The sequence below is a fragment of the Coregonus clupeaformis genome, chromosome 40, assembly GCF_020615455.1.
Source record: "Coregonus clupeaformis isolate EN_2021a chromosome 40, ASM2061545v1, whole genome shotgun sequence".
NCBI lineage: Eukaryota > Metazoa > Chordata > Actinopteri > Salmoniformes > Salmonidae > Coregonus > Coregonus clupeaformis.
In genome coordinates this window covers 21,269,643-21,327,860 of record NC_059231.1, presented here as the reverse complement: position 1 = coordinate 21,327,860, position 58,218 = coordinate 21,269,643, and the positions used below count along the sequence as shown (strand labels likewise).

The 58,218-nt window shown below is 43.4% G+C and overlaps 1 protein-coding gene across 1 annotated transcript; it reads left to right on the top strand.

Moving 5' to 3' along the window:
- Positions 1–21,492: 21,492 nt before the first annotated feature.
- Positions 21,493–57,659, top strand: LOC121555129 (dnaJ homolog subfamily C member 10-like). Its single transcript, XM_041868932.2, has 22 exons — positions 21,493–21,610; positions 22,136–22,350; positions 24,060–24,228; positions 24,396–24,446; positions 24,544–24,626; positions 24,844–24,975; positions 25,171–25,342; positions 25,487–25,530; positions 25,623–25,754; positions 26,845–26,934; positions 27,281–27,391; positions 27,498–27,612; positions 27,809–27,936; positions 28,181–28,297; positions 44,651–44,752; positions 44,962–45,117; positions 45,472–45,605; positions 45,822–45,875; positions 46,006–46,153; positions 53,673–53,795; positions 54,329–54,445; positions 56,792–57,659. Exons 2-22 carry the CDS (start codon positions 22,174–22,176, stop codon positions 56,801–56,803), a joined length of 2,367 nt encoding a protein of 788 aa, XP_041724866.2. The 5' UTR covers positions 21,493–21,610; positions 22,136–22,173; the 3' UTR covers positions 56,804–57,659.
- The last annotated feature ends 559 nt before the right edge of the window (positions 57,660–58,218 follow it).

Below are 58,218 nucleotides of genomic sequence, written 5' to 3'. Positions count from 1 at the left end.
ATTATTAAATCAGACTTTGGAGGACTGATCTTCTGGGGTGAGATTGATTTGAGGTGGGAAAATGCACAGTAAACAGTGTATTCATTCTGAACATATTGGCAGAGCCACTCACACACACACGCACGCACACACACACACACACACACACAATTTACCACCATGTTGTACATACACACCACATCTGTGAAAGAGCTTTAATAAAGAGTGCCCAGTACATTCTATACAATGTATTTGTTGTCTTTGTTTGTCTACTTTCTAAAAAATCCCTCCAAAATGTTCCTTTATTTATTCAGGATTGTTGATATAATGTTTTTATTCGATTTGTTAATCATACATTGAGATAAACTATAAGTGTTTAAACTAATATTTATGAACGCAGTTATTAATTAATAGGCCAAAGTATTTATGAACAGCTTTCTGACATTTGATATTAAAATGTTTTATAAGTGGTGAGCTGGCTATTAACAAATACCTTATATTATTTATTAAAGCACATTCCAGAAGGTGGTTGCTTGCTAGCTCTTTTGTTATGGATAGCTTACATACAGATAGGACTATTGCTGTGACTGGTAACCTGCTTTACTGTAATCCAATATGATAATAAAATAATACATTTAATCTCTACGGGATTGGTGTCCCGTATACGGGATGGTTGAGCTAACGTGCGCTAATGGGATTAGCATGGCTGTTGTAAGTAACAGCAACTTTCCAGGACATACACATGTCTTATATGGGCGGAAAGCTTAAATTCCTGTTAATCTAACTGCACTGTCCAATTTACAGTAGCTATTACAGTGTAAAAATACCATGCTATTGTTTGAGGAGAGTGCATAACAACAAAAAACATATCATGTCAACTGGTTTGATACATTCACCTCTGAAGGTAAATACTGTACTTACATTCAGTAATCTTGCTCTGATTTGTCATCCTAAGGGTCCCAGAGATCAAATGTAGCATAGTTTTGTTTGATAAAATCCATTTTTATATTCAAATGTAGGAACTGGGTTCTACAGTTTGAACCCTTGGTGTCTCTGGCTCCACACCCACCCCGCCTGGCCATCTAGATGTGTGAAAGTTAGTGTATAAGCTAATGATCCATCATGTATGACATTCCTGGGAGTGTGTTAACTTATATTTTGTATTACCATATCATTTTTGTATGTTCTCTATAGTTATGTACTTGAAAATGTATCAATTGACCAATTCAGCACATTTGGGCAGACTTGATACAAAATAGTCCAGTATTGCAATGCTTCACTGGATCAATCTAAAACTTTGCGCACACACTGCTGCCATCTAGTGGCCAAAAGTTAAATTGCGCCTAAACTGCAATATTATATTGTAGCTTTTCTCTTGCATTTCAAAGATGATGGAACCAAAAAAAGAAAAAAAAGAAGGCCGTTCTATGTTTTATTGTTTGTATTATCTTTTACCAGATCTAATGTGTTATATTCTTCTACATTAATTTCAAATTTAAAAAACGTCAAAGTGTTTCCTTTCGAATGGTATCAATAATATGCATATCCTTGCTCCACGTACAGAGCTACAGGCAGTTAGATTTGGGTATGTCATTTTAGGCGAAAATGGGAAGAAATGGTCAGAGATTAAAATAAAGTGTGGTTGGGGCTGTAGTGGAACTGGATGAGAGCTTCAAGTTCCTTCGTGTCCACATCACCAACAAACTATCATGGTCCAAACACACCAAGACAGTCGTGAACACCAGAATGGCGCCGGAGAAGATGGCTGCCATTTTACAGCCCTCTAACCAATTGTAATATTATGTGTGTATTAATAATATTACGCGTTATTTGTAATTTAGTCTGTACATAATGTTTCCGCCATCGTCTCTTATAACCAAAAAGAGCTTCTGGATATCAGGACAGCTATTACTCACCTCGTATTGGACAAAGATCTTTTCTTCAACAAGTCAGACGCGAAGGATATCCGACAGACACCCGACAAGGCCCAAATCCCCGTCATTCGCATGAGAAAGAGACGGAGATATCGTGGACGTAGGTCGGGGTGCCTTGTAAGGATCCGACGGCGAGCGAGTAAACTGCCTCTTCCATCAATCCTATTAGCCAATGTTCAATCATTTGAGAATAAATTGGATGACCTAAGATTACGGTTATCCTACCAACAGGACATTAAAAACTGTAATATCTTATGTTTCACGAGTCGCGGTTGAACGACGACATGGACAACATACAGCTAGCGGGCTATACGCTACATCGGCAGGATAGAACGGCTGACTCCGGTAAGACAAGGGGTGGCGGTCTATGTATATTTGTAAACAACAGCTGGTGCACAAAATCAAATACTAAGGAAGTCTCAAGGTTTTGCTCGCCTGAGGTAGAGTATCTTATGATAAACTGTAGACCACACAATTTACCAAGAGAGTATTTTTCATAGCTGTCTATTTACCACCACAAACCAATGCTGGCATTAAGATTGCACTGAATGAGCTGTATAAGGCCATAAGTCAACAGGAAAACGCTCATCCAGAGGTGGCGCTCCTAGTGGCTGGGGACTTTAATGCAGGGAAACTTACATCCATTCTACCTCATTTCTACCAGCATGTTAAATGTGCAACCAGAGGAAAAAAAAACTCTAGACCACCTTTACTCCACACACAGAGACGCATACAAAGCTCTCCCTCGCCCTCCATTTGGCAAATCTGACCATAACTCTATCCTCCTGATTCCTGCATATAAGCAAAACTAAAGCAGGAAGCACCAGACTCGGTTAATAAAAAAGTGGTCAGATGACGCAGATGCTAAGCTACAGGACTGTTTTGCTAGCACAGACTGGAACATGTTCCGGGATTCTTCAGATAGCATTGAGGAGTACACCACATCAGTCACTGGCTTCGTCAATAAGTGCATCGATGATGTCGTCCCCACAGTGACCGTACGTACATACCCCAACCAGAAGCCATGGATTACAGGAAACATCCGCACTGAGCTAAAGGGTAGAGCTGCCGCTTTCAAGGAGCGGGACTCTAACCCGGACGCTTATAAGAAATCCCGCTATGCCCTCCGACGAACCATCACACAGGCAAAAAGTCAATACAGGACTAAGATTGAATCGTACTACACCGGCTCTGATGCTCGTCGGATGTGGCAGGGCTTGAAAACTATTACAGACTACAAAGGGAAGCACAGCCGCATGCTGCCCAGTGACACAAGACTTCCAGACGAGCTAAACCACTTCTATGCTCGCTTCGAGGCAAGCAACACTGAAGCATGCATGAGAGCACCAGCTGTTCCGGATGACGATGTGATCACGCTCTCCGTAGCCGATGTGAGTAAGACTTTTACGCAGGTCAACATTCACAAGGCCGCAGGGCCAGACGGATTACCAGGACGTGTACTCCGAGCATGTGCTGACCAACTGGCAAGTGTCTTCACTGACATTTTCAACATGTCCCTGACTGAGTCTGTAATACCAACATGTTTCAAACAGACCACCATAGTCCCCGTGCCCAAGGACTCTAAGATAACCTGCCTAAATGACTACCGACCCGTAGCACTGACGTCTGTAGCCATGAAGTTCTTTGAAAGGCTGGTCATGGCTCACATCAACACCATTATCCCAGAAATCCTAGACCCACTCCAATTTGCATACCGCCCCAACAGATCCACAGATGATGCAATCTCTATTGCACTCCACACTGCCCTTTCCCACCTGGACAAGAGGAACACCTACGTGAGAATGCTATTCATTGACTACAGCTCAGTATTCAACACCATAGTGCCCTCAAAGCTCATCACTAAGCTAAGGATCCTGGGACTAAACACCTCCCTCTGCAACTGGATCCTGGACATCCTGACGGGCCGCCCCCAGGTGATAAGGGTAGGTAACAACACATCTGCCACACTGATCCTCAACACGGGGGCCCCTCAGGAGTGCGTGCTCTTTCCCCTCCTGTACTCCCTGTTCACCCATGACTGCATGGCCAGGCACGACTCCAACACCATCATTAAGTTTGCCGACGACACAACAGTGGTAGGCCTGATCACAGACAACGATGAGACAGCCTATAGGGAGGAGGTCAGAGACCTGGCCGTGTGGTGCCAGGATAACAACCTCTCCCTCAACGTGACCAAGACAAAGGAGATGATTGTGGACTACAGGAAAAGAACGAGGACTGAGCACGCCCCCATTCTCATCGACGGGGCTGTAGTGGAACAGGTTGAGAGTGTCCACATCACCAACGAACTATCATGGTCCAAACACACCAAGACAGTCGTGAAGAGGGCACGACAAAGCCTATTCCCCCTCAGGAGACTGAAAAGATTTGGCATGGGTCCTCAGATCCTCAAAACATTCTACAGCTGCACCATCGAGAGCATCCCGACTGGTTGCATCACCGCCTGGTATGGCAACTGCTCGGCCTCCGACCGCAAGGCACTACAGAGGGTAGTGCGTACGGCCCAGTACATCACTGGGTTCAAGCTTTCTGCCATCCAGGACCTCTATACCAGGTGGTGTCAGAGGAAGGCCCTCAAAATTGTCAAAGACTCCACCCACCCTTCACTGTAATGTCTGCACCTGTTGTATTCGGCGCATGTGGCCAATAACATTTGATTTGATTTTATTTGATTTGAAGAGGGCACGACAGAGTCCATTCCCCCTCAGGAGACTGAAAAGATTTGGCATGGGTCCTCATATCCTAAATAAGTTCTACAGCTGCACCATCGAGAGCATTCTGACTGGTTGCATCACAGCCTGGTATGGCAATTGCTCGGCCTCTGACCGCAAGGCACTACAGAGGGTAGTGCGTACGGCCCAGTACATCACTGGGGCCAAGCTTCCTGCCATCCAGGACCTCTATACCAGGAGGTGTCAGAGGAAGGCCCTAAAAATTGTCAAAGACTCCAGCCACCCTAGTCATAGACTGTTCTCTCTGTTACCGCACGGCAAGCGGTACCGGGCACCAAGTCTAGGTCCAAAAGGCTTCTTAACAGCTTCTACCCCAAAGCCATAAGACTCCTGAACAGCTAGTCATGGCCATCCGGACTATTTGCATTGTCACCACCCCACCCCACCCCCTCTTTTCCGCTGCTGCTACTCTGTTTATTATCTATGCATAGTCACTTTAACTCTACCCACATGTACATATTACCTCAATTACCTCGACTAACCGGTGCCCCCGCACATTGACTCTGTCCCGGTATCCCCTGTATATAGCCTCCCTACTGTTATTTGATTTTACTGCTGCTTAAATTATTATTATAATTGTTTTTTTACTTACTTATTTTTCACTTAACACTTTTTTTCTTAAAACTGCATTGTTGGTTAAGGGCATTTCACTGTAAGGTCTACACCTGTTGTATTTGGCGCATGTGGCAAATAGAATTTGATTTGATTTGATGTTGTGTCTCAATTGCACTGGCTCATTAACTAGTCCCCACCATGCAGCTCTGCCTGAAGGATCTCTAAAGCCTTGTTCACACTGCAGGCCTTAAAAGGATACTTCGCGATTTTGGCAATGAGGCCCTTTATCTACTTCCTCAGAGTTAGATGAACTCTTGGATACCATTTTTATGTGTCCAGTATGAAGGAAGTTAGAGGTAGTTTCGCAAGCCAATGCTAACTTACGTTAGCGCAATGACTGGAAGTCTATGGGTATCTGCTAGCATGCTAGTAGATACCTATAGATTCCCTACACTATTGAGTGCTTGTTTTCTCACATGAACAGAAATTGAGCGAACAGTGTATGATTTTTGCAACCAGGAAATGACAGAGGGATTTCCACTAGATAAGACAGGCTCCAAGTCAGAACAGCTTTCCCAATTTGACAACGGATGCCACTCCGGCGGGAGAAAACAATAGGCGAATTTCACAGCTAATCACAACACTGGCGGGTAAGTAATACTGTGAAACACTATCATTCCACTATTACAGTAGATATATTATGGACATTTTCTCAAATTAAAATACAAAAAAATCCTATGTGTTGCACCTTTAACCAGTGATAACTAGAGAAGTAACTTTAAAGCTAGAATCCTTATTTGAAACAATATCAAAGTGGTCACCCCGCCAGAGGGATGGGCCTAGAGAAATGTAAGCACTCAAATTCATAGACAGCGCTATGGATGCAAGCACTGACCATCCATGTTTTGAGGCTATGAAGTGTTTGTTTACATTTACATTGTTTACAAACATTGGAGTAAAACAAGCTTATATTTTGGGTTTTGATGGGGTACGACTGTTGAACTAAGCTCATTAGGCATTTATAAGTTATATTCTTTAAGAATCAATGGGTATACAGTATATCACTAATGTAAAAATGGATGTAGCAACTAAAGGTTCCAGGTTTAACCTTTAGCTTCTTGTAATATCCATTCTTTGAGGTTTCAGGATTTTGAGGAACTCCCTCTCCTGGTGTTGTAACTCTTATCACAAACAGCACACTTCCTGTTGTCATTTATATGCTTGGAGAGAATTGTGTTGAAGGCTTGGAAACCACCGACAAATTAATTCCTATTTTTCTCAGTCAGGAGGTTGTGCTATGTGTGCAAGTGACAGAAAGATTAACCTTATCTGTCTTACCATGTGCGTTGCTGTAGTGCTAAGAATGTGTTAGTTGTTGCTGGTTAGTAATAATAATAATAATAATAAGCCATTTAGCAGACGCTTTTATCCAAAGCGACTTACAGTCATGCGTGCATACATTTTTGTGTATGGGTGGTCCCGGGGATTGAACCCACTACCTTGGCGTTACAAGCGCCGTGCTCTACCAGCTGAGCTACAGAGGACCACATCATGGTGTAAAATGCATGGGCCATGCACGTGTTACAGAGAGAGCGTGCAGAGCTGTGGCCTTGCATGATGACTAAAGAGTAACCTGCTAAAAGGTCAACTGTTGACCCCAGGAGTGGAATTTCCAGTCTTGTGTAGTGTTGTGTGGTGTTGACTTCGGAGTAAAGTGTTGACAAAGGTTCATTCAGTTAGTTGACATTTTGAGTTTTTTGAATTGTATATTTTGTACTGTCTTGATGTTCTTCTCTGTTACGTTCTTTTGTGAGTTGCATTATCTTGTTTTGCACTCTGCAGAGTTTTTCACTCCAAATCTTCTCTTTGTTTTGGCTCAATCATTCACGTCTCTAACATCAGTTATCAGGTTCATTGTGAGAGGTCAATCATGTCAGATATGAGTAATTACATTGACACAGTGTGGGAAAGTAACTTTCATTCATTTTCCCCTATGCCGGATGTGGTGATCTTCCACTAATTCAATTACTTACTATAACCATCTTAATAATCTACTTCTCTCACCAGAGAGCTTTTCCACCATCCATTTCAATGGGTCGACATTGTTACTGTAGCTGGTTGACTAAAACCGTTAAGTGGCCATTTCGGTCAACACTTTACTGTAGGTGTCCTTATTCATAAAGCCTTTATAACAGCTATATTACACATTATACCATTTGTCATAAGCTGTCATAAGTAGTTATAAATAGTAATGAGTAACGGCATAAGATGTTTTAAAACGAGTTATAATGGGTTTTATAGATAACTGTTCATCCTGTTGTCATATTCTCTAATGTCAACTGTTAATAACAACTGCTATTATACAGTCTGCATGACAACTTATATCATATGTTATTACATGCTACAAAAGAGTCTACATACCAGATGTTATAACATGTTATGTCATTTACCAACCTCTGTGTCACATTATTTAATTGAATAATGAGCGGCATAACCATGTCATATGGCTTTATAAAGTGTGCACAGACGCCTTCAGTATATTGACATTAATTTTAGGTGTTATGAAACAGTTACTGTATGAATGTGCTTATACCACAGGATGAGTTGAGTATCACAAAAGGTTACCATTCAAATGATCTCTAAGTAACATGGACAAATGAGAGCACAGATGTACAGTGGGGAAAAAAAGTATTTAGTCAGCCACCAATTGTGCAAGTTCTCCCACTTAAAAAGATGAAAGAGGCCTGTAATTTTCATCATAGGTACAGGTCAACTATGACAGACAAATTGAGAAAAAAGAATCCAGAAAATCACATTGTAGGATTTTTAATGAATTTATTTGCAAATTATGGTGGAAAATAAGTATTTGGTCACCTACAAACAAGCAAGATTTCTGGCTCTCACAGACGTGTAACTTCTTCTTTAAGAGGCTCCTCTGTCCTCCACTCGTTACCTGTATTAATGGCACCTGTTTGAACTTGTTATCAGTATAAAAGACACCTGTCCACAACCTCAAACAGTCACACTCCAAACTCCACTATGGCCAAGACCAAAGAGCTGTCAAAGGACACCAGAAACAAAATTGTAGACCTGCACCAGGCTGGGAAGACTGAATCTGCAATAGGTAAGCAGCTTGGTTTGAAGAAATCAACCGTGGGAGCAATTATTAGGAAATGGAAGACATACAAGACCACTGATAATCTCCCTCGATCTGGGGCTCCACGCAAGATCTCACCCCGTGGGGTCAAAATGATCACAAGAACGGTGAGCAAAAATCCCAGAACCACACGGGGGGGACCTAGTGAATGACCTGCAGAGAGCTGGGACCAAAGTAACAAAGCCTACCATCAGTAACACACTACGCCGCCAGGGACTCAAATCCTGCAGTGCCAGACGTGTCCCCCTGCTTAAGCCAGTACATGTACAGGCCCGTCTGAAGTTTGCTAGAGTGCATTTGGATGATCCAGAAGAGGATTGGGAGAATGTCATATGGTCAGATGAAACCAAAATATAACTTTTTGGTAAAAACTCAACTTGTCGTGTTTGGAGGACAAAGAATGCTGAGTTGCATCCAAAGAACACCATACCTACTGTGAAGCATGGGGGTGGAAACATCATGCTTTGGGGCTGTTTTTCTGCAAAGGGACCAGGAACGACTGATCCGTGTAAAGGAAAGAATGAATGGGGCCATGTATCATGAGATTTTGAGTGAAAACCTCCTTCCATCAGCAAGGGCATTGAAGATGAAACGTGGCTGGGTCTTTCAGCATGACAATGATCCCAAACACACCGCCCGGGCAACGAAGGAGTGGCTTCGTAAGAAGCATTTCAAGGTCCTTGAGTGGCCTAGCCAGTCTCCAGATCTCAACCCCATAGAAAATCTTTGGAGGGAGTTGAAAGTCCGTGTTGCCCAGCGACAGCCCCAAAACATCACTGCTCTAGAGGAGATCTGCATGGAGGAATGGGCCAAAATACCAGCAACAGTGTGTGAAAACCTTTTGAAGACTTACAGAAAACGTTTGACCTGTGTCATTGCCTACAAAGGGTATATAACAAAGTATTGAGAAACTTTTGTTATTGACCAAATACTTATTTTCCACCATAATTTGCAAATAAATTCATAAAAAATCCTACAATGTGATTTTCTCGATTTTTTTTCTCAATTTGTCTGTCATAGTTGACGTGTACCTATGATGAAAATTACAGGCCTCTCTCATCTTTTTAAGTGGGAGAACTTGCACAATTGGTGGCTGACTAAATACTTTTTTTCCCCACTGTAGATTAGATTCTGGCGCCTACTAGCATTCTTGTTTCCACCTCCTGTAGTGATTCTGTCAAGGCACAGCCTTATCACTGTAGCCTAGCAGTTAACAGCGTTGGGCCAGTAACTGAAAGATTGCTGGTTCGAATCCCTGAGGCAACTAGGTGAAAAATCTGTTTGTTCCCTTGAGCAAGGCAATTAACTCTAATTGCTCCTGTAAATCGCTCTGGATAAGAGTGTCTGCTAAATGACAGAAATGTAAATGCGTATCGCCAATGGTACACCATCCAGAAATAGACACTATGCTGTTACATAATATAAAGCAAAGATATCGAACTAAACTTCAGACAAACTCCATGTAGTAGCAGAATGTACATTTGATATCACTCTCATTACAAGGGGACATACGTGTGACAGTTTGACACCTCACAGTTGATAACTTAGTTGTAATAACAGCTGTTATACAGTTAAACAGGTATACACCTCCACTGTGAAGTGTGTCTGTCAGAATTAGTATAAACTGGCCAGTCAACCAAACATCCCCCCTTGATAAAGCGTCAAGCTTGTATTGAAGGAGGGAATTGAAAAGTCCTAGACTCAAGTCAATCCAGACTAGCTGGAAACAGGAAACGTAGCTTTCACAACCCTGACCTCATGACTCTGTAACATTTGCTAAACTGTATATGCGACCAATAAACTTTGATTCGATTTTTGATTCCTGGTGAGCAGCTAGTAGAATCAGGTGTACTTATTAAGGGTTTGAGTGAAGCAGGGTTGTTCTCCAGGGTTAGGGTTGCTCACCCCTGGTGATTTTTCTCTCTCCGTTACAGTTGTTTTATGTATTACCTTTAGTCATCCAGTTAACATCAGAGCCCTGGAGATGTCAGTCAGTCTTTCTGTGGTGGAATGGGGAATGTGTCTGGCCCTGTTCCAGGTATGAGGTATGAGGTATTAGCCTGCCTGCCTGCCTGCCACGGGCTGTGGTGGTTGACAACCGTGGTGACTCCTGTAGTCAAATATTATTGGGTTTCCGTAAAGGCCTGCCCCAGATTGCCTCTAGCTCTGTGGTGTGTTTGTGTGGGAAACAGTCATTCAGTTGACAAGTGAGTGATTCAGTGGATGGTCAGATTCTAATAGTTTGTTTGAGCCTATCATGCAGTGTTGCTATGGCAATGTGTGACTTAAACTCACAAGTGTTTCTCTGTGTCTCTTTGTTAGGTTGGAGCCAGATCTTCCTCTTCTCATTCCTCTGTCTCACTGGTTGCTCCAAGGCTGTAGGAGGTAAGTAGGCTTAACTTTACCATGGACTTCCAGTCAGTAATCAATCAATCAATCAATCAATCATGTTATGAGGACAGCTATAAGTACTGATTGAATTGAACTATAACCAGAAACATTGTCCTTCACTTTGTCATTACTTAACTCTTACCTCTGTTGGGTGTTGATGGAATTACAGTATTTGATACAGCAACCCTTCACTTATCTGTGTGCATGTTTATTGGTGTTCTGAAAGTTTTAGGAGAGATTTTTAAATAAAGATTAAAGGACCATCTCTGTAAAAACTCTGTCTTTTACACACAGCGTAATAATAGCATAATTTATGAAACCACATTAATTTTGCGTGCGTCATTTCCCCAACATATTTTTTTCTTTAAGAGGGGGCCTCATTAAATAAGATAGTGGTCCGCAAACAGTCCCTGTGCTGCATGTTTGTCTTTACTCTATATACTCTTTGCGTGCAGAGCTTTGTGAGGACAAAGGACGAGAGTTTGAGCTGGTGTTTTCAGTTTCCGGTGATGCTGCCATGTTAACATCCTCCCTGGTGGCCCTCAACATGTTCCCCTATAACATCTCATGGTATGACCCAAGGACTGGGATAGAGCTGACCAGGGAGACAGGAAAGACTCTGCTGTGGGGTAAGACACTGGATTTTGAATATCGAGATGGAGGATGGAGACTATGTGTGTGTTGTGATGTAGGGGATATACTTTTGTCTGGTGTGTGTGTGTGTGTCTATGTGTCTGTGTGTGTGTTTGATATCTAAAACAAACAGGATCAAAAGCAACATCAAAAGAAACCCTCATATCACGTGTGACCTTTGTGGCAGCAACAATCATCAATAACATCAATAATAACTTTTTTTATGTATCAAAAAGTATATTTCTGAGCTGAGTAGGGCTCAAATACTTTCAAATACTTGTGTTGTGCTTGATGTTTTTTTTTGCCTGGTATATCTGTCTTCATAGTATCTCTTGTTCATCATAGACACCACTAAGAAGTTGAGGTGTGAAGCGTGAATGTGCACTCACAGCAGCAAGGCTACTCAGTGAACCTCACCAGGTACACACATACTTGTTTTTGAGAACAAGGCAACATAAATTACACAATTCCTTGAAAACAAGACCTCAGATTTACAGTTGAGAATTCCCTGTGTGAATGTTTTGTGTGTATTTGTAACTGTAGACATGTGGAGGTATCTTCAAGGCGCAGTATATTCAAGGCTATCCTGAACATAGACACAGTGACTATCAAAGACCTCCAGTCAGAGTTCAAGTGTGTGGCCATAAACGACCAGAAATGCATATCTGCAGTGGTGACTCTCAAACTGGGAGGTTAGTGAAAACACACACCTACACAAACGTCACACAAACAAGTCATACAAACACACACATATCCACATATCAAAAACACACATAGACACACAAAATCACACATACAGTGGCTTGCGAAAGTATTCACCCCCTTGTCATTTTTCCTATTTTGTTGCCTTACAACCTGGAATTAAAATGGATTTTGGGGGGGTTTGTATCATTTGATTTACACAATATGCCTACCACTTTGAAGATGACAATTTTTTTTTAAATGAAACAAACAAGAAATAAGACAAAAAAACAGAACACTTGAGCGTGCATAACTATTTACCCCCCCAAAGTCAATACTTTGTAGAGCCACCTTTTGCAACAATTACAGCTGCAAGTCTCTTGGGGTATGTCTCTATAAGCTTGGCACATCTAGCCACTGGGATTTTTGTCCATTCTTCAAGGTAAAACTGCTCCAGCTCCTTCAAGTTGGATGGGTTCCGCTGGTGTACAGCAATCTTTAAGCACTACATCTTATTTAGGGGCTTCATACCAAAGGGGGTGAATACATATGCACGCACCACTTTTCCGTTATTAATTTTTTAGAATTTTATCAAACAAGTAATTTTTTTCATTTCACTTCACCAATTTTGACTATTTTGTGTATGTCCATTACATGAAATCCAAATAAAAATCCATTTAAATTACAGGTTGTAATGCAACAAAATAGGAAAAACGCCAAGGGGGATGAATACTTTTGCAAGGCACTGTAGGCACACACACACTCTCTGTAAGTTTCTTGGTCTTATGTCCACCGTGTCTTTCTCCCACAGTGTCTATGTTGATGGTGGGTCTCCGTGTGGTGCTGCTGCTCTTCCTCTTGTTGGCTGCTATGGTCGTCAAGGTGTTTGCCATCGATCTGGCTCTCCTCTTCCGTGGAGTTTTCAAACACTATGGTCGATCTGAGGGTAAGAACCTCTAGTCCACAGACTGATGTTTACTAATGCTATTTCACTTACATACTGTATTTCATTGTACAGAAATGCTAATTCAGTCTACATTATCGGTATAGTATTTGGGTACCATATAAACATGTCCTTACATGTAATTCTTTGTCACACCACACAGGGGCACTCTAACACTGGTCTGGAAAGGAGACCATTTGTTAATGCAATATTCGCTCAGAAATTGTGCAATGGGTTTGATTGTCTCTCTCTCCCAAAAAAAGTATCTCGGGGGGCTGTGCATGTGGATGTTTGAGTGAGAAAGACACAGAGGAGAGCCAACCAGTAAAAGCACATTATCGTCACATTGTGCCGACAACATCAAAGAGCCATTCCAGACTTTGAAGTCAGGAGGACTTCGAGAGTTAGGTGTTAGCCAGACTAGTCTGCAGTAGCCTATGTCTAGTCTGCTCTTCTCCGCAGGTCCCGTCTGGGGTCAATCCCAATACTAGTGTAGAACAAATGGGCCATTTATAATAAAATAACTCATTATCAGTTCAAATAGAATTTAATCAAATCTCTAGAATCCACCTTTTTCATGGCGAGGTTTGACGGAAACATCCTCTTTGTCTGTTTTCAGAAGGGAAGGTCTATGATGCATGTGTTGTCTACCAAATGGATGGTGTAGACAAAGGCATGCAGGAGAAAGTGTGTCACTTTGTGAGCAGCGTTCTGCCCACTGTCCTGGAGCGGACGTGCTTTAGACTCTTCATCCATGGAAGAGATTACTTACCTAGAGAAGTTTGGTTATTTCAGACAGTGCCCTGACCTCTAAGAAGCTAATCTAATAGTAATAAACAGTACTAAAGTAAAACGTTAACTTTTCCTGCTCCTCTCTGTTCTCTTGTATACCCAGACCGCATGGAGCTGATGGAGGCCTGCATGCAGCTGAGCAGGAGGCTGATGGTCATTCTGACCCCCAGCTCAAGCTCAGGGTCGGGAGGTCAAGGGTCAGGGGGCCAGTGGGGCTACTTGTCCTCACTATTTTTTGCATGAGCTGCGCCTCAATCCACCACATCCGCCTGTGTCGGCCTTCCGCATCTGCGGTGGAAGGTGGCCAAGCTACAGCGGGGTTTGTCAGACCATGAGACGTCCCGAAAATCAGTCTTCTCACGAAAAAGTCTGTAGAGTCTGAACGGTTTAGCCTTATTAATATGACCACTCTATGGAAAGATGAGACTCACGAACACGATGATGTTCTCTGTTTTGCTCTATGACCCCCACAAGTGTCACGACTCGTCTGAAGGTAACCCATACAAATGAATGGAAGTTATATACAGTATATATATATATATATATATATATATATATATATATATACTGTATATATTTTCTTTTTTTACGTTTTCTTCCAGCTTATCCTCATTATCTTCTGCTCTTGCAACTCATTATACAGTATGTTCCTTGTTGTGGAACACTGTATAGCGTATAGCTCAAAAACAATGTTAATGAAAAGGTTGATTTTGAAGTCAAACAAGGGAATCAGAGAGATACAGGCCTATCGGGGTACAATGAGACACGCTGAGAGAGAGAGAGAGAGAGAGAGAGAGATGGGAGGATTTTAAACCTAACCCTAACCTTAACCCTAACGTTAACCACACTGCTAACCTTATGCCTAACCCTAACCTTAAATTAAAGCAAATAGTTGTTTTCCTGAATTTTTACGATATAGTCTTTGTGGCTGTGGTAACAATTGGTGGTGAGAAACGACGGCTGAGAATCTGTCCGCATTTGGTGAATTAGGATAGATACTGTAAACGACGATTATTCAATATAGCTAAGTTAACAGATGTGAACAAAGATAAACGAACCAGAGAGGAAATCCGGTAGAGGTGGTTGAGCAACACTAGGCTGTGACTGGAGCAGAGATGGATGGAAAGGTAGGGGGGTTAGAAGTTGAGGAGGATGGGATGGAGTGGAGTGGTGGAGTGGAAAAAGGTGGAGGTATAGTAAGAGTAAAGGTTAAGAAGAAGAGGAAGCCTGAGGAGCCTTTGCAGGTCTTGTCAGAGGAGAGTAGTGATGAGGGAGGTTCGGGTCGCGGTGTTGTACTGAGAGAAGTGGAGTACAAGGTGTTGGTGAAATTTAAGGATCAAGGTGGAGTCACGGTGGTGAGTCCGACCGCGTTGGCTAGGGATTTGGAGAGTAAAGTAGGAGAGGTTGTGTCTGCTAAAGTTCTTCGTGATGGAAGTTTGGTGGTGGCGTGTTTCAATGTTAAACAGTATGAGAAGGCGCTCAAACTCAAGCAGGTATGTAAACGTGTGGTTGATAGTAGCATGCCGGATCAAACTGGACGGAAGTGGGTGAAGGGAGTTATTACAGGAGTTCCAGAAATGGTTAACATGCAAGAAATAAAGGACCACTTGAAGGGAGGCTCTCTTATTGAGGCAAAGATGACACGAGATGGGAAGAAGGTGGATAGCTTGTCAGTGCTACTAAACTTTGAGGATCTGGTATTGCCAGTAAAAGTTAGGATTGGGTATATGAGTTACTATGTGCGAGCATATGTTGCGAAATCATTGTGTTGCTATTACTGTCAAAGGTTTGGGCATGTGGTGGCGGTGTGTAAAGGCAAACATGTATATGGGGAATGTGGAGATGGGGTCCAGTTAAAGTGCTGTAACTGTGTGCCCATAGTGTAGCGTATGGGGGTTGTTCAGTGATGAAAAGACAGCTGGAAGTGCAGCAGGTGAGGAGTGAGCGTAACATCTCGTATGCAGAAGCTGTGAAGGTAGTTCACGCAGAAACAATCGGGGCACCTAGAAGAGCGGGTATTCCAGGACAGATTGAGATGCAGGTTAGGTGTGATGGAGGGAGCAGAATGGGGGAGAACACAATAATGGGAGGAGACATGAGGAAGGTTGCTATATTTGTGATAGCAGCAATCAATTGCACAGAAAAATTACAATGGAGGACTAAGAAGATAAAGATCGTAGTGGAGCAGGCAGTGAAGTATCTTGGATCACAGGACTGACATGAGAAAATGTACTGGATGACCTCAATAAGATTGAGAATCAGTCCAGCCAGGAATCATGTATTGGTTAATTTGCATTATGGTGTTAATCCTTCAATGGAATGCCAGAGGTTTGATGGGTAATGGCCAAGAGTTTCTTGAGGAGTTACCAGCCAAACCTGATGTGATATGTCTCCAGGAGACATGGCTAAAACCTACTCTAGAATTTATATTACAAGGTTATGTTGCAGTCCGTAGAGATAAGGTGGCAGGGGGAAGAGGAGAATGTGCTACCTTTATAAAGCAGGGGATCACATATACAGTTGAAGTCGGAAGTTTACATACACCTTAGCCAAATACATTTAAAAACTCAGTTTTTCACAATTCCTGACATTTAATCCAGTAAATATTCCCTGTTTTAGGTCAGTTAGGATCACCACTTTATTTTAAGAATGTGAAATGTCAGAATAATAGTAGAGAGAATTTATTTCAGCTTTTATTTCTTTCATCACATTCCCAGTGGGTCAAAAGTTTACATACACTCAATGAGTATTTGGTAGCATTGCCTTTAAATTGTTTAACTTGGGTCAAACGTTTCGGGTAGCCTTCCAGGAGCTTCCCACTATAAGTTGGGTGAAATTTGGCCCATTCCTCCTGACAGAGCTGGTGTTTGTAGGCCTCCTTGCTCGCACACACTTTTTCAGTTCTGCCCACAAATGTTCTATAGGATTGAGGTCAGGGCTTTGTGATGGCCACTCCAATACCTTGACTTTGTTGTCCTTAAGCCATTTTGCCACAACTTTGAAAGTATGCTTGGGGTCATTGTCAATTTGGGCCCCATGTAGCTCAGTTGGTAGAGCATGGCGCTTGCAACGCCAGGGTTGTGGGTTCATTTCCCACGGGGGGTCAGTATGAAAAAAGTATGAAAATGTATGCACTCACTAACTGTAAGTCGCTCTGGATAAGAGCGTCTGCTAAATGACTAAAATATTTGTAAGACCCATTTGCGACCAAGCTTTAACTTTCTGACTGATGTCTTGAGATGTTGCTTCAATATATCCACATAATTTTCCTTCCTCATGATGCCATCTATTTTGTGAAGTACACCAGTCCCTCCTGCAGCAAAGCAACCCACAGCATGATGCTGCCACCCCCTGCTTGACGTTGGGATGGTGTTCTTTGGCTTGCAAGCCTACCCCTTTTTCCTCCAAACATAACGATGGTCATTATGGCCAAACAGTTCTATTTTTGTTTCATCAGACCAGAGGACCAGACTTGTGGAGGTCTACAATTTTTTTTCTGAGGTCTTGGCTGATTTCTTTTGATTTTCCCATGATGTCAAGCAAAGAGGCACTGAGTTTGAAGGTAGGACTTGAAAGCCATCCACAGGTACACCTCCAATTGACTCCAATGATGTCAATTAGCCTATCAGAAGCTTCTAAAGCCATGACATCATTTTCTGGAATTTTCCAAGCTGTTTAAAGGCACAGTCAACTTAGTGTATGTAAACTTCTGACCCACTGGAATTGTGATACAGTGCATTATTAGTGCAATAATCTGTCTGTAATCAATTGTTGGAAAAATTACTTGTGTCATGCACAAAGTAGATGTCCTAACCAACTTGCCAAAACTATGAGTGGTTGAAAAACGAGTTTTAATGACTCCAACCTAAGTGTATGTAAACTTCCGACTTCAACTGTAGGTGTGTGGGAGAGGGAGTGGAACAGGAGTATGTAGTGGTAGAGGTGTGGTTGGGAGGGGGGAATATGGTAATAGTGGACTTTTACAACCCATGTAAGAGACTGGAGTTGCTGGCACTTGGGAATGTAGAAGGTCAAGATAGGAGACGGGTAATGTGGTGTGGGGATTTTGATGCTCATAGTATGCTCTGGGGAGGGTTACGGACTGATGTAAACGGACAAGTGTTGGAGGAACTACTGGATGAGAAAGGGCTTGTAAGTCTTAGTGACGGCCAGGGAACCAGGATTGACCCAGTAACTGGAAATTAATCTGCTCTGGATCTTACTTTGATCTCAAGTTCAATGGAAGGCAGATGTAGTTGGGAGGTTTGGGAGGAATCTACAGTGGGTAGTGATCACTATCCTATCATGTGTACTGTAGGATTGAGGGAGGAAGAATTAGTAGGAAATGAATTGAGCAGATGGATATTTGGGAAAGCGGAGTGGGGTCAGTTTCAGGAGTTGAGTGAACAGGAGCTGTCTCAGGTAGATCTTAATTCAAATATAGAAACAGTCAATGATGGAATAAGAGGAGCAATAGTTGGGGCCACAAGGCAGGTGATTCCTATGGGTACAGGGGGGAGAAAGAGTAACACAGTCCCCTGGTGGAGTGAATAGTGTAGAGAAGCAGTGAAGAGTAGGAACAGGGCTTTCAGAATGTTGAAAAGGTCCCATAATTACCAGCATCTGATTCAGTATAAACAAGCACAAGCAGTAGTAATGAGGATCATTAGGATAGCTAAGAGGGAGTATTGGCGCCGGTTCTGTGGAAACATAGGCAGGACCACTCCTGTGGGAGAGGTATGGGGGATGATTAAGAGGATGAGTGGGGTCAGAAGAGATTGGGATCTCCCTGTGCTGAAAATTGGGGAGATTGTTGCAGTGAGAGATATGGAGAAGGCAGAGATGTTAGCCCAGGCATTTGTGAAGGTGCACAGCTCAAATAATCTGACAGAAGAGGGGCAGCGTGGGAGAGAGAGGGTCAGAGGAGAACATCCGGGGGTCCTGGATCAGAGAGAGATAGTGGGGGATACATTGAATAGCCCTTTTACGTTGGCTGAGATGAAGAGAGCATTAGCTAAAGCAGGCAGTAGCGGTGCCAATACGGAAACCTGGGAAAGACCCTACTAGTCCTTCAAGCTATAGGCTGATAGCGTTGACATCTCATGTATGTAAACTTATGGAAAGGATGATAACGGAAAGGCTGACTTACTTTCTGGAGAGTAGAGGACTAATGTCACCAGATCAAAGTGTGTTCAGGAAAGGCAGGGGAACTATGGATCCTGTACTGTGCCTTGAGTCATACAGAAAGCACAGGCAAATAAGGAGGTGGTGGTAGCCGTTTTCTTCGATGTAGAGAAGGCTTATGATATGATGTGGAAGGAAGGCCTACTTATCAAGCTGGATAACATGGGGGTTGGAGGAAGGGTTTTTAACTGGATTAAGGATTTTATTTTTGGGCGATCAATACAAGTGAGGGTGTGGAGCTCTATATCAGAAAGCTATGAGGTAGATAATGGTACCCCCCAGGGAAGTGTCATGAGGGTGGGGAGCTCTATATCAGAAAGCTATGAGGTGGATAATGGTACCCCCCAGGGAAGTGTCATGAGGGTGGGGAGCTCTCTGTCAGAAAGCTATGAGGTAGATAATGGTACCCCCCAGGGAAGTGTCATGAGGGTGGGGAGCTCTATATCAGAAAGCTATGAGGTAGATAATGGTACCCCCCAGGGAAGTGTCATGAGGGTGTGGAGCTCTATATCAGAAAGCTATGAGGTGGATAATGGTACCCCCCAGGGAAGTGTCATGAGGGTGGGGAGCTCTATGTCAGAAAGCTATGAGGTAGATAATGGTACCCCCCAGGGAAGTGTCATGAGGGTGGGGAGCTCTATGTCAGAAAGCTATGAGGTAGATAATGGTACCCCCAGGGAAGTGTCATGAGGGTGGGGAGCTCTATTTCAGAAAGCTATGAGGTAGATAATGGTAACCCCCAGGGAAGTGTCATGAGGGTGGGGAGCTCTATGTCAGAAAGCTATGAGGTAGATAATGGTACCCCCCAGGGAAGTGTCATGAGGGTGGGGAGCTCTATGTCAGAAAGCTATGAGGTAGATAATGGTACCCCCCAGGGAAGTGTCATTAGTCCTTTGTTGTTCTCCATTATGATTGACGATGTATTCTCTCAGGTGAGACCTGATATTGGGAGGTCATTGTTTGCGGATGATGGAGCGCTGTGGAAGAGAGGGAGAAATATTACCCATACAGCCAGAAGAGTTCAAGAAGCGATTAGTGAAGTAGAGCAGTGGTCCCTCAGGTGGGGCTTCAAGTTTTCAGTTGATAAACAGACTGTGTTTTTTTCTAGAAGGAAAGTTGGGAGGAAATATACTTGAAGTTGTATGGAAGGAATCTGGAGAGGGTGGGAGGGTTTAGGTTCCTCCTGGGGGTCTGGTTTGACACTCGAATGACATGGGCGGAGCATATTAACAGAGTAGTTGTCAAAGGAAAGAAAATATTGAATGTGATGCATTGCTTGTCAGGAATGGAGTGGGGGGCAGATAGAATGGCTTCGAAAATGATATATATAGTGCTGTTAAGGTCAAAAATGGATTATTGAAGTATAGCATATGGATCAGCAGCTCAGACATCTTTAAAAAAAGCTAGATGTTATCCAGGCCCAAGCCCTAAGAATATGTTGTGGAGCACTCAGGACCTCCCCAGTGGCAGCGATGCAGGTAGAGTTGGGAGAGATGCCGTTAAAGTTAAGAAGACAACAGCTAGCCGTGACATATTGGGTAAATCTACAAGGACATACGGTTACACATCCTACAAAAAAGGCACTCCTAGAGTGAATGGGAACATTAACAAAATCTGAATACAAGCTTTGGGTGGATAGGCAATTGCATGGCGAGAGAGATGGGGTTGTGTGGGAGGGAGTTTAGCCCCTCTGTGGTTCTTCCTGCTATCCCACCTTGGGTTCTCCCTCAACCAGTGATAGATCTAGGGTTGCTTGAGAGGGTAAGAGATGTTGAGGAAGGAGTAGATTCAGTTGTAAGTGAACATTTAAGAACACAATACTATGCTTGAATATAGTCACAGATGGATCTAAGGACATTAAAACAGGGAGGACAGGAGCAGCTTTTAGTGCTCCTGAGTTTATTGGCTGCAGAGTGGGTGGAGGAGGTGAGGCCAGACAGGGTAGTCATCTGTTCTGACCCCTGTGCAGCACTGATGAGCTTAAATTCATGTGTGTCTCAGAGCAGACAGGATGTATTGTATGAGGTTTTGCAGTGTTTGTATAGGGTGAAACAGATGGGGATGTTTGTGATGTTCCTCTGGGTACCAGCTCATGTGGGAGTAGAGGGGAATGTGGATATTATTGCCAAGCAGGCTCTTAAACATCCTTATGTTGAGATGGAATTGTCAATCAGTAAAGCAGAAGCCAAGGGATTAATAAGAACAGTTATTGTTATTAGATTTGAGGAGTAATGGGGTTGAAGAGACAGGATTAAATGAACTGCTGGGGAAATCTTCAGGGGATGTAGTATTTAATTATGTATTTCGTTTCCTTAGGGAGATGAGATTATTGGGTAGGATTTAGACCTTCACTGTCTCTGGTTCACACTTCACTGTCTCTGGTTCACCTTAAAGTTGGTTGCCAACCGCCATATAAAATCCACAGAAGAAGAAGACGAAGAAGATTGGTGGTAACTAGTGACAACCGTTGAGGCTCTGTTTCCGGGCGTGATTACGTCAGTCAACCGCCGTGAAGATTCTAGTTAGTTTAGCCAACTCAACACTTACCACCCGGCGACTCCCGGACCCAAACCCGGATAAGAAGTGTGCCAACAAGCACTCGGTCAAGGTAATGTTCATTATCAAGATTTCAGAGTATATGCATTTAATAGATATTTTCTCTGCACAATATCTGATTTCAACGATGAGGTAGGTAGCTGCAATACCGTTAACTTAGCTAGCTACTTGCTAGCCAGCTAGTGTGGGCTCTGTACTTTGATAGAACTAGCTAGCCCAGCTAGCATTGCCGCTTGTAAATAAGTAATTGATCTTATGATTATGATCTTGCGTTTCTGCAAATAAACAATAATCTGATTTAAATAAGTGTTACATCTGTGTTCATAGCTAGTTGGCTAGCTTCATTTGTTTTAGTTTGCTAACTTGGCAAATTATGTCACCATACAATCATGTCTCTAGTTGAGGTCACTTTCTGAAAAATTACTTTGGAATTATTTTGGTCTTTCACTCCATAGACAGACTGCAGAACATACTGGGGTTGCTTAACCTACCTAGCGTGAGGTGTGTGACAGTAACAACTTAAGAGATCCAGCACTGAAATACTGTTTACCTGTGGCAATGAAATCTCTACTAACAGCAAAATCAAGAGGAGCTTGTCAAGTTCAGAATCAGCAGATGCCTTGGAGCAGAATGTTGCTGGGATCACTGCTTGTCTTCAGTTTTCTGGTAGCTTCTGTGTCCTCTAATGAGGATTACTATAAGTTACTGAAGGTGTCCAGAGAAGCCACAACCAGAGAGATACGACAAGCCTTCAAAAGGCTGGCTCTGATCATGCACCCGGATAAAAACCCAGTGAGTAGCCTGCCCTATATATATACATACATATATACAGTACCAGTCAAAAGTTTGGACACACCTACTCATTCAAGGGTTTTTCTTTATTTGTACTATTTTCTACATTGTAGAATAATAGTGAAGACATCAAAACGATGAAATAACACATATGGAATCATGTAGTAACCAAAATATGTTTGAGATTTGAGATTCTTCAAATAGCCACCCTTTGACCTGATGACAGCTTTGCACACTCTTGGCATTCTCTCAACCAGCTTCACCTGGAATGCTTTTCCTACAGTCTTGAAGGAGTTCCCACATATGCTGAGCACTTGTTGGCTGCTTTTCCTTCACTCTGCCGTCCGACTCATCCCAAACCATTTCAATTGGGTTGAGGTCGGGGGATTGTGGAGGCCAGGTCATCTGATGCAGCACTCCTGGAGGTGTGTTGGGTCATTGTCCTGTTGAAAAACAAATGATATCCCACTAAGCCCAAACCAGATGGGATGGCGTATCGCTGCAGAATGCTGTGGTAGCCATGCTAGTTACGTGTGCCTTGAATTCTAAATAAATTACAGACAGTGTCACCAGCAAAGCACCCCACATCATAACACTACACATGCGGAGATCATCCGTTCACCCACACCGCGTCTCACAAAGACACAGTGGTTTGAACCAAAAATCTCAAATTTGGACTCCAGACAAAAGGACAAATTTCCACCGGTCTAATGTCCATTGCTTGTGTTTCTTGGCCCAAGCAGGTCTCTTCTTACTATTGGTGTCCTTTAGTAGTGGTTTCTTTGTAGCAATTCGACCATGAAGGCCTGAGTCTGTTACTTGAACTCTGTGAAGTATTTATTTGGTCTGCAATTTCTGAGGCTGGTAACTCTAATGAACTTATCCTCTGCAGCAGAGGTAACTCTGGGTCTTCCATTCCTGTGGCGGTCCTCATGAGAGCCAGTTTCATCATAGCGCTTGATGGTTTTTGCAACTGCGCTTGAAGAAACTTTAAAAGTTCTTGAAATGTTCTGTATTGACTGACCTTCATGTCTTAAAGTAATGATGGACTGTTGTTTCTCTTTGCTTATTTGAGCTGTTCTTGCCATAATATGGACTTAGTCTTTTACCAAATAGGGCTATCTTCTGTGTACCCCCTACCTTGTCACAACAGAACTGATTGGCTCAAACGCATTAAGAAGGAAATAAATTCCACAAATTAACTTTTAAGAAGGCACACCTGTTAATTGAAATGCATTGCAGGTGACTACCTCATGAAGCTGGTTGAGAGAATGCCAAGAGTGTGCAAAGCTGTCATCAAGTCAAAGGGTGGCTATTTGAAGAATCTCAAATATAAACTATATGTTTGATTTATTTAGCACTTTTTTGGTTACTACATGATTCCATATGTGTTATTTCATAGTTTTGATGTCTTCACTATTATTCTACAATGTAAAAATAAAGAAAAACCCTTGAATGAGTAGGTGTGTCCTAACTTTTGACTGGTACTGTATATATATGTATTAGATGTTATAACATGTTAAAATGTTGTACATTTTATCATAGTCTGTAACATATCACAACATACTGGTGATTTCCTAGTCTGGTCCCAGATCTGTTTTAGCTGTCTTTCCTACTCCTTTAGTCATTGTCACACCAAAACAGCGCAAACACATCTGGTACCAAGCTAGGTCCAGTACTTGATTTGTTATGTTGTTCTCATTCTCCAGCATGATGAAACTGCCCACGACAAGTTCCTGAAGGTAACCCGAGCATATGAAGTTTTGAAGGATGACGATCTGAGGAAGAAGTATGACAAGTATGGAGAGAAGGGTCTGCAGGACGAGCAGCAGGGAGGAGGACGATATGAGAGCTGGAACTACTATAGAAATGAATTTGGTAATTCGTTTTTAGAGTAGTCTTAAGAATTTGAAATGCAAACATTGACAATAAATATATTTAAAAAAGGGATTGATAAGCCACAGCTAACATGCAACATTTTCAGTCATTTCCTCAGGAAGTTGGTGTTTTCTTATCATCTTAGTCTTTCTGTCTTGTTTCTGCAGGTATCTATGATGATGACCTAGAGATTGTCACTTTAGATAGGGGAGACTTCGGTAAGTGATGTCACAGTATTCCATACCTTCACAGCCAACCTTTTTTTTGGGGGGGGGTAAGTTTGTTGTTGTTGTGATACTGACTCTACTACCATAGATGCAGCAGTGAACTCTGGAGAACTCTGGTTTGTCAACTTCTACTTCCCTCGTTGTCATCACTGTCACGAGCTGGCTCCCACGGTAATACTTTCCTCACTCACTCTAAAAGTGCAATCTACAATATTTACTGCTATTCATTGGTTGTTTCATATACTTAATTAAAATGTCCATTGAACAGTATGAGATATTGCAGATTTTTTATCCTCTTCATTTATCCTTTGATAATTGTTATCTATGTTTAATATTTCAACATGATATGATATTATGTTACTTAGTGTGTGTGTGTGTGTTTCCACAGTGGAGGGAGTTTGCTAAGGAGATGGATGGAGTGATCAGGATAGGAGCCGTGAACTGCGGAGACAACAACAGACTGTGTCGAAGCAAAGGCATCAACAGCTACCCAAGCCTCTACATTTACAAAGCTGGAATGGTAGGAGAAACATCACAGCTTTCTTTAGGTTTGCTCTGTCATGCATCACGTAGCCTGGTTAAACCAGACTGAATGCTAAGCTCACCATTGTTTTAGCACATCGTTCAATCTGTTTTAACCAGGTTATGTATCACTCACTGATTTATGGTGTTAGGAACAACACTCTAAAACCGATCCCTTTCTGTCGTCCAATAGAATCCAGAGAAATATTTTGGAGATAGGGCCAAGGAGAGTTTAACTAAGTTCGGCATGCAGTTTGTGAAGAGCAGAGTTACAGAGCTGTGGCAAGGCAATGTCTTCACTGAGATTGAGGCAGCGTTTTCATCTGGAGTTGGATGGCTGATCACCTTCTGTGCTGACTCTGGAGGTAAGACAGGCTGTTAAGGGTTACGTTGAGATGCTTTGTCATGTTTACAAATAGAGACTTTTAGTCAGAATTAGTGAAACCAATATGGTATTAATTGTATTTTCTATACAGTTAAAATAGGATCTGTGTTTGATCTCTTCATAGACTGTCTAGAGTCAAAGACGAGGCAAAAATTAGCTGGAATGTTGGTAAGTTCTCATTGAACCCATGCTGTATGTTTACCTTCCCATGAGCATACATTGATATTTTGACTGAATGTCTCTTCTTGTGTCCTCTTCAGGAAGGTCTAGTGAATGTGGGCTGGATGGACTGCTCTACACAGGCTGAGTTGTGTGACAGCTTTGAGGTGACCACCAGCACCACAGCCTTCTTTCCCCCCGGCAGTTCACTGAAGAACAAGGGCAGCGTGCTGGTAAGAGAGGCCCATGTTTTAGTTTTGTTTGCGCACACTAAAAACAAAGAACAACATTAAATGTATTTGTAAGTGAGAAGGAGAAACCCAGGATGGGTTTATGAAGAAGCCTCACCATACATACAGTTGAAGTCGGAAGTTTACACCTTAGCCAAATAGTTAAACTCAGTTATTCACAATTCCTGACATTTTAATTCTAGTAAAAATTCCCTGTCTTAGGTCAGTTAGGATCACCACTTTATTTTAAGAATGTGAAATGTCAGAATAATAGTAGAGAGAGATTTATTTCAGCTTTTATTTATTTCATCACATTCCCAGTGGGTCAAAAGTTTACATACACTCAATTAGTATTTGGTAGCGTTGCCTTTAAATTGTTTAACTTGGGTCAAACATTTCGGGTAGCCTTCCACAAGCTTCCCACAATAAGTTGGGTGAATTTTGGCCCATTCCTCCTGACAGAGCTGGTGTAACTGAGTCAGGTTTGTAGGCCTCCTTGCTCGCACACGCTTTTTCAGTTCTGCCCACAAATGTTCTATAGGATTGAGGTCAGGGCTTTGTGATGGCCACTCCAATACCTTGACTTTGTTGTCCTTAAGTCATTTTACCACAACTTTGGAAGTATGTTTGGGGTCATTGCCCATTTGGAAGACTCATTTGTGACCAACCTCATGATGCCATCTATTTTGTGAAGTGCACCAGTCCCTCCTGCAGCAAAGCACCCCCACAGCATGATGCTGCCAACCCCGTGCTTCACGGTTGGGATGGTGTTTTTTGTCTTGGCTGATTTCTTTTGATTTTCCCATGATGTCAAGCAAAGAGTGAAATAATCTGTCTATAAACAATTGTTGGAAAAATGACTTGTGTCATGCACAAAGTAGATGTCCTAACCGACTTGCCAAAACTATAGTTTGTTAACAAGGATTTGTGGAGTGGTTTAAAAACGAGTTTTAATGACTCCAACCTAAGTGTATGTAAACTTCCGACTTCAACTGTAGCTAAGAGAACACTTTTTTATGTTTTATTGAGATGATAGAATCGTAACTGTTGTGAAAGCACAGTTTTACAACAAACATTGGTTTCATCACAACAGTTCCTGCAGAGTTTGGACACCAGAGAGATCTATGGAGAGGTGATGCAGCATCTGCCTGACCTGGAGGCTCTTACTAAGGAAACCTTCCAGGTACAGTAATAATAATCAAAGCTAAGGTACAGTAAAAATCATCTGCATTGCAGTCTCGTGCAACCATGTATTTATTGTGCATGGGGGGGGGTTTATGTCTTCATTTGTATGCCGGCTTGAATGTTGTGGATATTTCAGTGGTGTCCTGATGTTCTTTCTTCTTCTTAGTAATAATAGACCTACCTAGTAAAAAGAACCACATATATTTGACATGAAATAATCTATTGTCTGACATGATTTCAGTTGGGGGAAAACACCTGTAGTGGTGATGCTGAAATATTTAGGGGGAAAAGTGATTCTGTCCTATTCTATTGTGTTCTATTCTATTCAACATCGGTCTCTGTAGAGTAAACTGGCCCATCATCGGTGGCTGGTCAGTTTTTCTTTCGGACAGAAGACCATTGCGTCTCATGAGTATAAGAAGCTCAAGGCTCTTCTGAAGGCGGCCCACATACAGGTAAGTTCTGGAATCCACAATGAATATCGCTCTGATTCACTGTTCATTCACGTCACTGATTCAGTCTGGATGTTTAATACTGCCAGGACTCTGTGCTTTTTCTCAGGTGGGAAAGGTGGACTGCCTTACTGACTCAGAACTGTGCGTCTCCTTCTACATTCAAAAGCCCTGCATCGCTGTCTTCAAAGGCCTTGGGATTCATGACTTCGAGATACACCATGGTAAGTCAACGTCTTATTCGAACACAAGCGATTTTTGTATTTTATCTCTCTATTTCACTCTGCATTCCTTTTCACTGGTTGTTGTATATCTATTTATTTTGTTATTCTTGTGTTTTGTTTTTCATGAGAGCTTGAGTGAGTAAGATTTCCAATGTATTTCTTATAAATGGCAAATAAACTGTTTCTGTTCTCCCAGGGAAGGATGTGCTGTATAACATCATAGCGTTTGCTAAGGAGAGTGTCAGCGCCCATGTCACCACTCTGAGACCAGAGAACTTCCCCAGTGATGGAAAGGAGCCCTGGCTAGTTGACTTCTTTGCTCCTGTAAGTATCGGCCTTATGTTAGTGACTAATACTCTACTTGCTTATCGATGTTCACAGTTGACTACGTGTTGACATGTATTGAAAGATAGGTGTGGCTACTAAGGAAATAATCTGTTGGTGACTAACATTAATCCCTGAAAGTAAACAGACATTATTGTTGTGTAACGTGGACTAGATCCAGTTGATTTGGCTGAGACATTGGGTGAGGTCCATGAACAAATACTAATATACTGTTTCCTTGTAGTGGTGTCCACCCTGTCGTGCTCTCCTCCCTGAGCTGAGGAAAGCCTCGATCCAGCTGTTTGGTCAGATGAAGTTTGGAACGCTGGACTGCACCGTGCATGAGAGACTCTGCAGCATGGTGAGTGTCGGGAGAACATACCAAACGTAAACCCAAACCCCCTAGATGTGGTATTCTTCTATGTATTCCACAATATCGGCCAAGATGTATTGAGGGAGCCTGGTTGCCAGTCTGTTTAGCTAGCATTCCACACCTTGTACTCCATGTCATGTGCATATGATGCAGGGTAAAATTAGTGGAATGTTAGCTAAAAAGACTGCCAACCAGGTTAGTATTGAGGAGCCAGCCATGCAAGACTGTTGCTCTAAAATTCCAGAGTAAATAACTAGGTTCCAGAGTTTAACTATGTCCCCAAATCATGGCCCTACTGTATGACGTAATCTCTCACTATAATGAAGGTATTGATCATGATTGAAGTGAATAATACGCATTTCATTCAATGGACTTAACTTAGTATGACTCACACATATCAACAAAGCCGTTTTTATTTCTTCCGGTAACATTTCTACTGCTTTCTTCTGGGCTGTATGGCATACAGGCGTAGTAGGGCTATCATTCCTCTGGCTGTGTCATAGCAAGGCTAGGCGTAGGGCTGTCATTCCTCTGGCTGTGTCGTAGCAAGGCGTAGGGCTATCATTCCTCTGGCTGTGTCATAGCAAGGCTAGGCGTAGGGCTGTCATTCCTCTGGCTGTGTCGTAGCAAGGCGTAGGGCTGTCATTCCTCTGGCTGTGTCGTAGCAAGGCGTAGGGCTGTCATTCCTCTGGCTGTGTCGTAGCAAGGCGTAGGGCTGTCATTCCTCTGGCTGTGTCGTAGCAAGGCGTAGGGCTGTCATTCCTCTGGCTGTGTCGTAGCAAGGTGTAGGGGCTGTCATTCCTCTGGCTGTGTCGTAGCAAGGCGTAGGGCTGTCATTCCTCTGGCTGTGTCGTAGCAAGGCGTAGGGCTATCATTCCTCTGGCTGTGTCGTAGCAAGGCTAGGCGTAGGGCTGTCATTCCTCTGGCTGTGTCGTAGCAAGGCTAGGCGTAGGGCTGTCATTCCTCTGGCTGTGTCGTAGCAAGGCTAGGCGTAGGGCTGTCATTCCTCTGGCTGTGTCGTAGCAAGGCTAGGCGTAGGGCTGTCATTCCTCTGGCTGTGTCATAGCAAGGCGTAGGGCTGTCATTCCTCTGGCTGTGTCGTAGCAAGGCTAGGCATAGGGCTATCATTCCTCTGGCTGTGTCGTAGCAAGGCGTAGGGCTATCATTCCTCTGGCTGTGTCGTAGCAAGGCTAGGCATAGGGCTATCATTCCTCTGGCTGTGTCGTAGCAAGGCGTAGGGCTATCATTCCTCTGGCTGTGTCGTAGCAAGGCGTAGGGCTATCATTCCTCTGGCTGTGTCGTAGCAAGGCTAGGCATAGGGCTATCATTCCTCTGGCTGTGTCGTAGCAAGGCGTAGGGCTATCATTCCTCTGGCTGTGTCGTAGCAAGGCGTAGGGCTATCATTCCTCTGGCTGTGTCGTAGCAAGGCGTAGGGCTATCATTCCTCTGGCTGTGTCGTAGCAAGGCTAGGCATAGGGCTATCATTCCTCTGGCTGTGTCGTAGCCAGGCGTAGGGCTATCATTCCTCTGGCTGTGTCGTAGCAAGGCGTAGGGCTATCATTCCTCTGGCTGTGTCGTAGCAAGGCGTAGGGCTGTCATTCCTCTGGCTGTCTCGTAGCAAGGATAGGCGTAGGGCTGTCATTCCTCTGGCTGTGTCGTAGCAAGGCGTAGGGCTATCATTCCTCTGGCTGTGTCGTAGAAAGGCGTAGGGCTGTCATTCCTCTGGCTGTGTCGTAGCAAGGCATAGGGCTATCATTCCTCTGGCTGTGTCGTAGCAAGGCGTAGGGCTATCATTCCTCTGGCTGTGTCGTAGCAAGGCTAGGCGTAGGGCTGTCATTCCTCTGGCTGTGTCGTAGCAAGGCGTAGGGCTATCATTCCTCTGGCTGTGTCGTAGCAAGGCGTAGGGCCATCATTCCAGCCATGTCACCTGTGATTGTGTGGTGAGCTGTGAGATATAACATTGAATCATTGGTCTAAATTAGTGGCAGTTGACCCAATTCAGTATCCACTTCTTCTGATTAATCTGACATCATCCTCCATTTCATATATGGAAACTGGCCTTTCCCCTAGCCAAAATCAAGATTTTATATTTTATATCCTGATCACATCCCTGAGTATGAACCAAATTAAATGTGTTTGTGGTTTTGATGGATAACTGAAAGTAGCAGTGGCTACCACAGTTATGTAACGTACTGTACAGTGGTTCCTCATTTAAAAGTTGCATCATTCCGCAGTATAGTCTGCGGTATGCTGTGATATACTTTGGGAGTCGCAGTGCTTGCAGTTAATGCTCATTTGAAACTCCAGAGGGCATCCTTGAGCACATATACTCGATCTAGTCTTTTTTATCATTATTTTATTAATGAAAACACAGATGTTGATGAACAAATACTTTATGCTTCTTTCTATTGGATATACAGTATATACAGTGCATTCAAAATACAGCGCCGGAAGAAGATGGCTGCCGTTTTACAGCCCTCTAACCAATTGTACTATTATGTGTGTTTTTCCGCGTTATTTGTAATTTATTTTGTACATAATGTTTCTGCCATCGTCTCTTATAACCAAAGAGAGCTTCTGGATATCAGGACAGCGATTACTCACCTCGCATTGGACAAATATTTTTTCTTCAACGAGGCGTTCGCGAAGGATATCATACAGACACCCGACAAGGCCCAGATCCCCGTCATTCGCGTGAGGAAGAGACAGAGATATCGCGGACGCAGATCCGGGTGCCTCGTAAGGATCCGACGGCGAGCGAGTAAACTGCCTCTCCCATCAATCCTATTAGCCAACGTTCAATCTTTTGAGAATAAAATTGACGATTTAAGATTACGGTTATCCTACCAACGGGACATTAAAAACTGTAATATCTTATGTTTCACGGAGTCGTGGCTGAACGACAACAATGATAACATTCAGCTAGCGGGCTATACGCTACATCGACAGGACAGAACTGCAGACTCTGGTAAGACAAGGGGTGGCGGTCTCTGTATATTTGTAAACAACAGCTGGTGCACAAAATCAAATACCAAGGAAGTCTCGAGGTTTTGCTCGCCTGAGGTAGAGTATCTTATGATAAGCTGTAGACCACACTATTTACCAAGAGAGTTTTCATCTATATTTTTCATAGCTGTCTATTTACCACCACAAACCAATGCTGGCATTAAGATTGCACTGAATGAGTTGTACAAGGCCATTAATCAACAGGAAAACGCTCATCCAGATGCAGCGCTCCTAGTAGCCGGGGACTTTAATGCAGGGAAACTTAAATCCGTTCTACCTAATTTCTACCAGCATGTTAAATGTGCAACCAGAGGGAAAAAAACTCTAGACCACCTTTACTCCACACACAGAGACGCATACAAAGCTCTCCCTCGCCCTCCATTTGGCAAATCTGACCATAACTCTATCCTCCTGATTCCTGCTTATAAGCAAAAACTGAAGCAGGAAGCAACAGTGATTCGGTTAATAAAAAAGTGGTCAGATGACGCAGATGCTAAGCTACAGGACTGTTTTGCTAGCACAGACTGGAACATGTTCCGGGATTCTTCAGACAGCATTGAGGAGTACACCACATCAGTCACTGGCTTCATCAATAAGTGCATCGATGATGTCGTCCCCCACAGTGACCGTACGTACATACCCCAACCAGAAGCCATGGATTACAGGAAACATCCGCACTGAGCTAAAGGGTAGAGCTGCCGCTTTCAAGGAACGGGACTCTAACCCGGACGCTTATAAGAAATCCCGCTATGACCTCCGACGAACCATCAAACAGGCAAAGAGTCAATACAGGTCTAAGATTGAATCATACTACACTGGCTCTGACGCTCGTCGGATGTGGCAGGGCTTGAAAACTATTACAGACTACAAAGGGAAGCACAGCCGCGAGCTGCCCAGTGACACAAGCCTACCAGACGAGCTAAACCACTTCTATGCTCGCTCGAGGCAAGCAACACTGAAGCATGCATGAGAGCACCAGCTGTTCCGGACGACTATGTGATCACGCTCTCCGTAGCCGATGTGAGTAAGACTTTTAAGCAGGTCAACATTCACAAGGCCGCAGGGCCAGACGGATTACCAGGACGTGTACTCCGAGCATGTGCTGACCAACTGGCAAGTGTCTTCACTGACATTTTCAACATGTCCCTGACTGAGTCTGTAATACCAACATGTTTCAAGCAGACCACCATAGTCCCCGTGCCCAAGAACTCTAAGATAACCTGCCTAAATGACTACCGACCCGTAGCACTGACGTCTGTAGCCATGAAGTGCTTTGAAAGACTGGTCATGGCTCACATCAACAGCATAATCCCAGAAACCCTAGACCCACTCCAATTTGCATACCGCCCCAACAGATCCACAGATGATGCAATCTCTATCGCACTCCACACTGCCCTTTCCCACCTGGACAAGAGGAACACCTACGTGAGAATGCTATTCATTGACTACAGCTCAGCATTCAACACCATAGTGCCCTCTAAGCTCATCACTAAGCTAAGGATCCTGGGACTAAACACCTCCCTCTGCAACTGGATCCTGGACTTCCTGATGGGCCGCCCCCAGGTGGTAAGGGTAGGTAACAACACATCTGCCACACTGATCCTCAACACGGGGGCCCCTCAGGGGTGCGTGCTCAGTCCCCTCCTGTACTCTCTGTTCACCCATGACTGCATGGCCAGGCACGACTCCAACACCATCATTAAGTTTGCCGACGACACAACAGTGGTAGGCCTGATCACCGACAACGATGAGACAGCCTATAGGGAGGAGGTCAGAGATCTGGCCGTGTGGTGCCAGGACAACAACCTCTCCCTCAACGTGACCAAGACAAAGGAGATGATTGTGGACTACAGGAAAAAAAAGAGGACTGAGCACGCCCCCATTCTCATCGACGGGGCTGTAGTGGAACAGGTTGAGAGCTTCAAGTTCCTTGGTGTCCACATCACCAACGAACTATCATGGTCCAAACACACCAAGACAGTCGTGAAGAGGGCACGACAAAGCCTATTCCCCCTCAGGAGACTAAAAAGATTTGGCATGGGTCCTCAGATCCTCAAAAATTCTACAGCTGCACCATCGAGAGCATCCTGACTGGTTGCATCACCGCCTGGTATGGCAACTGCTTGGCCTCTGACCGCAAGGCACTACAGAGGGTAGTGCGTACGGCCCAGTACATCACTGGGGCAAAGCTCCCTGTCATCCAGGACCTCTATACCAGGCGGTGTCAGAGGAAGGCCCTCAAAATTGTCAAAGACTCCAGCCACCCTAGTCATAGACTGTTCTCTCTGCTACCGCACGGCAAGCGGTACCGGAGTGCCAAGTCTAGGTCCAAAAGACTTCTCAACAGCTTCTACCCCCAAGCCATAAGACTCCTGAACAGCTAATCATGGCTACCCGGACTATTTGCACTGCCCCCCCACCCCATCCTTTTTACGCTGCTGCTACTCTGTTAAGTATTTATGCATAGTCACTTTAACTCTACCCACATGTACATATTACCTCAACTACCTCAACTAGCCGGTGCCCCCCGCACATTGACTCTGCAACGGTACCCCCCTGTATATATAGCCTCCCCTACTGTCACTTTATTTTACTGTATATATAGCCTCCCTACTGTCACTTTATTTTACTTCTGCTCTTTTTTTTCTCAACACTTTTTGTTGTTGTTGTTTTATTCTTACTTTTTTGTTTAAAATAAATGCACTGTTGGTTAAGGGCTGTAAGTAAGCATTTCACTGCAATGTCTGCACCTGTTGTATTCGGCGCATGTGACCAATAAAATTTGATTTGATTTGATTCGGAAATTATTCAGACCCCTTCCCTTTTCCACATTTTGTTACGTTACAGCCTTATTCTAAAATGGATTAAATAAATGTTTTTCCTCATCAATCTACACACAATACCCCATAATGACAAAGCGAAAACAGGTTTTGTTTTTGTAAAAAAAATATTATAAAAAAAAACTAAAATACCTTATTTACATAAGTATTCAGACCCTTTGCTATGAGACTCGAAATTGAGCTCAGGTGCATCTTGTTTCCATTGATCATCCTTGAGATGTTTCTACAACTTGATTGGAGTCCACCTGTGGTAAATTCAATTGATTGGACATGATTTGGAAAGGCACACACCTGTCTATATAAGGTCCCACAGTTGACAGTGCATGTCAGAGCAAAAACCAAGCCATGAGGTCGAAGGAATTGTCCGTAGAGCTCCAAGACAGGATTGTGTCGAGGCACAGATCTGGGGAAGGGTACCAAAAAATGTCTGCAGCATTGAAGGTCCCCAAGAACACAGTGGCCTCCAACATTCTTAAATGGAAGAAGTTTGGAACCACCAAGACTCTTCCTAGCGCTGGCCGCCTGGCCAAACTGAGCAATCGGGGGAGAAGGGCCTTGGTCAGGGAGGTGACCAAGAACCCGATGGTCACAGAGCTCCAGAGTTCCTCTGTGGAGATGGGAGAACCTTCCAGAAGGACAACCATCTCTGCAGCACGCCACCAATTAGGCCTTTATGGTAGTGGCCAGACGGAAGCCACTCTTCAGTAAAAGGCACATGACAGCCCGCTTGGAGTTTGCCAAAAGGCATCTAAATACTCTCAGACCATGAGAAACAAGATTCTCTGGTCTGATGAAACCAAGATTGAACTCTTTGGCCTGAATGCCAAGCGTCACATCCCTACGGTGAAGCATGGTGGTGGCAGTATCATGCTGTGGCGATGTTTTTCAGCGGCAGGGACTGGGAGACTAGTCAGGATCGAAGGAAAGATGAATGGAGCAAAGTACAGAGAGATCCTTGATGAAAACCTGCTCCAGAGCGCTCAGGACCTCAGACTGGGTCGAAGATTCACCTTCCAACTGGACAACGACCCTAAGCACACTGCCAAGACAACGCAGGAGTGGCTTCGGGACAAGTCTCTGAATGTCCTTGAGGGGCCCAGCCAGAGCCCGGACTTGAATTGCAGTTGTAAATGTTTCCAATAGTGACTGATAGCTTTACAGTTAATATTACTTTATAGCCTTTTAGCTATTTTACACAGCATTTTATGTCATATAGCTAGATAGCTATCTACGTTTTTAAGTAAGAGCTTTTCAATTGGCATCTCTCCCAATGTTTTCAGTCACAGGTGGGGACTGGATTAGGTGTGAGCAGTGCAGGAGGTGGGCTCATGAGTTGTGCTCGACTTTTACTGGGCATAGCTTTATTTGTGACCTATGTACAGATTAGAATGGTGCAATAGCAGAGCATAAGAGAGTTGCCACACCAATGTTACACTGAATTAATCCAATGTTATGAGTTATATTCCATTCCAATATTATATTCCAATTAATATTTATTTTAATGAATTAAAAACAACTATTGAAAACCTTTTGCTCCTGAATGTCATTTTAAAGACTGCTGGGATGTAAAATCTTGCATTATTCAAATCATATTTAGTGCGATTGTATATAATGGATTGTATAGAAAAGGAACAACAAAGAGAGAACAAAGAAAATGAATGTGTAGGTGAGTTAAAAAGAGGGACTTTACATAATATCTCCTCATAGTGCAGATATTTTATGGTGACATGTGCAACACCAAAATATACTTAAGTATTAAAAGTATAAATAATTTCAAATTCCCTATATGAAGCAAACCAGATGGCACAATTGTATTGTTTTTTTAAATTTACAGATAGCCAGGGGCACACTCCAACACTCAGACATAATTTACTAAAGATGCATTTGTGTTTAGTGAGTCCACCAGATCAGAGGCAGTAGGGATGACCAGGGATGTTCTCTTGAAGTGTGTGAATTTGACCATTTTCCTTTCCTGCTAGCCATTCAAAATGTAACGAGTACTTTTGGATGTCAGGGAAAATGTCTGGAGTAAAAAGTACATTATTTTCTTTAGGAATGTAGTAAAGTAAAAGTTGTCAAAAATATAAATAGTAAAGTAAAGTACAGATACCCCATAAAACTACTTAAGTAGTTTACACCACTGCTGGCACCCCGGGGGCCAGTTACTCCATATGGGGGGTGGGGGAGCACGGGGGCGCAGTTACGCCGGTTCTTTAAAAAAATGCCCCTTTTCTAAAAACAACATTTCATTAAATAACTAAAGTGTCAACTGTAGCCATTTATTTCCCTTTATAGTTTATTCGCCTAAGCATGACCTTCATCCACATACCAATTTTTTTTCCAAACGTTGCTTTTTTGTGTCAGCAATTAGACATTGTTCTTAGGGGGGGCTAGTTACCCCCTAGTACCCTACTGGTTTCAATTACATGTGAGGAAGTGTTTATAAAATAATCCCTGTAACATTCCTATGGTCGGAACATGGTAAGACATGTAAGTTGGGCTTTTAAACAATTACATTTATGGTTAAATAGTTTGCAGTGTGCAACAGGCACTGGCCTTTCTCTATCAGAACAACAGTGACTCAAGTATGTCGACAGAATCAAGCCTTTAGATATTAATAATGATCCTACATTATATTTGTCAAACATGACTGGTGTTTAGCCTTGTATGTAATTAAGTCTCATTTAAGTTTGGCTACATTTTCAGGCGGCTCATGTCACGACATGACAGACTGTAGCCAATACGCATAGGCTATCCCCTACACTTCGACATGTAGGCTAATTATTTATGTACATTTACAAACACTTATGTTTTTCTTAAAAGAATAGCTATTGTTTTTCGGTTTTCAAATCAATTTAATTGGCTATTTTAATGGCCAATTAAATTGATTTGAAAACCGAAAAACAATAGCTATTCTTTCAGATGGCAGATTGGGCACCTCTTCAAGGACAAAATGGCCTTGCCCCTAAAATCACGAAATTCCAGCTCAACTCAGCAAGTGTATTGTCCTGCTGATAGCCCATCAAGGGTGGATGGCTTCTTTTGTATTCTAATAATAGGTTAGGCTGCCGAACGATTTACACCTGGCCCGTGGTTGAGGCATAGCCAGCTGTGAACTCTGCAGCATGCTTCAGACAACCAATGTGAATGAGACAACTTTGCCTACTGTTAATTCTTGCCTTATATGTTGGCATGCATAACCTTATTTAACCAATTCTGATATTTTGAATGATGTGATAGGCTTTGCACTGAATCATACAGTATTATGCCGGTTGAAAGAGGAATTTTTATAATATTAGCGTTATATCAACACACTCGTCACTCCCGTTCAACAACTCTAAATTGCTTTTGCATGTGCTCCAAATGAATAACTTGAAATAACATATACAGTACCAGTCAAAAGTTTGAACACACCTACTCATTCCAGGGTTTGTCTTTATTTGTACTATTTTCTACATTGTAGAATAATAGTGAAGACATAAACTATGAAATAACACATATGGAAAAGTGTTAAACAAATCAAAATATATTTGAGATTCTTCAAATAGCCAACCTTTGCCTTGATGACAGCTTTGCACACTCTTGGCATTCTCTCAACCAGCTTCATGAGGTAGTTACCTGGAATGCAATTAACAGGTGTGCCTTCTTAAAAGTTAATTTATGGAATTTCTTTCCTTCTTAATGCGTTTGAGCCAATCAGTTGTGTTGTGGCAAGGTAGGGGGGTATACAGAAGATAGCCCTATTTGGTAAAAGACCAAGTCCATATTATGGCAAGAACAGCTCAAATAAGCAAAGAGAAACGACAGTTCATCATTACTTTAAGACATGAAGGACAGTCAATCCGGAAAATGTCAAGAACTTTGAAAGTTTCTTCCAGTGCAGTCGCAAAAACCATCAAGCGCTATGATGAAACTGGCTCTCATGAGGACCTCCACAGGTATGGAAGACCCAGAGTTACCTCTGCTGCAGAGGATACGTTAATTAGAGTTACCAGCCTCAGAAATTGCAGCCCAAATAAATACTTCACGGAGTTCAAGTAACAGACATATCTCAACATCAACTGAGGAGACTGTGTGAATCAGGCCTTCATGGTCGAATTGCTGCAAAGAAACCACTACTAAAGGACACCAATAAGAAGAAGAGACTTGCTTGGGCCAAGAAACACGAGCAATGGACATTAGACCAGTGGAAATGTGTCCTTTGGTCTGGAGTCCAAATTTGAGATTTTTGGTTCCAACCGTCGTGTCTTTGTGAGACGCGGTGTGGGTGAACGGCTGATCTCTGCATGTGTATTTCCTACTGTAATGCATGGAGGAGGAGGTGTTATGATGTGGGGGTGCTTTGCTGATGACACTGTCTGTGATTTATTTAGAATTCAAGGCACACTTAACCAGCATGGCTACCATTATTAATTAAATAATCGAAAGGAAAATGTGATTATTTATTAGCGTAATGGTTATAAGTATTTTAGGCATATCATTTGAATTAGGCCTCGTGTAAAGTAATTGTCAAAAGCGCAAGAGATACTGTTGCATGTAGGTCTAGATTATTTATGGGTTCATCATATAGAAATATAAAAACATTATTTGAACACCTCCAAAGCAATTGCCTGTCTATTGTGCAGGAACCACTGACTCACTGCCTTTTTCTATAATCAAGACACCTGCTGGTAACTCTTAACTGTTAGGACAGCACATGAGGTCTCCTAAATATCTGTCGACTAGGTGGAACTCGTATGACTGGAGAGGCTTCACACATAGCTTCAAGCATAACAAGTTATGGTATTGACTAAACAGGACGCACTCTTAGGCCTACAGCGCAATGGTGGTAATACAAGGCTACTACTATAAGAAGCCTAATAATGATAATGACATTACTTATTATAATGATGATCAATAAGAAGGAGATCAAGAAAAAGGAGGGTAGAGGAGCTAGAGCTGCTTGCGTATGTGTGTGACAAACCAGTGGTGTTAGATTACAATATCATTTTTCTGCCCATTTGGAACAGTGTAAACAACACCTAAATAAGTAATACCAGAGTCTGTTCTAACGTAAAAAAAATTGTAAAGCCTTTATTATAGCATAGCAAAGACAGATTTGTGAAATTGCTTTATCCAACATTTTGCAGTTGCGTGAGGCTTGGTGCTCACGGAATCAGTAGGCTATTAAACAAACAGGCAACAGAAGCAGGATCTGTCTTATTTCTGTAGATATATATATGGATGATTTATAAAGCCAGGCAAGTTTAACAGTTAGGCTATTCATTATAGACCTAATTAAGTTGGGGTTTCCACTCTCCTCAATATTTGCTATTATTCACATGTAGGGAAAGGCGCCAATTCAATGGCGCACAGAAGATTGTTTCAGAACCCTGGACAGCTATATTTTTCAGCATAGGGCTGAGTGACACGGTCATTTGTGGCTTTTGTTCAAAATAAGTTATACTATAAAGCAGAGTTAAAGACACATTCTTTCTTTCTGATTGTTTTTAGCATACCAAGTCTCTCTCGCTATAGCTCATTTTGTTTGAATTATTATGTGAATTATAATAAATTGACATTTTTAGGGGTTGATGCATTTTCGTTAGGGAAAATCAGGTCTGTGATATTGAGTTACAAATGTAAAACTTTAGAGGACTTAAGCCTCAAATACATTGCAAATTTGCCCGTTTTGGCCATTAGGCTACACTTTACAATAGGAATCAAAGCTGACTGATGGCAGCATCTATCTGTAGTCTAAACTGTGGCACAAATTGGGGGATTTTTCACACCTAACCAAGCTATTAGACTAGCCCTTTGTAAATGAATGGAGGTGTGAATGCTTCTGTCTGAGAGTCTCTCTCCTCTTGCACTAGAATCCTGCATCGGGCAAAAGAATCAGCTGACGGGTGGTCTCGGGGTTGAGAGAACTTGGGTAAATACAATGGCGCAATTACACTTGACATGTGGATGCCGATTTTTGAAAAATAGGATACCTATGCCTTACAATCCATTACATAAACAAAGAGTGGGTGCTCGTGGAGAGGGTGCTATTCACCACAGAGTGGGACAGTTTCCAGCTCAAAACTGCAGAAAACATAAGGCCAGCTATTGTGAAAGAATACTTGTGGATCTTGTTGATTTCCTCTATCGCTTCAAAGAGGTCACACTCGCCTTGGAGGCAAGCAAACAGCCTACTCTTCACCTTGGAATGATGTGGTTCCAAAGGAAAGCGTCACCTACAGATGGATTTGTGGTGTCAGAGAGAAGCCAGCTGCGGGATTGCGACCAGGCATTTCTGCACAAGAAATCCGAGTGATGGACTGTTTTTGAAGTTATTGTTTTAGTAGCTTTATTTGTTGGCTAATATTAGAAGGCTCTTTGAGTTGTCAATATGCCACATTGCATTGTGAAAATAAAAAGGTATCGTTCTTAATTCATGGCATAGTTTCTGTTTAGCCAAATGTTGAATAGACATGCAGACAAATTAATTCATGCAGGAAAAGAGGAATACTAGCCTACTGTCTGTAGTCATAAAAACAATTAGGCTAAATCAATTTGTTATTTTGTTGGGTAATGGATCGGCTCTCTTAATGTAGTGTTGTGGTGTCTCTCTTGTCGTGATGTGTGTTTTGTCCTATATTTTTATTTTAAATCCCAGCCCCCGTCCCCGCAGGAGGCCTTTTGCCTTTTGGTAGGCCGTCATTGTAAATAAGAATTTGTTCTTAACTGACTTGCCTAGTTAAATAAAATAAAAAGAAATTGCTGTGCTTATAATGTGAAGAAATAGCCTAATAATTAATCAACATTTTAAGCTAAACATTCTCATTTGTTGCGTCAGGCTCATTGTTTAAAACCGGTGTTTTTATACTAGTGGTTGTATTAATTTGGGATCTATCGTATCCCACAACTGTCCCAGACTATGTTTGGAATAATTATTTCGCACACAGAATAGAATAGGTCAACTTTTGTACTATGGGGGATAGTAGATTGACATAGGCTAGTGATTTTGCTGTTCGTTAGGCCTACTCATCTTGTTGGCTGATGAAAAGTAAATGTGGACAGTTCTTCCAATATCTTCAATATGCGCCTCGGAATTGGATAAGGACACGCGCAGTTGCGTCCCCGATGTGTCTGTCTTCACTTGTAGCCGGTGAGAGAGACCCGATCATGTGACTGAGAGCCATGTGAATGAGAGGTGCTTCCGCACGCAGCCGGGAGAAGGGAATTATTATTATTATTTTCAGCCCTAGTGCACAACGGCCGCAAAAGGCTTTTCTTTTAGGGGGCATTACGGCCACACAGTCGCATCATGCAGCCTTAGAATGTATTAAAAATCATATAGCCCAGTTTGTACCACAACTGAAGTTACATAAATAACTCAAAATTAAGCATATAGGAATACCTGTTTCTTTGTTAACCGCTCAACACAGAATAGCCGCATGAGCGCACTCCCTCATCGTTTGGAGAAAATATCCTTTCTATTTTATTCAGCTATGTTCAATTGTATTCTTCATACTATAAAATAATGCCACGGAATTCTAAGCAAATATTTTCTGCTAAATGAACTACTGTAGCCCACAGCCATATGGCATAGCCAGATCAGGGCCTAACATAAGGACAACTCAGAGTATGCTATTCTGTTCTTCTTAAATAGACCACATTTTCTTCATATCATGTTTCTTTAGACCTGTCTAAAATAAATAATTGATTTATTGTGGTGGTGTAGGCTATATTACATGGATTTATTAGACTTTTAAAATGTAGATGTTCCAAAGGTCTGCATCAGTGGCTTGTAGGTATGCGTGGAAGCCAGGAGATGCTAAACGTGTTTATGTTAATTAACAGTTAATTACCGAGAGACCGGCAGTTATTTGCTTGACAATCACCGGCTGACAAAATGTCATGACCGCCTAGGTGTGAGCATGTGGGTCTGAGCAGGTGGGATGTAGTTGATGCTTGTGTGATGTTGTCGATTGTATGTGTATGTTTTGTATTGTTAAAAAAATATTGCCACAATTACAGCTCCCAACACCAATCTGTTTATTAATTATGAATATGATTGATTTGATTTATTTCGTTTACATTCTTCATTGTAACCACAATGTCACAAATAATTTAACACATACACAACATGAGCAGATTAACTTGATCAAAACATTTATTTAAGAAAGACTATCAGAAAGAATGTCGGTACTTATTTATTTTGATCCAAAGCCACAAATGAGTGAGTCACTCAGCTTCATGCTGACAAACAGAGCATGTGAGCGGAGCGAGCGTGGAGCGTGAGCGGGCGGATTTTGGACAGGGCGCAGAGCGGCATTTTTAAAAGGACGGAGCGTCGCTCTATGTCCCGCTCCAATTTCGCGCGCTGACACCACGAGTTTGAAGCATGCTCAAGCCTGACCCAGAATCCATCTGTTTAATTTAATTTGTGTCGCCCATGAATTTGTATTTTATAGAGTGAGAGGAGCAGAAGCAGCAACAAGAGAAAAGGGTTAAGGAACAAGGGAGAGAAAAAGAGAGCTGGATGTAGCATTAAAAAAAATGATTTACATGGACTATGAACCGCTGAGTAAAGGAGAACGCGAAGGGATGCAACACTTCGCCAGCGCAGCTCAACCGGGCTACACCCCCCCATGCTACAACACCGTACAGGACACGCTCATGCCACATGCCCTGGAAGAGATGGAAGCCAAACTGCAAGACCTATTTCAAAATGGTGATGGGCTTGTTCTGTCAGTGTTCATTTGGACCAGTAGAAGAGGGCACAGCTTCCTTGGCATCGTGGCCAGTTTCATTGATGGGACGTTCCGGGGGCACACTGTTTTGTTGGGCTGTGAGCACATACAGGGGCACCATACCGCAGATCGTATTTACCAAAAGTATGAAAGTGTACTGAAATATTGGAACGTGCAACGACGTGTGATTCGGGTCATCCCTGACAGTGCCAGCAACATGATCAAGGCGTTTAACCTCCTCCCTGGCACTGAAGAGGAGGCGGAAGGTGAAGTGACTGCGGATGCCAGCAGCAGCGCAGAACATGAATAGGAGGATGAGGGACCACCTGCGCCCTCGCAAGTCCATGTGGAAGTGATAACCTCTAATGTAGAAACTATGATGAATCAGTACTTTACTGTGTCAAATTTACATCTGAGATGCCCCATTCACATGCTTCAGCTGGCGATCAAAGACGCCGTTAACGAGCACGACAACATTAATAGGCTGTTAGTCGGGCACCTGGTGAAAAGTGTACGCAAGAGCACCCTGAACACAGAGGAAACCGACCAATTAGGTGTCCGCCCCACAAATGCCTGCGCCACTCAATGGAGCAGCCAGCTGTGGATGATTCAGTCGTTCATCCGGTTGTTCCAAAAAGACCCGTTATGGGAAAACAAAAGTCTAATGTTGCTAACATCACCCTGAATCAAGTACGGCAGCTGACGCACCTTGTCAGTGTGCTGACACCACTGGCAGACCTCACAGACAAAATGCAGAAGGAGCTGGGGAACCTGGGGATGATCCTCCCTGCTGTCACAGATATCAAATCCCTGCTCACCGATGACACTCACGCTGCACTTCCAATGGGCATCGCTGCTTTTGCAGAAACATTGGAAAACAACGTGTCAATTCGCTATGGAATATACTATACTGATAAACATCTAATTTTAGCATCAGTGTTAGATCCCTGTTTCAAGACAGAATGGATAATCCGAGATGAGTCTGTATGCAACAAACTCAGGGCGATAAGGTAAGGCTGTGGTTTAAGATAAAAGTGAAATACATGCAGATTTTGTTCCTTTTTTGGAGCGAGCGGGTGAGCGATTTGAGTGGAGCGCGATGCAAACTGCGTTGAGCGCTGAGCGATAATGAGCGGACTGGCCTGATGTGGCTTTGAGCGGGGGAGCGGAGGGGTGAACAGGTCCGTGAGCGAGGAGCTGAGATTCTCACCGATCCAATCCGCTCATATGCTCTGCTGACAAATATAGCTTTATGCTGCAAAATAGCCTACTAAATAGGCCAAGCCTAAATGAATACATTAAATTGCCTAAATAAACTAGTAAATTTCATAAAACAAATTAAATAACATTTTTCCGTCCATATCCTTGCTGGACTCTTTCATTCAGTTTCTTTTTCACATCAGCAAAGAAGGACTCCATGTTTCAGAAACTCACTTTATATAGAGGTGCTATCATTCTTTCCACACTGTGGTAATTAAAGCCAGTTTGTAATCTTAGAATTCTTTCTGTCTGTTTTTCGAGGGAAAGAAACCAAAAGCAACACCAAAAGCATAATCAGCGTTCTAACTCCTCCTTGTGATAGTGAGACGGAATGACGCAATTTACCACAATCTGCCACTATCTACCACAAAGTGTTGCGGCATAAGCTTTAAACTTTTAATTGAGGAACCAGTGTATGTCCTATGTGCCTGTTTTCAGTCCACTTCCACCCAACCACCCTGATATTTAATGGAAAGTAGTACTAGTTACCACTTATGTTCTGTTTGTGTTTTCAGTATAATATCCATGCATACCCGACCACGGTAATCTTTAACAAGTCCTCCATCCATGAGTACGAGGGACATCACTCTGCTGACGGAATCCTGGAGTTCATACAGGTGAGAAGCTTACCATTAGCCTAGTTCACAGTATCGTGCCATCTCCTTGCGAGCCAGTGCTTAGAGCGCCCATGAGGTTTAAAACTAAGAGACTTTACCTTGTGGAGGAAATGTAGCACTCTCCCATTGCCAATGGTCTGAATAGTCTGTTACTGTTATACAGTACAGCTGTACTGTAGTGACTCCTCTGTTTCTCCCCACTCTTCCAGGACTTGGTCAACCCCACGGTGGTGACCATGGACCCAGATAGCTTTGCAGAGCTGGTGAAGAGGAGGAAACACAGCGAGACCTGGATGGTGGACTTCTATGCCCCGTGGTGTGGGCCCTGTCAGGCCCTGCTGCCCGAGTGGAGGAGGATGGCACGGGTAGGTAGTGGATTGTAGAGTGGTAGGCTGTAGAGAGTACCTACTAGGTAGTAGGCAGTAGGATGGTAGACTTCTATGCCCACTGGTGTGGGCCCTGCCAGGCCCTGCTGCCAGAGTGGAGGAGAATGGCACGGGTACTTTCAGTAGGGCAGTAGGTACAGCAACAGAGCTTCCACTGACGTGTTCTCTTGATATTGGGGGCTTGAATCTAGCATAGATAGAGATACATGATATCATCTATCAAGATAAAATATGAGCATTATCTCATTTCATTCTAGGGTGGGTGGGTGTAATCAACAAATCCAACTTAATGCATTTGTCAAGAAGATTTTCTAAATGGTGATGTCTCCTCAGGCGGTGAATGGTATGATAAAGGTGGGGACGGTGGACTGTCAGAAACACCACTCCTTCTGCCAAGGAGAGAGTGTCAGAGCCTACCCTGAAATACGCCTCTACCCTCAGAATGCCAACCGACGAGACATATACCAGTATGTACCTTACTGTTCTTTCAGAGATGCTTGATTCATACCCTAGTCTTACTACAGTTACTGTTTACGTGTTCTACAGGTTACACTAAGTTTACATGTTGTAAAGTTTACAGTAAATTATGTTGTAAAATGTACACTAGATTATATTGTAACGTTTACATTAAGTTATGTTGTAAAGTCTGTAAATAAGAGGGCTGTTTTTATTTCTCTCACCAGGAGTTACAACGGCTGGCACCGAGACGCTCACTCTCTCAAAGTCTGGGCTATGGGGTAAGTTCTGTCCTCTGTGTTTCTTTCCTAGCCTTTTAATAATCATCATTATAGGAACATGAATATCTGATTTGTAGTCAACAGAATGGAATTCATGCAGTGTGTGTCTGTGTCTATATCTGTGTCTTAGTACTCTCCCAAGAGCGTCAGTGGATCTGACTCCGGATGACTTCAGGAACAAGGTAATAGGAGGGAAGGATCACTGGGTGGTGGACTTCTATGCTCCGTGGTGTGGACCATGCCAGCACTTTGCTCCAGAGTTCGAGGTCCTCGCTGGGGTAAGATATCTTCTCCACTCCTCCATCTCTCAAACACATGTTTCTGGGCCTGTTTTCATAAAGTATCACAGAGTAGGAGAGCTGATCTAGGACCAGGCCCCCCCTGTCCATGTAGGCTAATCTTATTTATTATGATATAAATGGCTAAACTGATCTCCTCTGAGACACTTCATGAATACGGCCCCTATTCATGCTTATAATATGAATACATTGTATTTTCATGCTACAGCAAAGTTATTGTACTTTATACAACGGGTGGGTCTAAAGTACAATAAGTGGGTGGGTCTAAAGTTAAAACGGGTGGGTCTAAAGTTAAAACCGCATTCCAGCCGGTGTCTATTCCACAAGTTACCACCGGCTAAAACTATGACGGGAAAATGCCTATTTACTCTGTTCCATCTGACTGCGCAATCCACTGTCTCATCAACCCAGTCAGGCACTTTATAAACTTGATCTACACTATTAAAAGCATCTAGACATTATCTCACATTTCTTTTAGACTAACATTTAGTTTTCAACAGCGGAGATTTGTATAAACCTTGCTGTCTGTCTCTGACATTTGCAACATTGTTTCAATATTCAAATTGGATCTCCAGCTGTCCCATAGTAATGAACGTGTCAGGAGTCGGGACGAGACAGACAGGCAGGCAGCGTTTCTCAGCCAGTCAAAATCGTGAATCGGCTGGAATAATTTTTATGGATATATAAAAAGAAATTTCAATTTACAACAGGTAAAACCAAACGAAGTGCAGCTAATTTGCAGTCTTTCCAGCTTCAGTTTGAAGTGATTGTGTTAGCTGTGTTGTTGGCTAGCTCCTCTGAACAACAGTGTTCTGATGAGAGAGCACATTTTCTATGCCAGGCGAAATCACGCCTCATTAGCTCATTGTTATGGATGTCTAAATAAATGTCACTAGAAAACAGTTTATGCAAATACAGCTACTGTTGTTATTTGAGCTGCACTGTTTGACGTGACTGTATGTTAGCCTCAGTTGGCTAGCTAGCAAGCAAGGGATAAGAACTTTGCCAGCCAGTATGGCAATGGAACATTTAGAACAAACGACTGGGTCGCGTCCATAGATACAGTACAAAAAGACTGAACAACTGGGTTGTGTCTCTGGCAACTGAACCGATAGAACGAACGACCAGCCGGCTTGGGTAGCAACCCTAGATTTGTGTCGGGACTATATCTTGTGGAAGGATGAAATAGTATGAATAAATTAATCAAAATAATGTTTTTAATGAAAATATGTCAATCATTTATTGAATATGTTGAACCCGTTGTATAAAAGCGATAATCCCCTCGAAGCCATTGTTTGGAGGATATATTGGCACGGTTTGCTGGCCCTCAACTTAGTCTCGGACCTAACAACACCCGTACCAATATATCCTCCAAATACCGGCTTCTCTGGCATTATCACTTAAGTATCTCCCTCTCCACTCATGTGCTGTGCTTTCACCACTAGGCTGGTAACAGTATCACAGTAGCAATGGAGTGCCTTGTGTGTCTCTGCTCTGAATAATGTAATGGATCTGAAGTGTCTGAGTCACTGGGCGGCCATCTCTTTGTCTGTGCCCAAATGGCACCCTATTCACTATTTATATGTGTATGTGACTAATACAATTTGATTTCATTTAGCAACCATTTTTGATTAGAACAAACAATCAGTGTGCTTGGCTAGCATCCATTAATAATAAAAGTTATACATTTGCTTTATGAGTAGCGGGTGGCAACACATACATACAGTGATTTCAATGGGTCTTTCTCCATTCTGATTATTTTATACTGTTCAATTAAACTTCAACCCAAAATATTTTTTTGCATTTTCATCAACTTCCTGTACTAATTTCAGATCATTTCCACACTGCCACCTAGGGTTGCACAATATGAGCAAACAACCTAGGTCTTATTTTTAACCAAATGTTGTAATTGCGATTTGACTTGCGATTGATAGCAAAACACTTGGGTGAACCGAATGATTATTCTAATTATATAGTTAGAATATAATAGTGGGCACTTTGAATAAAGTGTTGTTTGACATGACAACGAATGAAAATGCCAGGGAGGAGTTATTGTGACAGGTACGTTTACATTTACGTCATTTAGCAGACGCTCTTATCCAGAGCGACTTACAAATTGGTGCATTCACCTTATAGCCAGTGGGATAACCACTTTACAATATGTATTTTTATTTTATTTTGGGTGGGGTACGGGGGGGTAGAAGGATTACTTTATCCTATCCCAGGTATTCCTTAAAGAGGTGGGGTTTCAAGTGTCTCCGGAAGGTGGTGAGTGACTCCACTGTCCTGGCGTTGTGAGGGAGCTTGTTCCACCATTGGGGTGCCAGAGCAGCAAACAGTTTTGACTGGGCTGAGCGGGAACTGTGCTTCCGCAGAGGTAGGGGGGCCAGCAGGCCAGAGGTGGATGAACGCAATGCCCTCGTTTGGGTGTAGGGACTGATCAGAGCCTGAAGGTACGGAGGTGCCGTTCCCCTCACAGCTCCGTAGGCAAGCACCATGGTCTTGTAGCAGATGCGAGCTTCAACTGGAAGCCAGTGGAGTGTGCGGAGGAGCGGGGTGACGTGAGAGAACTTGGGAAGGTTGAACACCAGACGGGCTGCGGCATTCTGGATGAGTTGTAGGGGTTTAATGGCACAGGCAGGGAGCCAAGCCAACAGCGAGTTGCAGTAATCCAGACGGGAGATGACAAGTGCCTGGATTAGGACCTGTGCCGCTTCCTGTATAAGGCAGGGTCGTGCTCTCCGAATGTTGTAGAGCATGAACCTACAGGATCGGGTCACCGCCTTGATGTTAGCGGAGAACGACAGGGTGTTGTCCAGGGTCACGCCAAGGCTCTTCGCACTCTGGGAGGAGGACACAACGGAGTTGTCAACCGTGATGGCGAAATCATGGAACGGGCAGTCCTTCCCCGGGAGGAAGAGCAGCTCCGTCTTGCCGAGGTTCAGCTTGAGGTGGTGATTCGTCATCCACACTGATATGTCTGCCAGACATGCGATTCACCACCTGGTTATCAGAAGGGGGAAAGGAGAAGATTAGTTGTGTGTCGTCTGCGTAGCAATGATAGGAGAGGCCATGTGAGGATATGACAGAGCCAAGTGACTTGGTGTATAGCAAGAATAGGAGAGGGCCTAGAACTGAGCCCTGGGGGACACCAGTGGTGAGAGCACGTGGTGCGGAGACAGCTTCTCGCCACGCCACTTGGTAGGAGCGACCGGTCAGGTAGGACGCAATCCAAGAGTGAGCCGCGCCGGAGATGCCCAGCTCGGAGAGGGTGGAGAGGATGATCTGATGGTTCACAGTATCAAAGGCAGCAGACAGGTCTAGAAGAACAAGAGCAGAGGAGAGAGAGTTAGCTTTAGCAGTGCGGAGAGCCTCCGTGACACAGAGAAGAGCAGTCTCAGTTGAATGACCAGTCTTGAAACCTGACTGGTTTGGATCAAGAAGGTCATTCTGAGAGAGATAGCAAGAGAGTTGGCTAAAGACGGCACGTTCAAGAGTTTTGGAGAGAAAAGAAAGAAGGGATACTGGTCTGTAGTTGTTGACATCAGAGGGAATCGAGTGTTGGTTTTTTGAGAAGGGGTGCAACTCTCGCTCTCTTGAAGACGGAAGGGACATAGCCAGCGGTCAAGGATGAGTTGATCAGCGAGGTGAGGTAAGGGAGAAGGTCACCGGAGATGGTCTGGAGAAGAGAGGAGGGGATAGGGTCAAGCGGGCAGGTTGTTGGGCGGCCGGCCGTCACAAATCGCAAGATTTTATCTGGAGAGAGAGGGGAGAAAGAAGTCAAAGCATAGGGTAGGGCAGTGTGAGCAGGACCAGAAGTGTCATTTGACTTAACAAACGATGATCGGATGTCGTCAACCTTCTTTTCAAAATGGTTGACAAAGTCATCCACAGAGAGGGGGGGGAGGAGGATGATTCAACAGGGAGGAGAAGGTGGCAAAGAGCTTCCAAGGGTTAGAGGCAGATGCTTGGAATTTAGTGGTAGAAAGTGGCTTTAGCAGCAGAAACAGATGAAGAAAATGTAGAGAGGAGGGAGTGAAAAGATGCCAGGTCTGCAGGGAGTCTAGTTTTCCTCCATTTCCGCTCGGCTGCCCGGAGCCCTGTTCTGTGAGCTCGCAATGAGTCATCAAGCCACGGAGCAGGAGGGGAGGACCGAGCCGGTCGGGAGGATAGGGGACATAGAGAGTCAAAGGATGCAGAAAGGGAGGAGAGGAGGGTTGAGGAGGCAGAATCAGGAGATTGGAGGGAGAAGGATTGAGCAGAGGGAAGAGATGATAGGATGGAAGAGGAGAGAGTAGCGGGAGAGAGAGAGCGAAGGTTGCGACGGCGCATTATCATCTGAGTAGGGGCAGAGTGAGTAGTGTTGGAGGAGAGCGAGAGAGAAAAGGATACAAAGTAGTGGTCGGAGACATGGAGGGGAGTTGCAGTGAGATTAGTAGAAGAACAGCATCTAGTAAAGATGAGGTCAAGCGTATTGCCTGCCTTGTGATTAGGGGGGGGGCGTGAGAGGGTGAGGTCAAAAGAGGAGAGGAGTGGAAAGAAGGAGGCAGAGAGAAATTAGTCAAAGGTAGACGTAGGGAGGTTGAAGTCACCCAGAACTGTGAGGGGTGAGCCATCCTCAGGAAAGGAACTTATCAAGGCGTCAAGCTCATTGATGAACTCCCCAAGGGAACCTGGAGGGCGATAAATGACAAGGATGTTAAGCTTGAATGGGCTAGTGACTGTGACAGCATGGAATTCAAATGAGGAGATAGACAGATGGGTCAGGGGAAAAAGAGAGAATGTCCACTTGGGAGAGGATGAGGATTCCTGTGCCACCACCCCGCTGACCAGATGCTCTCGGGGTATGCGAGAACACATGGTCAGACGAGGAGAGAGCAGTAGGAGTAGCAGTGTTTTCAGTGGTAATCCATGTTTCCGTCAGCGCCAAGAAGTCGAGGGACTGGAGGGTAGCATAGGCTGAGATGAACTCTGCCTTGTTGGCAGCAGAATGGCAGTTCCAGAGGCTGCCTGAGACCTGGAACTCCACGTGGGTGGTGCGTGCAGGGACCACCAGGTTAGAGAGGCAGCAGACACACGGTGTGAGGCGTTTGTATAGCCTGTGCGGAGAGGAGAGAACAGGGATAGACAGAGGCATAGTTGACAGGCTACAGAAAATGGCTACAATAATGCAAAGGAGATCGGAATGAAATGAACTAAACATCTGGGAAAGGAGAGAGCTGGGCCTCCCTCACTTATGTTTCACTGAAACACCCAAATATAACTCTCCCAACTTCCACCTCTGAAACTATAATTGTTGTAAACTACAGCGGTTCAATGTTTTCTAGGAATAGACTAACTTCGTTTATTCAGCTAACTTGGTACAGTATTCTTCCGTGAAAATCGTTCAGGGCACCTAGTCATATGACGCCACAGCCAACTAGCATGCCGGACTCCAACAACACGGTTTAGCACCAATACTCGGCCACAACAAACCACCAGTGTGTCAACACGCCAAGCAGATCATTTGTGTCCGTGTCTAACGTTGTGGGTTAGTCCCGACAGCTTGAGCGAGTCCGTCATCAACTTATTCAGCCAGTTAGTTAGCTAGAATAGTCAGCATACTAGCTAGCCATTGCTTTCAGACAAAGAAGAAACCCCTCCTCCCATTGCACGAACACACAGAGAGAGCCAAGCTAACGTTAACTAGTCACCCATGTCCCGAATTCCCTTGAACGACTCTGGCTACCAGTATGTAAAAACAAAACACAAATGTAGGTTATAACTTACCCCTAGCAGCTACTGTTAGCTAGCCAAGTGCAAAGCTAGCCACTGAATTGACTCTGCCAGTTCGCGTCTGTTTGCTAGGTCGTTCCAGCCATTGTTAGTAGCTATCCAGGTAGCAACAAGCTAGCTAAATTTCAAGCACAGTAGCCAGTTTCTACCTAACGTTAACGCTTCAGACAATGAGGTTAGAAAAACAGCTGAATGGTAGGCATTATTGTATGTAACTATTGTAGGCAGCTAGCTGGCGTAATTACAGGTACTCTCAGGCGTGAAACAACTATCCACAGTTGCAAATAGTTACCAGTAGCTACCCGCTAGCTAGTCCAGGTAGTGGGTTAGCTAGCTAGCTTCGTGCTTCACCGGGCTCAGCCGAATACAATACTAGCCTACAATAATTACATACAACAACCCACGATAACTACCTACAATACCTAACTACAATCTAAATACATAGTTTGGGCTTTGTCGAGTAAAGCTTAAACTATGTATATATGTACACTGCTCAAAAAAATTAAGGGAACACTTAAACAACACATCCTAGATCTGAATGAATGAAATAATCTTATTAAATACTTTTTTCTTTACATAGTTGAATGTGCTGACAACAAAATCACACAAAAATTATCAATGGAAATCAAATTTATCAACCCAGGTCTGGATTTGGAGTCACCCTCAAAATTAAAGTGGAAAACCACACTACAGGCTGATCCAACTTTGATGTAATGTCCTTAAAACAAGTCAAAATGAGGCTCAGTAGTGTGTGTGTGGCCTCCACGTGCCTGTATGACCTCCCTACAACGCCTGGGCATGCGCCTGATGAGGTGGCGGATGGTCTCCTGAGGGATCTCCTCCCAGACCTGGACTAAAGCATCCGCCAACTCCTGGACAGTCTGTGGTGCAACGTGGCGTTGGTGGATGGAGCGAGACATGATGTCCCAGATGTGCTCAATTGGATTCAGGTCTGGGCCAAACCGGTCATGCTGGAGGATGTTGCAGGCAGCAGAACGTTCTCCACGGCGTCTCCAGACTCTGTCACGTCTGTCACAAGTGCTCAGTGTGAACCTGCTTTCATCTGTGAAGAGCACAGGGCGCCAGTGGCGAATTTGCCAATCTTGGTGTTCTCTGACAAATGCCAAACGTCCTGCACGGTGTTGGGCTGTAAGCACAACCCCCACCTGTGGACGTCGGGCCCTCATACCACCCTCATGGAGTCTGTTTCTGACCGTTTGAGCAGACACATGCACATTTGTGGCCCTCCTACGGCCTCCTCCACGTCTCCTGATGTACTGGCCTGTCTCCTGGTAGCGCCTCCATGCTCTGGACACTACGCTGACAGACACAGCAAACCTTCTTGCCACAGCTCGCATTGATGTGCCATCCTGGATGAGCTGCACTACCTGAGCCACTTGTGGTGAAAAAATCTGTCGATGTGCCTTTGAGCAAGGCACTTAACCCTAATTGCTTCTGTAAGTCGCTCTGGATAAGAGCGTCTGCTAAATGACTAAAATGTAAATGTAAAATGTCTTGACCAGAGCCCTATGGATAATGTAGTGGGTCTGAAGTGTTGATTCACTGGGCGGCCATGTCTTTGGGCGCATCCCAAATGGCACCCTATTCACTATGTGGCGCACTACTTTTGACCAGAGCCCTATGGGTCTCCCTATGGGCCCTGGTCAAAAGTAGTGTATTATATAGGGAAAAGGGTGCTTTTTCTGACGCAATCCTTGTCTAGATGGTGAAAGGGAGCGTGAGGGCAGGGAAAGTAGACTGTCAGGCCCACTACCAGACCTGTCAGTCAGCCGGCATCACAGCCTATCCCAGCGTTCGATTCTACCCACACCTGGGCACCAAGAAGGTAAGAGACTCCTGACTGGTTACTTTTTTATGTGTAAGCTGTTTGTCCAGGTAAGTTATTTAGAAGACAACACATTCTCTTTTATAATAACGACCTGACAAAGAGGGGGCAATGATACAGTTTGTTTTCATCATAGCAGCTTATCGTTATCTTACTTATTCCTGTCCTTGTTAGACTGGAAAACAAACTGCAAGTTAAAGACATTTGATTACTATCTATCAGAAGTTCCAGTAGTTAGATATTCTCATTGTAACTTGTTAAACTGTATATTTGATTTAATATTTTTCTTCAACCTTTTGCCTAAAGTTGTTTACCATTTATATTATTGGAGAGTCCCCCAGAGCACTGTACCCTAACTAATCCCTCCTCTCCATCCCTCTACCCCTCCATGTCCCTCCATCCATCCCTCTACCCCTCCATGTCCCTCCATCCATCCCTCTACCCCTCCATGTCCTCTCCATCCATCCCTCCCTCATCATCCTTTCATCAATCCCTCCATCCACCCCTCCCTCCTTTCATCCCTCCGTCCCCAGCGCGACCAGGGAGGGGAGCACGTCAACAGCCGGGATGCTAATATCATCGCAGGCATCCTCCGCCAGAGGCTCCAGCAGCTATCTCCATGGTTACAGGGAAAGGCGGACAACTTCAAGGTACGCTTCTTATGCGATTCAGCAACTCTGCAATCACCATGTTGCTTTTTAATCTTAGTAGCTATCTCTTTCCTTTTGCAGTCGAGCAGAATTATATTAAATTCTGGCACAGACTTTTAGATGAGAGTTTGGGTTCTGGGCTTTGGATTAGCTAATTCAGCCAAGATGACTGCTAATAATATTTATTTATAATATTATTATCATTTGGGGGTGCTCAATAGGGTTTAGGTCTGGAGACATGCTTGGCCAGTCCATCACCTTTACCCTCAGCTTCTTTAGCAAGGCAGTGGTCGTCTTGGAGGTGTGTTTGGGATCGTTATCATGTTGGAATACTGCCCTGCGGCCCAGTCTCCGAAGGGAGGGGATAATGCTCTGCTTCAGTATGTCACAGTACGTGTTGGCATTCATGGTTCCCTCAATGAACTGTAGCTCCCCAGTGCCGGCAGCATTCATGCAGCCCCAGACCATGACACTCCCACCACCATGCTTGAATGTCGGCAAGACACACTTGTCTTTGTACTCCTCACCTGGTTACTGCCACACACGCTTGTCACAATAATTGTGTTATCTCAATGGTTGAAGTCAAATACTTCTTAAATCTTTGAATAATTCCCAGAGGTGTAAATGTCTAGTTTAAATAAATGTAACAAAGACCCCTTTTTTTGCAATGGTCAGCCTTTATTCATGAGAGCGCTCTGCCACAAAATGGACGTACAATATTTTTATACACACACGTCAGAGGAAAAATCCCACCCCGCTTTAGGCGGGCTATATTTTTCCACTGTACACATCTTGTAAGCTCACGCCTGGGTTTAGCTCATGTGATTATCCTCTGCTCTCCTGACCATCAGGTCACACACACACACACACACACACACACACACACACACATTCTTATCATAGTCTACTCCTTGCTCGGGCAGGCTGCATTCTTTCTCTATTCCCATACATAGTTATCTCACAATATCCTGCAAGTCTCTCACTCCCCTTCCCTGTGTGTTTTTGGAACCAGTCTCCTGTTATTGGTTTCAATCATTTTGCACTTCTGCTTGCCTAATTACAAGACACAAATACTCTGTTGCTGGGTAAATATGCATCTTATATAAACACATTTGATTAACTCTCTAAGCTCTAGTCTACTAATAGTCATACATTATTAATTTAACTGAGGGTGTGACATTTTAGTCATATCTTACTCACACATTTCTTTATCAACGCTTGACACCATCTGAACCAAATAAGTTTATCTTGGTCTCATCAGACCACAGGACATGGTTCCAGTAATCCATGTCCTTAGTCTACTTGTCTTCAGCAAACTGTTTGCGGGCTTTCTTGTGCATCATCTTTAGAAGAGGCTTCCTTCTGGGATGACAGCCATGCAGACCAATTTGATGCAGTGTGCGGCGTATGGTCTGAGCACTGACAGGCTGACCCCCCACCCCTTCAACCTCTGCAGCAATGCTGGCAGCACTCATACGTCTATTTCCCAAAGACAACCTCTGGATATGACGCTGAGCACGTGCACTCAACTTCTTTGGTCGACCATGGCGAGGCCTGTTCTGAGTGGAACCTGTCCTGTTAAACCGCTGTATGGTCTTGGCCACCGTGCTGCAGTTCAGTTTCAGGGTCTTGGCAATCTTATAGCCCAGGCCATCTTTATGTAGAGCAACAATTCTTTTTTTCAGATCCTCAGAGAGTTCTTTGCCATGAGGTGCCATGTTGAACTTCCAGTGACCAGTATGAGGGAGTGTGAGAGCGATGACACCAAATTTAACACACCTGCTCCCCATTCACACCTGAGACCTTGTAACACTAACGAGTCACTTGACACCGGGGAGGGAAAATGGCTAATTGGGCCCAATTTGGACATTTTCACCTAGGGGTGTACTCACTTTTGTTGCCAGCGGTTTAGACATTAATGGCTGTGTGTTGAGTTATTTTGAGGGGACAGCAAATGTACACTGTTATACAAGCTGTACACTCACTACTTTACATTGTAGCAAAGTGTCATGTCTTCAGTGTTGTCACATGAAAAGATATACTCAAATATTTACAAAAATATGAGGGGTGTACTCACTTTTGTGAGATACTATACCTTACATCTAGATAGATAATACTTATATGTTATACATCATGTTTTCAGTCATAACTATTATAGAACATGAGCTTTTAAACCCACCCCTCAGCTACTCTCAGTCCATCCCACCTATCTCCGTAAACAGCTCTCTTATGATTTCCATGTGCCATATATTTTTCAACTGCTAATAGTTAGTTGAAGTAACTTTGGATTGTGTTGGCTCAGTGTATCAAACCACAATCTCTCTCTTTCTCTCTCTCTTTCTGCAGGATGAATTATGAGTTCAAGGGGGTCGATTCCACTGAGATGCTTTTCCTTATTGAAAATGGAAACGTAAAGGACGGTCAAATGCACACACTTAACAAAGACTCTGAGAAGAGATTTGTTTCTGCAAGGAGGATTACTGCCAAGGAAAGAAGATGTTATCGAAAGGTTACCCCAGTACTGTCGGACTGTCAAAACAAACAAAAACGTTTCTCTAAACTGAGTCAACGATAAGGAAAGACTCTGAATCGCTGTCGTAGGTTTTACTAGTTATATAGGGGGAGTGTGTCCATATGGTAGGTGTTGACCTGCCTGATATCTGAATGTACTGTCTGATGTAGGTTGGGGACAATATATTTTATGCTTATATTTGTGATGATACAAAATGGCAGTTTATCAGTTTATAAGGGGACTGCCAATGTGAATGCCTCGTGTTGATTCAACTTGAACCATTTGAGTGTAGCGAACAGTGTTTTATTCATTCCGTGAAGTGACCACTGACTGTGTTGGTTGTATTATTATGATGATACCAATATATTTGTTTGTCTGCTGATAGTAGCCTAAGGGTTCAGTATGCGACCTCTGCATACAGTAAAACACACACACACAAACAAGCACAGTTTAGAAAAGGAATCCTGTACACTGAAAACAATTAACAGAACGTATGTTGCCAATTCACTCCACATCATTCATTAATATGTTACTGTTTGCCATCACTGAAATGTGAATGGAAATTGTTTGATTAGTTGTGGGATGATGCAGTCTTGCAAACGTTTACTGTCATACCAGTAATGTGGGAAAGCTAGCATGGTTTTATATATATAATGTCTTTGTAATCTGGTATTTTCAACTCAAAATACAATACTATCCTTGGATGATGTTTGATAGTAACTTACAGTGGGGAAAAAAAGTATTTAGTCAGCCACCAATTGTGCAAGTTCTCCCACTTAAAAAGATGAGAGAGGCCTGTAATTTTCATCATAGGTACACGTTAACTATGACAGACAAAATGAGAGAAAAAAAATCCAGAAAATCACAATGTAGGATTTTTAATGAATTTATTTGCAAATTATGGTGGAAAATAATTATTTGGTCAATAACAAAAGTTTCTCAATACTTTGTTATATACCCTTTGTTGGCAATGACACAGGTCAAACGTTTTCTGTAAGTCTTCACAAGGTTTTCACACACTGTTGCTGGTATTTTGGCCCATACCTCCATGCAGATCTCCTCTAGAGCAGTGATGTTTTGGGGCTGTCGCTGGGCAACACAGACTTTCAACTCCCTCCAAAGATTTTCTATGGGGTTGAGATCTGGAGACTGGCTAGGCCACTCCAGGACCTTGAAATGCTTCTTACGAAGCCACTCCTTCGTTGCCCGGGCGGTGTGTTTGGGATCATTGTCATGCTGAAAGACCCAGCCACGTTTCATC

Excerpts from the sequence above, each read along its gene's own strand:
- LOC121555129 (XM_041868932.2), top strand. The coding sequence starts at position 22,174 with ATGCCTTGGAGCAGAATGTTGCTGGGATCACTGCTTGTCTTCAGTTTT. Across the intron at positions 24,627-24,843 it reads GTCACGAGCTGGCTCCCACG|TGGAGGGAGTTTGCTAAGGA; the intron begins GTAATACTTTCC and ends GTGTTTCCACAG. Across the intron at positions 53,796-54,328 it reads CACACCTGGGCACCAAGAAG|CGCGACCAGGGAGGGGAGCA; the intron begins GTAAGAGACTCC and ends CTCCGTCCCCAG.